The 70,058-nt window shown below is 51.4% G+C and overlaps 3 protein-coding genes across 5 annotated transcripts in view; 2 read left to right on the forward strand and 1 right to left on the reverse strand.

Moving 5' to 3' along the window:
- LOC123358222 (hydroperoxide isomerase ALOXE3-like) overlaps window positions 1-6,572 on the reverse strand; it is a 20,886-nt gene extending 14,314 nt beyond the window's left edge. The window contains exons 1-2 of the mRNA XM_045000885.1: window positions 6,567-6,572; window positions 6,245-6,449 (exon numbers count right to left, since the gene is read on the reverse strand). Coding sequence (XP_044856820.1) covers window positions 6,245-6,449; window positions 6,567-6,572 — 211 coding nt within the window. The remainder of the gene's footprint in view (window positions 1-6,244; window positions 6,450-6,566) is intronic.
- Window positions 6,573-14,459: 7,887 nt separating this feature from the next.
- LOC123358227 (butyrophilin subfamily 3 member A2-like) lies at window positions 14,460-29,969 on the forward strand. Of its 2 annotated transcripts, none has more exons than XM_045000889.1 (9): window positions 14,460-14,525; window positions 17,698-17,814; window positions 19,297-19,644; window positions 22,538-22,819; window positions 24,680-24,787; window positions 27,697-27,729; window positions 28,314-28,346; window positions 28,456-28,488; window positions 29,711-29,969. In XM_045000889.1, exons 3-9 carry the CDS (start codon window positions 19,479-19,481, stop codon window positions 29,713-29,715), a joined length of 660 nt encoding a protein of 219 aa, XP_044856824.1. In that variant the 5' UTR covers window positions 14,460-14,525; window positions 17,698-17,814; window positions 19,297-19,478; the 3' UTR covers window positions 29,716-29,969. The 2 variants fall into 2 exon arrangements, with proteins under 2 accessions (XP_044856824.1, XP_044856823.1); XM_045000888.1 differs by having other exon boundaries at window positions 29,881-29,969.
- A 2,494-nt stretch (window positions 29,970-32,463) lies between these two features.
- LOC123358228 (erythroid membrane-associated protein-like) lies at window positions 32,464-47,777 on the forward strand. 2 transcript variants are annotated; one of them, XM_045000890.1, is made up of 6 exons: window positions 32,464-32,712; window positions 34,734-34,739; window positions 35,034-35,060; window positions 44,303-44,323; window positions 44,422-44,454; window positions 46,781-47,777. In XM_045000890.1, the coding sequence occupies exons 1-6, from the start codon at window positions 32,706-32,708 to the stop codon at window positions 47,344-47,346; spliced, it is 660 nt and encodes a 219-aa protein (XP_044856825.1). In that variant the 5' UTR covers window positions 32,464-32,705; the 3' UTR covers window positions 47,347-47,777. The 2 variants fall into 2 exon arrangements, with proteins under 2 accessions (XP_044856825.1, XP_044856826.1); XM_045000891.1 differs by lacking the exons at window positions 32,464-32,712; window positions 34,734-34,739; window positions 35,034-35,060; window positions 44,303-44,323; window positions 44,422-44,454 and adding an exon at window positions 45,963-46,263.
- The last annotated feature ends 22,281 nt before the right edge of the window (window positions 47,778-70,058 follow it).

Consider the following 70,058-nt stretch of genomic DNA (forward strand, 5'->3'; position numbering starts at 1 on the left):
AGAAAGGTGTGTACAGGAATGGATAAATAGAGGGGGTGTAGAGGGATGGATAAATACCGGGAGTGTATGGGTATTGATGGATAGCTAGAGGGGTGTGTACAAGGATGGATAGATAGAGGGATGGACGGGGTTGGATAGACAGAAGGTGTGTACAGGGATGGATAGATAGAGGGGATGTATAGGGATTGCTAGATAGAGGAGATGTATGGGGATGGATAGATAGAGGGGTGTGGATGGGGATGGATAGGCAGAGGGGGTGTATGGGGATATATAGGTAGAGGGGTGTGGGTGGGGATGGGGATGGATGGATGGAGCGGTATGGACATGGATGCATAGATAGAGGGGTTGCATGGGGATGGATAAATGGACTGGGTGTATGGGGAGGGATGGATAGCTAGAGGGGGTTCATTGGGAGGGATAGATCCAGGGGTGTGGACAGGGATGGATAGACAGAGGGGGTGTATGGGGATGGATGGGTAGATAGAGAGGTGTGTACGAGGATAGCTAGATAGAGGGGTATAGACAGGAATGGATAGATAAAGGGGTTATATGGGGATGGATAAATATAGGGGGTGTACGGGGATGGACAGATAGAAGGGGCGTGTACGGGGAGGGATACATAGAGGGCATGTATGGAGATGGAGAGATAGAGGGGTGGACATGGCTGGATAGACTGAAGGGTGTGTACGGGGATGGATAGGTAGAGGGGCGTGTATGGGGATGAATGGATAGAAGGATGTGGATGGGGATGAATGGATATAGGAGGTGTATGGGGATGGATAGACAGGGGTGTGTGGGGGATGGATAGACAGAAGGTTGTGTATGGGGATGGATGGATAGATGAGGTGTACGGGGACGGATAGACAAAAGGCTGTTTTTGGGGAAGGATAGAGAGAGTGTATGGGGTTGGCTAGATTAATGGGTGTGTATGGGGATGGATAGATACAGAAGTAGTATGAGGATGGATGGATAGATACAGGGGTGTGTATGGGGATGCATAGGCCTTGTCTACACTACAAGACTATTTCGAATCTACTTAAGTCGAATTTGTGGATTCGACCTTATGAAGTCGAATTTGTGTATCCACACTAAATACACTAATTCGAACTTCTGAGTCCACATTAACGGGGCCGGCGTCGACTTTCGAAGCGGTGCACTGTGGGAAGCTATCCCACAGTTCCCGCAGTCCCCGCTGCCCATTGGAATGCTGGGTAGAGCTCGCAATGCCTGCTGGGGGAAAAAATGTGTCGAGGGCGGTTTTGGGATACTGTCGTCATTGAACCGTCAATCACGCCCTCCCTCCCTGAAAGCGCCGGCAGGAAATCTGATCGCGCCCTTCTCTTGTCGGTTACAGCGCGGACGCCACAGCACTGCGAGCATAGAGCCCGCTGCGATCATTGCTGCACTTATGGCCGTTGTCAACTCCTCGCACCTTATCGTCCACCTCTTCCACAGTCAGATGCTGAGAAATCGGGCGAGGAGGCTCCGGCAGCATGGTGAGGAGAGTGGCGCAGGCCTCTCACAAAGCAGGGTACGCCGCGCCGTGGAGATCATGGTGGCAATGGGTCAAGTTCATGGTGTGGAACGGCGATTCTGGGCCCGGGAAACAAGCACGGACTGGTGGGACCGCATAGTGCTGCAGGTCTGGGATGAAACAGAGTGGCTGCGAAACTTCAGGATGCGTAAGGGCACTTTCCTTGAACTGTGTGACTTGCTGTCCCCTGCCCTGAAGCGCCAGGACACACGGATGCAAGCAGCCCTGAGTGTGCAGAAGCGAGTGGCCATAGCCCTCTGGAAACTTGCCACGCCAGACAGCTACCGGTCAGTAGCGAACCACTTTGGCGTGGGCAAATCTACCGTGGGGGTTGCTGTGATTCAAGTAGCCCACGCAATCGTTGAGCAACTGCTCTCAAAGGTAGTGACTCTCGGAAACGTCCAGGTCATCATAGATGGCTTCGCCGCGATGGGATTCCCAAACTGCGGTGGGGCTATAGATGGGACTCACATCCCTATCCTGGCACCAGCCCACCAGGCCAGTGAGTACATTAACCGAAAGGGCTACTTTTCAATGGTGCTGCAAGCACTGGTGGACCATAGGGGACGTTTTACCAACATCTTCGTCGGGTGGGTGGGCAAGGTTCATGACGCGCATGTGTTCAGGAACTCTGGTCTCTTCAAACGCCTCCAGGCAGGTACTTTCTTCCCGGACCACAAAATAACGGTTGGGGATGTGCAGATGCCTACAGTGATCCTCGGGGACCCGGCCTACCCGCTAATGCCCTGGCTCATGAAGCCCTATACAGGCGCCTTGGACAGTGAGAAGGAACTCTTCAACTACCGGCTGAGCAAGTGCAGAATGGTCGTGGAGTGTGCTTTCGGACGTCTCAAGGGGAGATGGCGGAGCTTACTGACTCGCTCGGACATCAGCGAAAAGAATATCCCCGTAGTTATTGCTGCTTGCTGTGTGCTCCACAATCTCTGTGAGAGCAAGGGCGAGACCTTTTTGGCCGGATGGGAGGTTGAGGCAAATCGCCTGGCTGCTGTTTACGATCAGCCAGACACCCGTGCCGAGAGAATATCCCAGCGGGAAGCGCTGTGCATCCGGGAGGCTTTGAAAGCTAGTTTCCTCGCAGAGCAGGGTAACCTGTGACTGTCCACTTGATTTTAAGAGAGCCTGATCATGGGCCTGTGTCTGTATGTGTCGAGTTAGATCTGAGCTCACAAACCCGGTTCTCCAAGTTTCCCCCACTTCCAAAGCACGGTTTAAAACTAATGACATGTAACAGTAATTAATAATAAATCTTTCGTTGACTTTGCATTTCTGTTCCTGGGTTGAAACATGGAAGCATACTGTGCTGGGTTCGGTGTGCACTGATGTACAGACCGCTTGTCCAATACAGGACGGACAGCCTCCTGCTCCTACATAGGTCTGTGGGGTGGGGGAGGTTTTACTGTTTTTGTGCATGTTGGGGTGGGTTTGCAGGAATGGGTGGGTTTGCAGGAAGGGGCGAGGGGTGCCGTCTTTGGATAGGGGTTTGCATGATGGCTGTGGGCTGTGGGTTTGGGCGTTGGAAGGGGTGAGGGGTGTGGGGGACGGGTGAGTATCTGTCCCTGGATGAGGGCTCTTTTTGAGGCTCAGGGCAGCGGAGAGGCTCGTGGCTACAGTCGAAGTGCATGGTAAGGGAAGCCTGCCTTTACATTCAGGGATGGCAGGCGCCAGGACCCTGGACAAGCATACACATCAACGAATGACCCGGGGCAGCATACACCACACAGACTGACCCTGGTGCCTAGTGACTGCAGTCTGTGTGTGCCCTGCAGTTGACCCTGCCCCCAAGTCTGTACCCTGGTAATGTGGGCTATGCACTGCAATTAAAAATCCCCCCCACACACACACAAAGTCTTCTGACACGAGAAACGTGACGGAAACAGAGAGTAACAGCAAACCGCTTTTAATAATGTTATACACAGTGGGGGGTTGAAACTTGGATTTGGGACTGGGTGATCCTGTAAGGGAAGAACTTCTACAAATTTAGAGCGCGAGAGGTGTCTTGTACATTAGCGCTCTGCTGCGGTGCAGTGACAGTTCTCACGGCCCCTACCGCCCCTCCTTCTTGTAACTTTGGGTGAGGGGGGGACAGGACTTCTTGGCGTTGGAGGGCGGTTGCAGATGCAGTGCAGGGGGGCTCTCTTCTCCTGCCTGCGGTCCTGCAGAACATCTACAAGGCGCCGGAGCATGTCCGTTTGCTCCCTCATTAGACCAAGCAGCGTTTGAGTCGCCTGCTGGTCTTCCTGCCGCCACCTATCCTCCCGTTCGATGTGTGTGCGATGCTGCTGACACAGGGTCTCCCTCCACTGTCTCTGCTCTGCGGCCTCGGCTGTGGAGCAGGCCATCAGTTCCGTGAACATGTCGTCCCTAGTCTTTTTCTTTCGCCGCCTAATGTTTGCCAGCCTCTGCGAGGTGGATGACGGGGCAGTCCGGGAAAGAGCCGAAGCTGTGTGATGGGAAAAAGTAAGTGATTTCCTTGAACAGATACATGTTTGCGAACAGTGAACACAGTCTAGTCAGTTTCTGTGAACAAGACCATACAGGGCACCTAGTCTCACGAGATCTCAGGCCAAGTTCGAGATTTCGGAATACGCTTTCAGTGGTTGCGGTCTTGCACAGGAGAGACGCCAAGCGGGGAGGGACAGCTGAATCCGTCTAGCAGCCAGTCCTGGTAAGCCTTACAGTAGAGTCTGCTTAACAGTTAATGGATAGCTGTGCCCTCCCGCTAAAGGCAATCTGGAAAGCATAAAGTCTGAGCCTTTTCCAGCCCCTCCCGGCAGTGCACGGGAAAGATCACTGTATGCTTTTCCTCTGTGGCCTCCAACACGTGGCTGTTAAGCGAGGGTCATTCTTATGCAAAGTAAAAGTCTACCATTCACAATAGTAACAGTACACTAATTCCCCTAATTAGATGCAGCACTTCCAGAACGACATTACCCTGAGGCGTGTCACTCGGAGTCAGAGAGAGCGGATGCTAAGAGAAGCCCTGCACAGACCAGGACCATATGCTGCCATGCTTGTCGAGGCGATGATTCCCCTTTACATTAGGATGGCCTGGCGCGGAAGAGTGTGCTTCCACGGAGCACCCAATAAGGCACCTCTCCCCAGGAACCTCCTGCTGAGGCTTTTCGAGCTGCTCTCTGAGAGCTTTTTTGAACTGTCCCAAGAGGATTATTGCTCTATTCCTATATGTGTTGACCTACTTTTTGTATAGTTTGAGATTTAAAAATTTTTATATAGTATTTCTATTTTTTATATACCTGTTTTTTAAAAAATAAATGTTTCCCTGTTTGTAGCACTTACCGCCTGATCCTTCCCCTGATTCTGAGTCCGGGTTAACGGGCGGGGACGGTTGGTAGGGGATCTCTGTGAGGGTGATGAAGAGATCCTGGCTGTCAGGGAAAGCGGGAGTGGGTTCGCTGTCGCCTGCGCCGTCCTCCAAAGACCATTCCTCATCTTCCCCATCGGCGAACATCGAGGAGGAACTGTCCCGGTACACTATTCCGTCCTCGGAGTCCACCGTCACTGGTGGGGCAGTGGTGGCAGACCCACCTAGAATGGCATGCAGTGCCTCGTAGAAGCGGCATGTCTGGGGCTTGGCTCCGGAGCGTCCGTTTGCCGCTCTGACTTTTTGATACCCTTGTCTTAGGTCCTTGACTTTCACGCGGCACTGCATCGCATCCCGGCTGTATCCTTTGTCTTTCATGGCTTTCGAGACCTTCTCGAAGGTCTTTGCGTTCCGCTTGCTGGAGTGCAGCTCCGAGAGCACAGACTCCTCGCCCCACACAGCGATCAGATCCATGACTTCCCGGTCAGTCCATGCTGGGGACCTCTTTCTATTCTGGGATTGCCCGGACTCCTCTGCTGGAGAGCTCTGCATCGTTGCAGGTGCTGCGGAGCTCGCCCCGATGTCCAACCAGGACGTCAGATTCAAAGTGCCCAGACAGGAAAATGAATTCAAATTTTCCCGGGTCATTTCCTGTGTGGCTGGCCAGAGAATCCAAGGTCGGACTGCTGTCCAGAGCGTCAACAGAGTGGTGCAGTGTGGGATAGCTCCCGGAGCTACTAAGTTCGATTAGCATCCACACCAAGCCTAATTCGAGCTAGCCATGTCGAATTTAGCGTTACTCCACCTGTCGGGGTGGAGTACCAAATTCGAACTAAAGAGCCCTCTAGTTCGAATTAAATGGCTTCCTGGTGTGGACGGTTGAGCGGTTAGTTCGAAATAACGCTGCTAAATTCGACTTAAAGTCCAAGTGTAGACCAGGCCATAGATAGAGGGGTGGTTGGGGTTGGACAGACAGAGGTGTGTACAGGAATACATAGATACAGGGGTGTGTACAGGGATGAATAAATAGGGGGGTAAATGGGGATGGGTAGCTAGAGGGGTGTATAGGGATGGATGGAAAGATAGCGGGGGGTGTTTGCTGGGATAAATAGCTAGCTATTAAATTAATGGGGATATCCTATCTCCTAGAACTGGAAGGGACCTTGAAAAGGTCATTGAGTCCAGCCCCTGCCTTCACTAGCAGGACCAAGTACTGATTGTGCCCCAGATCCCTAAGTGGCCCCCTCAAGGACTGAACTCACAACCCTGGGTTTAGCAGGCCAATGCTCAAACCACTGAGCTATCCTGCCCCACTGCCTATGAGCCCAAGTGGCCCCAGGCTGGCCCCCCAGCCCGCAGCCCCCTACCTTTGCCCTCCCGCAGCTCCAGCGTGCGGTAGCCCTCGACCCACTGGTAGCAGGGGAAGCGGTAGGTCTGGCCGTGGGGGGAGACGACCTCCACGAAGCTGCAGTACCAGTTGTCAGTGGGGTAGAAGGAGTAGGGCTCCTTGTGGAGCCGCACCAGGATGATGTCCCCCAGCCAGCGCCGGCAGCACAGCTTGAACTCCTCCACCTGCAGCGGGGTGAGAGAAGAACCAGAGCATGAGGGTGTGACTCAGGGATTAATCCAGCAGCATCTGTCACCACCACCCCCGCACCCACAAATAAAATACTTGTTGGCCTCCTGTGCCTCCATGGTGTGAAAGTCTCCAAGGAACCGCAGCTCGGCCAGGGCACTGTTGCAACTACTGTTCTACTCAGCACCTGCCTTTCATTAGCCTGGAGGGAGAGGCCAAGGTTTTCCGATTTCACTGCAGCTTGAGGTACCTCAGCGTAGCCGAGCCGTGTATAGGAGAAGGGCCCAATCCCTTTAAAGCTTTTGTGAGCCCTCTAGCGGCACCCACCATGTTTTAGAAGCTGCCAGAAACAGGCCAGAGCAGCCGTGTGCATCTAAACTTGGTTTCTGTGATGCCTATTATGTCAATATCCTCCTTTAACACGAGGCACTCTAATTCACCCATCTTATTATTTAGACTTCTGGCATTTGTGTACAAGCACTTGAAAAACTTGCCACTGTTTATTTGTCTGCCCTTTTCTGATGTGTCAGATTCTTGTATGTGTGAATGCTTCTCGTCTGATCTGGCCCCTACTTTATCCTCTTCCAGCCTCTCTTCCTGACTAGAACTAGAAAATCTCTATCACTAGACTCCCCTCTAAGACAAGTCTGTCCGATCCACGAGCTCCTCTGCAGCCATTGGATTTTCCCCATTCTCTTAGTTTAAAAACTGCTCTGCAACCTTTTTAATGTTAAGTGCCAGCAGTCTGGTTCCATGTTGGTTTAGGTAGAGCCCATCCTTCCTGTATAGGCTCACCCATCCCCAAAGTTTCCCCAGGTCCTAATCAATCTAAACGCCTCCTCTCTACACCATCATCTCATCCACGCATTGAGACTCTGAAGCTCTGCCTGCCTACCTGGCCCTGTGCGTGGAACTGGAAGCATTTCTGAGAATGCCACCATAGAGGTCCCAGATTTCAGTCTCTTTCCTCGCAGACTAAATTTGGCCTCCAGGACGTCTCACCTACCGTTCCTTATGTCATTGGTGCCTACATGTACCACGACCACCGGCTCCTCCCCAGCACTACACATAAATCTATCTAGATGCCTCGAGAAATCAGCAACCTTTGCACCAGGCAGGCAAGTCACCATACGGTTCTCCCAGTCATCACAAACCCAGCTATCCTTGTTTCTAATGATCAAATCTCCCATTACTAACAGCTGCCTTTTCTTAATGCCTGGGGCTCCCTCCCCAGAGAGGTAACCTCAGTGCAAGAGGTTACCCCAACACCATCTGGGAGGAGGGTCCCAACTATGGGAAGGTTTCCCTCTGCTCCCATTGACAGCTCTCCTTCCCTGGGCCTTTCATCCTCTTCAACAGCGCAGTGGCTGTCTGACCAGAGGTGGGAGAAATCTACAAGTGTCCCGGAAAGCCTCATCAACATACTTCTCTGCCTCCCTTAGCGTCTCCAGTTCCATCACCCTGGCCTCCAAAGCCTCCACGCGGTCTCTGAGGGCCAGGAGCTCCTTGCACAGAATGCACACGTAAGCCACCCACCCACAGGGCAGGTAATCATACATGCTACATTGAGAGCAATAAACAGGATAGCAATAAACAGGATAGCCCCCACTCTGCTGCTGGGCTTCTGCCTGCATTCTCTCTTACAGCCACCTAGGTTAACAGGGTTTTTGTTTCAATCAAGAAGTTTGTATTATAGCTTAAGTGTTTTAAAGAATGGCAAGAGTACCTCGCCCCCTTCCCACTCCCCTCTCAAACTCCCTAACAAAACTCCCCGTTTGCAGCCCTGTTTGAAAAGCTCCCTGGTCACTTGCTCCCTGCTTTACAAAGCACTCCCCTATCACATACCCCCCTGCCCCCAGCCCCTGCTTGAGCCACTCAGGATAGGGGGCTGGGAGTACCCCAGCCCACCCTCCCAGCCCTAGATCTGATTCCTGCATCCCCTCCCACATAACGAGCCCTCACACCCCCTGCTCTGACTTCTGCACCCAGCCCCACACATCCTCAACTGCTCCCTGAGCACCAAGTGGGAGCTCCTGCACACCCCCCTCTACATTGCCACCTGCACCCCTCACACCAAATGGGAGCTGCCCCAGGTAAGCACTTCATCCCCCAACCTCCTGCCCCAACCCTGAGCCCCCTCCTGCATCCTAAAACCTGGCCAGACCCTGCACCCCAATCTCCAGCTGCTCCTGAGCCCTAACTCCCTCCCAGACCCTGCACCCCCAGCCCTGACTCCTGCCCCCCCCCATCCCCACCTGCATTGCTTGCATGAAACAGGAGCTGCTCCAGGTAAGTGCTCCACTCTCCAACCCCCTGCCCCAAACCTCAGCCCCCTCCCACACCATAACTCCTGGCCAGACCCTGCACTCCAACATTTTTAATTTTTAATAAAGGGCTCTTATCCAAAGCACTTTAAAATAGTTAGCTAACGGCACAAACAATATATGGAAAGATCATTAAGTGGTGCACCAAGACTCTCAGTCATTTTCAAGTGGTCTGTGGAAAAATCGGTTAGACGACAAAAACAATCAATGTACCTCACTTTATTTTCATTTACTTCCTATTACTTATAGGAGAAGGAGGGAAAAAAAAAGAATGAAAAATGGGGGTGGGAGGGAAATAAGAGAGGGTGATCTTTTTGTTGCTTATGTCCCAAGGAGGGACCCCTAAAATGGAGCTGAGCACAGGGCCCCACTAACGCTAAATCCGCCACTGAGCTTCCGTCTCTGGATACCCCCAGCCAGCATTCAAGGATGCACAGACTGTCTGTGTGATAAGTGACCCTGGATCAGCAGCTGACTCCAGCAGCCTGCTCGTTACACCCCAAGCATAATTGTGGTCTGGGTGGAGAAGGCTCACGGTTTGAGAGATCAGGAGTAGGAAGCTTCTGCTGATTATGCCGCACCGAACCCTCAGTTTTACTTGAACAAACAGGAGATATTTGACACTGTGCGATATGGCTCCTGTGCTCTGTTCCCAAAGTGTTCTGCAGCAGGGGAGGGTCTCTGGTAGCTTGTGTGTTACTGGCATATTGGGGTGATGCTGAAACAGGGCAGAGTAGAGGTGGCATTGGGGGGTGGCACGAACCATCTTTCTTCTTTTCCCCTTCCAAGAACCGAGGGGACAGGAACCCTTACCCAGCGAGGTCACATTCTCATAGTTCTCCTGCATGACATCCCTGTAGAGGGCTCTCTGAGTGGGGTCCAGCAGAGCCCACTCTTCCCTGGTGAAATACACAGCCACCTCCTCGAAGGTCACCGGCCCCTGAAAGAGCGAGAGTCCAACACTCAGTATCTGCTGCTCCACTCACAGCCCCCTTATACATGGGGGACAGGAGCCAAACAGAAACTCTGGGTGGATTGCAGTCAGAGTCCCATCCCCACTCGGCTCAGCGCATCCAGGAAATACCAGGGGGAGGGGACGAAGCGAGAGCCCCTCCTGTCTCCCAGCAGATCCATCACACACCTACTAGCCACTGACTGACACAGGAGATGGAGCCCCTAGCAGGGTCCAGGGACAGCTCCCTGGTAGGAAGCCCAACAACCTCCCCATTCTGAAGAGCTGGATGTGAAGGGAGGGGAATCTCCCCCAAGCCTCACTGGTGGGTGCCCCCTTCATATCTCACAGCAGCCGCTGGTTAGTGAGCTCAGGCTCCAGCACTATGAGTCTGGTCAGTTTTCCCAGCCCCATGCAGCTGGGTTATTTTCTGCTCCACAAACTAGAGCATTTCCACTGCCGAACCTCCTGGGTCTGTTCCTAGAATCTAGGCCACATATTAAATAACTCCCAGCAGGTTTAGCACACCCCTGTCCTCCTCCCTTTCTCCACCCTGTGCATTTCCTGCAAACCAGATTCCACCTCCAAACCAGCCTGTGCAAACCTTCCCATCTCCCACGTATTTGCTGTCCCTCTCCCCCTCTGGAGGAACCCACCAGCAACCCCCTGATAATACCTACCTGAACTGGCTCCTCTGCAGCCATTTCTCTCCCCTGTCCAACGAGAAGACGGGATGAACTGGAGTGAAACATGGACGTTATTCTGCAGCCTGGCAGGGCGAGAAGGGCAGTTGTGGAGGTTTCAGAACAGGCTTTAATTCATTTCACAGCATGATTCCCCCAGGCCCTTTTCCCGCACACAGGCACCCTAGAGTCTGCCATGATGAGAAAGGCTGGATCTCTATGTACAGTGTAGACCTGGCCTCTCCTGCCAGGCTAAGCCCACAGAGACATTTTTAACCTCCCTTCTCCCTCCCCTCACCCCGTAACAAAGTCTCTGAACACAAGGCTAGAAAAAAGCAGAACGAAAGGAGTCACTGTGGGGGATTCCCTCAGAGACTGACCCCACGGCAGCCACACCCCAGCAGGAGGGATATGGAGTCAGGAACTGGATTTTCCTCTGTCTGTTTCTCATCTTTTCCACAGGAAAGTGATCCTACCCAGGGTGCAGCAATACATCTCTCTGGGCAGATTAGAGATCTGGAAATCTCTCTCCAAACTCTTCTCTCCCACAGCCCCTTTCAGTCTCTTTCTCCTTTTCCCCTCTCCCTGCCCATCTGGTAGGAAAGTCCCATTCCTGGGTAGTTTGCTCCCCCATGGCTGGATTTGCTCCTGCAATTGTTAATTGGACGAGAAATGAGGGGGGTCTGTTTGTGTAGAGTCATTTTAAGGCCAGACCCCAGCATTTTCCCTTCGTTTCTTTCAGTTACTTGAAATGTCTGGATCAGAATTTAGTATTAACAGGGCCCAGGGCTGCCCTAGGGGGCTAGGACCAGTTGGAGAAAGTCATCCCCTGGGCCAGGCAGAGAAGGAGCTTTAATTCAGGTCACATCCCAGCACAGAACCCCACTGGGGGAGCAGCAGCTCCTAACCCTGGTCTCCCAGATCACAATGGAGGCTGCAGCCTCTGACCCAGGAAGCTGAACCCCAGTATCCTGAGCAGAGAGGGACAGAGCATTTGAGCAGCTTCCCTCCTTTAGCTCTCTGGGGAGAGCAGCTAATGAGATCCCCTCCTCACAGGGAGAATTGCTGACCTCATTTGCCCCACTGTCCATCCGGAGTCACTCCTTGTCTTTCCATACAGTGACACTGGATTAACATTGGTCTCAATGAAACCAGATTTCAGAAAGAATGAGTCCAGAACACTGTGGAAGAGACCATTGTGTGGCAGTGCTGACCCCCTTCCCACCTCCCTCATACCCCAGATCGAGAACAAGGACTGGGGGGCACAAATTTTCCAAACGGAACCAAAAGTTCCTGCAGTTTTCAAAAGAGGAGAAAAGCAAAATCTGTGATTTTACACGAACAGTGACTGATAAATGGATAGAAAGTTATCACAGTGACAGGGCCTGTGACTGGGGAATCCCAGGCAGTGCTTGGAGCCAGGACTCTGGCACAAGTTGATCAGAGAGAAAGATCATGGTTAGTAGAAGTTCCTCACTGCCTGCCTAGGACTCCCCCACAGGAGGATCTACCCTGCCATTTGCCTGGGACCCCCTCCTCCACCCAGCGGGACCCCCTGATGCTTTTCAGTGGGACCCCTCACTCTGCTTCCCTGGCATCCCCTGACCTAGTGCCAGGGATCCCCTCCCCCAGCTCTGTGCACTGGGCAGGGCAGCGATCCCAGGAGCCAGCCGGGGAAGCCCAGACAGAGCCCCTGGCACAGCACCAGGCTCCCTCTAACCCCCTGTCCCACCTCCCCAAGAGACACCCACCCCGGCTGTTCTGCAGCCACCAGGCCCCCAGCGATACCCACCTCCAGGCCCCACAGCCTCAGGGCTGGGCACATCCACCCTTGAGATGTGCAGAGAAAACGTGTCACGACCTGCAACCGAAGGTGGAGAATCAGACTCCTGGAGAGACCAGGGGGAAATGGGGGAGGCGGGAGAGCGGCTCGTTGGCGGGGAAAGGGGCGAATCTCCCCGGATTTTACAGCCCGGGTGAGACACTGAGCGAGAAAAGGGGCAGAACTGGAGAGAATTTGTATCGGGGGCGAGAGGCGAGTGGCACCAACAGGGACAGGATCCAATTAACCCCCCTCCCCCCTTCCCCCGCCCGCCCCCCGCGTCCCACTGACCTTCCCCCCCCCGCTCCAGCTTCTCCCCCCCCGCCAGGGACCCCCCCACCGGGCGCCCCCCCATCCCAGCGGGGGGGGGCGGATCCTGCTGCGGCTCCGCTGGGGCCGAGGCGGCTCCGAGGCTTCTCCCGGGTTCCCCGGGGCAGAGTCACGTTCCCGCCCCCCCAGCGCCCCCCCCCCGGGGCCTCTCACTCCCCGGGGGCTCCGGGCGGGGCTGGGGCGGGCAGAGCCCGGGGCTGCCCGGGGGGCGGGGCCCAGCTGGAGAACCCGCCCCCGGCCGGGCCCCCCCGCACAGACCCGCCCCCCCGGGGAGCAGCAGCGGCTCAGCCCGGGCCCGGCTCACGCGGAGGCGGCAGCTGCAGCTTTGTTCTCCCGCCCCGCGTGGGGCTCGCACGGAGCATGCGCAGTAACAGCTGCTGGAACCCTCCTTCCCTGAGCTGCGGAGAGAGCGGGAGCGGCCGCAGGGCAGGCTGGGAGATGTAGTTCGTGATGCTCCCTGAACCGGAAGTGACGTTGACAGAGGAAGTGGAGCCGGGCTGTGAAGGAGCGTTGGGCGCTGCGGCTCTGCCTGGCTCGCGCGGGGCCGTTGGAGCCTCTCCCGGGCCGGAGAAGGGTTGGTGCCGTTGGAGCTCTGGGCATGCGCAGATCGCGGCGGGAGAGCCCTTCATTAACCCCCCCGGGCCCGCCCCGGGCCCTGCCCCGCTGGAGCCGCCCCGGGCTCCGCCCGCCCCGCTGCGGAGCTGCAGCCTCCAGGTCCCGGAGCGAGCCCCGGGGGCGGGGCCGGGCGGTGACTCTGCCCCAGTGCCCGGGGGGGGGACCCGGCATCTCGCAGCGCCGGGATCTGCTCCCTGGGGGGGGCAGCGCCCGCGGGGGGCTCGAAGTGCTGCCCCTGCAGGAGCCCAGCGCCCCCCGGGCCCGGCCAGGCTCTGCCCTGGGTCTCCGCGGGGGGTGCCGGGGGGAGGGGCCCGGCCCCACTGGGGTCCCTGTGTGGGGCTGGGGGGGGGAGACGGTGCTGTGAGTGGGGGGAAGGGGTGGGCGGGAAATGTCGGTGCAGCCCGGACATGGCTGGGGGGGGGGGTCAGGTGCCCCCCGAGGAGCGGGGAGAGAAAGGGGGGGGGCTGAGATCCCCTCGGATTTACCGCTGCCCCCTCCCGTGGGGACCCCCCTCCTCCCCCGTCCTGCCCCCTTTCTCCCTAGAGAGCCACGAGCAGCGCCCAGGGTGACCCCCCCCTCCCCCAACCCCTGAGAAGTTCCCTGTCTCCCCCCCCCCGATTGTGCCCCATTTTCTCTCCCCTTCGCCAATGGCCAGTTCAGGTCTCAGGTTTGGGGGGTTTCCCCCATTTCCACCTGCAGGGATTTGTCCTTGTGCGGGTGGGAAATGGTTCCCCCGAGTGATCCCTGAGCTGGGCAGAGGGTGAATGGGCAGAGGCTGGGGGGGCCCTGAGACAGGGACACCTCTGGGCTGGGCTGGGGGGGTCACTCTCTGCTGGCAACGGGGCCTGGGAAGGGCCAGGAAGGGGAGGGAGGATCAAGGGCCCCACCCCGCCCCAGACTGCCCAGCCCCACGTTTCCCAGTCCCAGCTACTCCCTCCCCATCACCTGCTAGTCATATTCCCAGACCCCACTGCCAGCCCCTCCCCACAGCCAGCGACTTTCTGACTCCAGCCCCACTCCTTTTCCCTGTGAGTGTGAGGCAAGAAGAATCCATCCCATTCTGTTGTTGATTCACTATCCTTGTATAATCCCCTCCAATTTCCCCTCCTTTCTCTTGAATGGTGACATAAAATCTCCCCACATGATGCTTGTCCCTTATATTGGCAAATATTTAGTTTGTGCCCCATTTTCTCCTCAGTTCTGAAATACTGATATCAATTTCTCTCCAGGTGTGTGACTGAGATTGGGGCTCTTATCGTACTGAGTGTGGCCCTGTTCTGCCAGATGCTGCAGAGACCCCAACTGAGATCTGGGCCCTGTTCTGCCAGGCACCGAAGAGACCCCAGGTGAGATCAGACCCCACTGTTGTGCCAGGTAAAACTGAGACCTGGACTGAGATCACGGCCCCCCTTGTGCCAGGCAGCACATGACTGCGGTCCAAACCGCTGCCTCCATTGTGCTGGGCACTTCAGAGATCCTGCTGAGTCTGGCATTGCACTGACCCTAATGAAGATCACACCCCACCACTGTACTGGGCACTGCACAGAACCTGACAGAGATCCTGGCCCCACGTTTTGCCAGATACTGCAGGGGCCCTAAACAAAATCAGGGATCCTGTAATGCCGGGAGTTGCAGAGCCCCTGACTGAGCTCAGGCTCCCCTGTTGGTCAGGACTCTGCACACTGACCAAGATCAGGGTCCCCATTGTAACAGGTGTTGAACAGACACCAAGGGTATCTTTACCCTGCCATTAAAAACCCCCAGCTGGCCCATGCCAGGTGACTCAGGCTCACAGGGCTCAGGCGAAGGGGCTGTTTAATTGCAGTGTAGATGTCTGGGCTCGGGCTGGGGCCAGGCTGTAGGACCCTGCGAGGTGGGAGGGTGCCAGACCTTGGGCTGCAGCCCCAGCCGGAACATGGACACCACAATTAAACTGCCCCACAGCCTGAGCCGTGTGAGCCCAAGTCAGCGGGCACGGGCCAGCCGCCGGTGTCTAACAAGTTTGCATGGAGAATATGGGGCAAAACTGGGAACTGAACCCAGATTGTTTGAATTCTTGCCTCTCCCCTTAACCCCAGGCCCAGCGTGTGTGTGTGCAGCGTTGTTTTGGTCTGTGTTTGCCTTGCATTGTCTTCCAAGGGAGGCTGTGGAATTTCCTTCACTGGAGGTTTTTAAGACCTGGTTAGAGATACACCAGTCTGGGAATGTCTAGGGATACTTGGTGCTGCCTCAGCACAGGGGGCTGGAGGAGACGACCTCTCAAGATCCCTTCTAGGCCTACACTGAAATAATTCTCTTTTGTGCTGTGTCCTGTTCTACGCTGAGCTGTTGTGCATGGTGCCATTTGGAACTGTGATCGCACCATGTTGTGTAGCAGTTTTATGGTGCATTGTTTTACCTCAGCATGTTTGGTGCCTGTGCTGTGCTGGTTTGAGATGAGCTCTTTTTTTTTTTTTTCATTGTGTAATATTGTCCTAGGGTGTGTTAGTTTGCATTGTGTTTTCTTTTCCTCTGTATTGTCATTTTATGCTGTGGCTTTTGTTGTTTATTTTTTCTTTTTTTTTTTTCTGAGTTTCCTGACATTATGTTGTGGTGGGTTTTACTCTGGATGTTGTGTTTTGTACATATATATCGCATGGCATCCTAGAAATGTAGTGCTGGACAGAACCTCAAGATGTCATCAAGTCCAGCTGTCTCTGCCGAGGCAGGACCAAGTATATGTAGATTGTCTCTGACAGAGCTTTGTCCTACGTGTTCTTAAAAACTTCCAGGGAAAGAGACTCCCCAGCCCCCCTTGTAAGACTATTCGAGAGCTGACCTGCCTTAGCTCTGGGGACACCCACACAGATTGTAGTGGTGAGCAGCTCTGGAGAGAGGAGACCCCGGTGAGTGGGCAGCTGGGGAAAGAGACTAAAGTTGGGAGGAGAAACATTGACGTGTCCAAGGTCACCCAGGCTGTCTGTGACCGAGCTCGAAATAGGTTCTAGTGCCACCGTACTACTGTTTTGGGCACTGAAGGTCTCTGCCACCTTGGTGTTTTAGGCACTGGTGCAAACCCTTAGTGTAGACAGAAGTTACACTAGTGCACTCTGATTGGTACTGGTGCACCATGTCCCAGTTTGAAGGTTTGAGGTGGTGGAGGCGGGGGGAAGTGACCTCACAGAGGCCTGGGGCTGTGGGAACAGTGCAGCTGGGAAGGGAGGGGCAGCAGTGAGTGCTGGAGGTATGAGCCAGGAGCGCAGCCCCACAGGGCTGGACACTGACTTCTCCTGACCCAGGGGACACCCCCCCCAGCGAGGTGGTTTGTCCATGGATGCACAGGCTGTCTTGGCAGGGCAGCTCAGCTGCAGTTCCTGCACACCTCTTCCTGCAGCCTAATACAGTGTGTTCGGGGGCCTTTCCAAGCTGCCGGTGACGGGGCTCTGGAGTTAACAGGGTCTGTTCCTGGCTCTGTCACAGACCTGTTCAGTGACCGTGGGGAAGTCACAGCCCCTCTCTCTGTAACGCTGTCTCCAGTGACTGGAGAGCACGAGCACCAGCCTCGGGCAGACTGGTAAGAAGCAGGGAACAAACCCCAAATTGGGTGTGAGGTCTGTATGGAGATTTCACCAACCAAGTATCCAGTGTAAACGCTTCAGGCACTGTACCAGCATTATCATGGAGTCACAGACAGTCCCCTTGGGTGATCCCATATATTTTACCACGCAGGTGAGCTCACCTTTGTGACAGATGGTCCTTTCCACCAGGCGTTCTCAAAGCACATACACTAAGGAACTGCCTGACCCCTGGTGTGCTGGCCACTGCTTCCCGCAGCTCCAGTTGGCCAGGAATGGTGAACCGCGGCCATTGGGAGCTGCAGGTGGCCATGCCTGCGGATGGTCAATGTAAACAAACTGTCTCGTGGCCCGCTAGCGGATTACTCTGACGGGCCGCAAGCCAAAGGTTGCCGACCCCTGCTCTAGCTGATGTTACATTGATGAGTGTGACCAGGACGCAGAGAAGGAGCTTGTTCAGAAAGCCAAAGGGTGATGTTATTCACTGGAATGCCCCCCACTGCCCCGAGGTAGCGAGATCCCCAGAATACCCTCACCTGGGACAGATGTTGCTGGGAGATGGAGCTGCTTTCCCCAAAGCAATAAGTGGCCTAAGCTCAAGAGCTTTGCCTGCACTGGCTTGTTTTCCTTAATACCTCCCTTCTTATTTATTCATTCACTGGGATTACGGTAACACCTAAATGCCCAAACCAAGATGGGGGCCCCATTGTACTGGGCCCTGGACACACCAATAGTGAGAGACCATCTCTGCCCTGGAGAGCTTCGTACAATCTAAACAGACCAGACAGCAGCTCGGGGGTTTTAGCTCAGAGCCGGGCCAGACGAGGACTGTAGGGAAAATCCCTTCCCTTTGGCTGTATGTTAGGCAGCAGTGAGGCCTGTTACCTCCTCCCTGCAGCTCCATGGCACTGTCACTGCATCACACTTACCCGCCATCTGGTTTGTTATTTCTCCTGTTCCCCAGATCCAGCTATGATGATGGGGAAGGTTCCCTCCTTCTCCCCCGGCTCCACAGTGAGCTCCGCTCTGCCCGGCTACGTCGCTCTCTGCCTCGCTCTACAGGTGCAGAGGCTGGTGTCAGGTAGGAGCTCCGGCCTCCTCGCTGGGTTTGCTGCTGGTCTATTGCTGGTTATTAACATCACTGCCTTGTCTTGCAAACCACGTCTGCTCACCCCGCCTGGTGTCTCATGCTCTTTACACAAATGGAGACACTGCAGGGCACAGCTGGGTCCCTAAAAACCATGGTTGCTACACCTCTGCTCAATCTTCTCAGGCCTCTGGCTGGTTTCTGGCAGCTATAAATACACAGAACTGCCTCCTGCACTTTCCGATCTGCCTCGTCCTCCCTCTCCATTATCTCTACGTTTACCCGTAGAGTGACCGCCTGTGTAGCGATGATCTTTACACTTTGCAAGCCCTTACACCGGGGGTCTCAAATATGCAGCCCATGGGCTGCCCACGGCCTGCGAGATTATTTTCTGTGGCCTGCGAGCTCCTTGCGGCCCCCCCACCGTCCCCCAGCGTTTACCTAGAGCGGCTCCAGCCCTGTGTGCACCAGGGGCAGGGCACCTGCCCTGCCCCTGCACTGCTCCAGGAAGCAGATGGAACCTGGGGGAGGAGAGGCGCAGGCAGGTGCGTGTGGATGTTGCTTCAGGCACCGCCCCCAGCAGCTCCCATCGGCCGCGGTTCCCCGTTCCCGGCCAATGGGAGATGCTGGGGCGGTGCCTGAAGCAACAGTAACACGCACTCCCCTGTGCCCCTGCTCCCCCACGTTCCAGCTGCTTCCCGGAGCGGAGCAGGGCAGGAGCAGGCAGGCAGGGAGCCTGCCCTGAGTGAGTGCCAGGCCAGAGCCCGCCCCCCCAAACTCCTCCTGCAGTCGAACCCCCTGCCCCAACCCCCTGCCACACCCCTCCTGTACCCCAACCCACTGTCCTGAGCCCCTGCCGCACCCCTCATCCCTCCTGCACCCCACACCCCAACTCCCTACCCTGAGCTCCTGCCATACCCTACACCCCTCCTGCACCCTCTGGGGGCAGGCAGAGGGTGGAGTTGGGGTGGGGATTTTGGGGAAGAGGTTGGAATGGGGGCAGGGAAGGGGTGGGAAGAGGCAGGGCTTCAGGGAAGGGGTGGAATGGGGGCGGGGCCGAGGGCGGCAGGGGGGAGGTGTCAGTGATGCGGCCCTTGGGCAAATGTACTAGTCCTCAGGTGGCCCTCGTCATTTGAGTTTGAGACCCCTGGCTTACACCATCCCTACAGCAGCTGGGACGGTCCCTGCGCTGCAGCAGCAGGAAAAGGCCTTGGCGTATCAGAGAATCAGGCCCCCCATACCATTATCCCCAGGGTGTCCATGAGAAGTGTTGAGCCATAGTCAGAGATCATACAAGTAATGCATAAAATTCACATACGAGCTCTGCCCTCGTACACGTGTGTAGAGCACTGCGTGGGTACGTCATGCATTCTAATACATGATGCTCTCTCTTACTGTGGGTCTTACTGCTGAATTAACACACCACTCAGCTCCTCTTTGATTTAATTGACTTTTTATCCCTGACACATTTCACAGCACAGTTCACAGTGACTGGACCTGATCGTCCAATCACAGCATCTGTCGGTGGGGAGGCCGTCCTGCCCTGCCACCTCTCCCCCAGGATGAGTGCTAAGAGCATGGAGGTGAGATGGATCTGATCCCAGCACTCTGCAGTTGTGCACCTGTACCAAGATGGGCAGGATCGGTATGAAAATCAGATGTTGGACTATCAAGGAAGGACAGAGCTGCTGAAAGATGACATCACCAATGGAAGTGTTTCCTTGAGAATACGTGATATCCAACCTTCTGACAAGGGCCAGTACACTTTTTTATTTCAATCACTTACCTTCTTTCAAGGCACCTCAGTGCTCCTGCAGGTGGAAGGTTAGTAACTTGTTTCACTGCTGTTTTTACTTCAGAAAGGATAATAAATAGAGAGCTCTTGGGAGACGGTGCTTGTGGTTTCTCTGCCGGCCAATGCTCTGAATTCTCTTTTGACTTCCCGTAATTTCCCAGTAGAGTCAGTGTCTGCTCTCAGGACACATTGAAGGGCTTGCTGGAATGCTCTGTACGCTGAGGCTGCTTCTAAACTTTGCTTTGCAAGTGAAGGTTATGGAAGAGTTCAGCCTTCATGCATGTCAATTAGGTGGTTCACAACTACTCCACATGAATCCTCTTGTATGCAGCTGCTGCACCAAGCCTGTTTATAGCATCGTTAAAAGGAAAACTGATTCCCTTACTCCTGCTCACACTATCAGCCTCCTGGGTTATGTAGCAGCTTATCCCTGGTCCTTAGAGAAAATGAAGGATCTGCACATATGACAGAACAGCAATCAATGAGAGGCAGTGGGGCCAAATGGACTGAATGCCACCTCTGATCAATTCCAACATTTTAGGGAATTTTCTCAGCATCAAAGGCCAGAATCCTGTTGATCTTGGGGACAATCAGAAAACAAAAATGGGGGGAAATGGGGCCATATGGAGCTGCTATCTGTTGATGGCACCATTAACACCTTGAAGCATAACAGCCCTACTCATCCTGCCAACAGAGTTTATCATGTTGACACCTCCAGTGATAGAAGAGAAATAATTGTTCTCCCTCCATGGGGTGGATACTCAGCCAGCAGGGACAGCCAGAGGGGGTGGAGATGTCATTCCTTCCTTTCTCCTTCCCAAAGTCCTGCCTCCTCAACACCTGCTCCAGTCAGGGGAGAGAGGGCACCAGCCATCCACCCTACCTTTCCAATCTATGGGGGAGAAGAGACACCCGGAAACCATGGCATGATGGGAAGGATGGGGACCCCAGTGTGGAGGACATGGAAATAGGACAGTAAACAGAGCCACTGGCACGGGGGAAAGGGACAGCATTGGGGGAAGTGGGAATGGGGGTGTGCACACAGAACCTCTGGTATGGGGGAGATTGCGGGGAGTTGCAGGGAGTCCCTGAAATAGAGAGGGATAGGACAGTGACTTGTGGGGGGAATGGAGGTATGCAAGGAGCCCCTCATGCGTGCGATGCACTCAGCCTACACAAGATACAAAGTGTGTGACACACTAGTTATGCTGGAAGTTTGATCTCTGGACACTTGCAAAGGGGCTTGAAGTTGTGGTTGGGCTAATCAGTTGGCAGAGGCTTAATTTGTCCCCTATCTGGTTTTCCAATTTTCCCCTAAGTCAAGTGCCCAGTGAGACCTAGAACAGTCCCTGCACTTTCGGAATCGACTAGGTACAGCGTTCAAAAGGTGTCACATTACAAACACAGACAGAAAAACAGAGAGATGCCACTGAGTTGTGGAAGTAGAGCAAGAACTGACAGGGATTTGTAGGGGATCTTAATGCAAGACAGTCTCTGTTAGCAAGAGTCAGACTAACTGTAACCCTAATAACACGAGATTTTTAGAAGCGAGGATTGTGTGAGGCGAGTGGGAAGGAACTGTGTGAGAAGTTGTTGTGACCTTGTGTAAATAAGATAGAATGTGGATTAGAGTCAAAATAAGTGATAAAAATATGTTATCAGGCTGACCTATGTATAAACAAAATGCAGCTGGTGCTTATTATTGTCTGTAACAAAAGGTATAAATGCTGGAACTGTTTACCTGTGGAGAGACCTGCCTAGGAGGGGGAAACCCTGCATCCTAGCGCACTCCCTCCCTCTATGCAATTGCTCGAGAAATAAAGTATCTGACTTTGCTGCACCCAACCAGAGAGTGAAAACTGAGTTTTTCTCCAACAGCATTCACAAACTCGGCCCATCAATTTGAATCCACACCTTTGTGATGTCAGTGCAAGTCTATGTGTGTGTCATTTCAGATTAACAATGTCCCATTTCACAACTGATTTAAATGAAATAAAAATGGGACACAAAATAAGAGTGTTACACACTGACTTGCACTGAAAGAACCAAAGATGTGAGTTGAAGTTGGTTTCGTTTTGCTGGTGCCAGCCTGTGAGTAGACTCGCCCTGAGACTCAAATACTCTCATTAACACAAGATGGATTGAGAATGCAGAGCATCAATCATATTAAAACAAAAAGAAATGGTCTCTATAACCAATCTAGTCTGACACTACAGAGCTCTTCCAGGCCTAATCCAAAGCGCAGATTGTTAATGTGAGGCGTTACACTCTGGATCAGGCCTTGAGAGTGGATAGAACAATACCACACATATGGGGTGCCCAACCTGAGCCTGAGAAGGAGCCAGAGTTTACCAATGTACATTGCCAAAGAATCACTGTAATACGTCAGCAGCCCCCCATCAGCTCCCACCCCCTGCTCCCAGCACCTCCCACCCATGGGAAGCCACACTAATAAGCACTCCCACACACACACACCTCCCGATCAGCTGTTTCATGGCGTGCAGGAGGTTCTGGGAGGGAGGGGGAGGAGCGAGGGCATGGCAGGCTCAAGGGAGGGGTGGAGTGGAGGCAGGGCCTGTGGCAGAGCCAGCGATTGAGCAGTGGGCACCCCCGGCACATTGGAAAGTTGGCGCCTGGAGCTCCAGCCCCGGTGTCGGTGCCTATATAAGGAGCCGCATATTAACTTCTGAAAAGCCACACGGGGCTCCGGAGCCACAGGTTGGCCACCCCGTCCTACATCATCTCCTCCTTACTTCGGTCAGTGCTGTTCACATCTTCCAGGTGTCCCAGAAATTCCTAGTTTACAAGAATCAATGCCTCCCCCCCTTCCCAAAGGGGTGTTCTTGAAGATACTGTCATGAAACATTTGGCTCATAACACAATATTGTAGATTTAACATCAGTTCCTTGCATTCCCCTCTAGGTTTGGGCTCTGGCCCTGACATCTCTGTGGAGGGACATCAGGACGGAGGGATCAAGGTGGTGTGTTGTTCATCCAGATGGTACCCACAGCCCGAGGCTCAGTGGAGAGATCTTCAGGGACAGTTCTTACCATCAGCCTCTGAAAACATATCCCGAGCAGCTGGTGGCCTGTTTCAAACAGAGATTGCCATTGTTATAACAGAAGAGTCCAACCAGAAAGTGTCCTGCTGTGTTAGGAACCCGCGTGTCAACCAGGAGAGAGAGTCAGCAATTTACATAGCAGGTCAGTGCCGCACATGGACAGACTGAGACACTGCAGATGTTAGTGGGGAGCACTTACTAGAGTGTCTCCTAGTAGTGAGGTCTTGAGCATCCTCAGCTCTCTCTGGATATATCTGGTGACTCAAAATAGTTCTATGTAACGTTTGTGGGCTATCCGGACTGACGTGTAAAAGCTACCTCGGGTTAACTGACAGTTTACTCCAGGTAAAAAACTCTAGTGTAGACAAACCCTTGACTTCAATAGTAGCTGAGGGTGTTTAGCCAGAAAAGCTGAGCAACCAGCAATCTCCTTTCTTCTCAGTCGGGCTGCAGAGGGAATTCTCCTGTGTTCCCAATGGGAGTTGCTGGTTGTTGAGTATTTTTGACAAAATCTAGCCACTGAAGTCATTTTTCCTGAACAGTGAAAAAGGGCCCCGGTCAGGATCTCAGCATTGCTGCTTAGACTGCACCTGAAAAGATCACAACAGTGGAATGGCTGCACTATGGATCCCCTGCTGCAGTTCAAACCCTGGCAAAACTCCCATTGCCTTAAAGAGTTAGAACTGAGGGCTCAAACTGTAACTTGTATTGAATTGCACAAAAGTCAGGAAATGCAGAACTCCACAGGCAGCATGACCCGGACCTCCCCTGTGCACATACGGCGGTTTTTGGCTCATTTCATGAGCCTGATCCTGCATTCATTGTACAATGAAATTGATAGGGAGATTTGCTAGGCATAAACAATCAAGCCTATAACGTGTAAATACAAAATGTTACCTAAATCCAGCTTAACATTTTAGAAAAACAGTTCAGGCTTTTTGTACTATTTCCTAGCTAATAACTATTATTATAGAACCAATATTTTGTCACTGTAATAATAATTTTGCATTTGTAAAGCACTATTCATCTTCCATCTCAAAGGGCTGTAACATTTCCCTGTGGCATGCCCAGTGCATCAGTTTCACAGAGTCACCTTTGACTCCCTTCCTGGTCTTCCTTGAGGGCATCCAGTTAAGGTTTCCAGCTCCCAGCTGTCATCTCTCATAGGAAGATACCTGCATCTCTCTCCTTCCAGCCTGGGGGCTTTGACTTGCAGTCCCCTCTGCACCTCACTGTGATTCCCCCAGCAGGTCTGCTCAGGCTCCAGCACCAGTGTAAAGAAGGTGCTGTCCATTTGTTCACCCAGGAAGAAAGCCCTGACCCCTGAGTCTGTTTTAACTGCCTTTTATTCCAAAAGTCTCACTTTGTCCCCCCAACTTCCTGGAAACAGGTAAAACCCGTCCCTCCTCCTATTCCCCAGAAGGTCAAGCTTCAAGGACTGGGGAATTTGCATAACCACTGTTGTGGAATATTGTATTAATCACCCCCTAGTGATTCTAGATTCTGTAGGAAACCCCTGCCCCCAGTGAGCAAGGAACACACTGTATATCTACACTGCAATGTAAACCCACCCTCAGACTCCGGCTTTGTTGTTATTAAAATCCCTGCGTGGTTGAGCTTCCCTGAGCACAGGAGAATGTGGAGCATCAGTAACTGGTTACAGCATTCTGATCTTGAGGGCCCGTCTGCACTGGTTGCAGCCCTGACATCCAGTAGAGAAGCCTAGGGGCTGCTCTAAGTTACACCAGTGGCAGATGGGTGTAGTGGAGCTCTGCCATGCCCCGTGCCTGCCACTAATATCCCCATTCTTATTAATTAACCATGTTTGGTAACCAGATTAGCACTCAGAATTTCATTGGCTTAATAATAAAACTCAAAGAAGCCACATTTCATGTTGTATTTCCCTGTGAGATTCTTTTAACCAGTCACAGTGTCACCATTTTCTCAATGTCCTGTCTTCATTCTACATGTGTTTGTTCCTAAATCAATATTTCTCCTGCAGATCTCTTTTTTCCACGGGTCTCTCCCTGGGTGGTGGCTCTGGCAGTGATCCTGGCTCTTGTCATTGTCCTGGCCATCTGCTGCATCTGGACACAACGCAGAGCAAAAGGTAAAGGAACAAGAAGGGAGAATGCAGTGCGCTAGGGGAAAGATTTGCATCAGCCATTCCTGGGCAGTCGTCATCCACAGCCAATTATCTCCAGCTGCGAGGATTGCTGGTGCATGCATCAGTGTCATCCCAAGTGGGATTTCTGAAAATGTGTCTCCAGTACTTCTTTCTGATGACATGGAACCACACACTGGGTCCAATGCAAAATTAGGCAGCGTTCCTGGAACACCTTTGTATGGCCCTAGCGGAAAGGTAAGTACAAGCAGCATGCTGAAGCTACTCTGGTCTGATTCCACATGGCCAAAGTCTCAGCGTGCACATGCATTCACGTCATTAGCTCTGTCAGTGGCGTCTGGCCAGAAACAATAGCATGACCATATGGAATCAGACCAGGGGTCTATCCAAGCCAGGGTCCTGTCTCTGACTGTGGCAAGCATCAGCTGCTTCAAAAGGAAGGTGCAAGAACTCCAGAATAACCAGAGAGCAAAGATTCTCTTGTAGGCAATGGCAGTAGGGTAAAGAAAAAGCTGAAGTCTTTCTCCTAGTCCTCCATTGGCTCAGAAGGTCCTTTGGACTTGATAGACATTCAAGGAATCTCCATTGCACCTTGAAGCAGGAAGTCCATCTTCAGATGGACTTGGATGACCTACAGGTAACAGCATGGGCATTGGAGGAGAAGTGCACATCTGCAGGGAGTCTCCAGACAGAACTCAACTAGGGAATTTCACTCACTGATCTCATTGTGTCACATTTCAGAAATGGGGGCGGGGGGGAAGAGAATGCTCTCTGCGGCATGTTCTGTCTCTTTGTGATGTGCCCAGTACAATGGGGCCTCATCTCGGGATGCTGCCACATTACAAATACGAAAGACCACAATGTTCTAGTAATCTCAGCTACACTAGTGTTCTTCCAGGGTGATTATAGGGGTCCTAGCACCACAGAGAAGTGGGTAACAGCCTTAATGGGGATGTGTAGGCAGGCATATTGGACTCCCCAGCTGAGTATCATCAGGTGTTAGGATTCCTCATACTGTCCAGATGAGACAAGCCTGGGGCTAGCTTTTCTAGCTGCCATTACCTCAAAGACAGCTCTTGTAGTTAGTGCCTCTAGCCGTACAAGAGCCACACGACTGTTTTCGTGACGAAAACTCTTTCTGCCCAGGCGAAGTTTTTCTCCCATTGTTCCTTGGAAACAGTTTCCCCGTCACTTCATTTTAGCCATTAGTCATAGTTCATTGCATGCCATCCAAAATCCCAGGGCCTGGCAGCCTCAAAGTTCCTGCAGCAAGATGTTTAAAAGTTTGCACCTTTTGGCATCTGGGAAGCCATTCGCAGAAGGAATCAAGGCTCCCTCGACAAGGTCCCTAGATGTATTACAAGAAGTGACTGAGCATCATCTGAGGAAGATTTGCAAAAGAGGTTTCTGTTCTTCTGCAGAAGCATCCTTTGATCAGGGGCGGCTCTCGTAATTTCACCGCCCCAAGCATGGCGGCACGCTGTGGGGGGCGCTCTGCCGGTCGCCGGTCCCGTGGCTCCGGTGGACCTCCTGCAGACGTGCCTGCGGAGGGTCCGCTGGTCTCGCGGCTCCGGTGGATCTCCCGCAGGCATGACTGCGAATGCTCCACCGAAGCCGCGGGACCAGCGGACCCTCTGCAGGGACGCCTGCGGGAGGTCCACCGGAGCCGCCTGTCGCCCTCCCGGCGACCGGCAGAGCACCCCCCTGTGGCGTGCCACCCCGAGCACGCGCTTGGCATGCTGGGGCCTGGAGCCGCCCCTGCCTTTGATAGGAAGGTGTTAATGTATTGGTTCCCACATAATTCCTTAAATGAAACAGCCTTTGCTGGGGAGTGGGTGGAGAGATTCCATTTCTGCCAATTATTCTACTGCAATAATATTACATTTGTGTTTTATACTCCCTCACCCCCATCTTCTGCGATTCTGTACTTCCCATTAGTGATGAATGAGGAGAGAAGCTGTGCAGCAGAATGAGAAAATTCTTACCTGGTAATTTTTTTTTCTGTTCTCAGCATCTCTTCTCATTCATCCCACCCTGCTAGTCTGGTAAATGACTGGAACGCAGCGTGTAACAAGCTGATTTTTTTCTCTCCAGGGAGCTGTAGACATATAATTGCCTTAGGGTTAGAGAACAGAATTCCAGGTTGTCTCTCTAGTTCCTGGAGTGTTTCTGCAGCTTTGCAAGAATTCTTGTGGTGGACTGAGCTGAAGGGTGGGGCTTAGTCGCGGAGCCTCCAGCAACAACACTGGTCCCCTCTGAAGGCCTCACCCAATAGAAATGGAGGAGGAGGGAAGCTGCTAACAGGGAAATGTCTCACCTGACACGTTTCTCTCATTTCCAGCTGTGTTTGGATCCGAGGGCTGGATCCACCCCTTTCTGAGCTAGGGCACCCACCATCTGCCCCAGCCCTACGGGGAGCTGTTTCCCAGGTATCACTAGGGCCAGGGGGCAGGCGCCAGCCACAAGGCCAGGAGCTGGGCTTGGATGAAGCCAACCAGATCCCATCCCTTATCCAGCCCCATTACCATTGCTCACTTCCTGTCCCTGGCCCCACAGTCAGGAGGTGGGGGGAGCTGTGGCCGTTCAGGGGATGGGCACAGAGGGGACAGAGACCTTCTCTACCCCACTCCCACAGCAGCCAGATCTGACAGGAGTGTGATGGGGTCTGGGCAGTGTGGATGGCCCCTCGGGGAGACACGCAGAGCAATCCCTAGACATGCTAGTCAGTGGGGCCCGGGCAGTAGGGATGCTGAGTGAAGGAACATCAAGACAGATCTGTCTGTGGGTTCTGTTTGACTGCCTGCCTCACTAGCATAAATTACATGAATAGCAGGCACTGCACCATAAACACAACAAGGTGAAATCTCACCTCTTTTTTTTCCCCCTCCCCGTAGAGACCCTGCAAACTCATATGAAGAATCAGAAGGGTAAGTGTCTGGACCCACTACATTACCTGAGAGTAGGGTCATCTCAGACAGAGCAGGGCGAAATCTCACCTGTATTAACTGAGGCCTGGTCTACACTACCGGGGGGGTGGGAGGGGCGAACAAAGGTACGCGCGTAGCTGAAGTCGAAGTACCTTAGTTCGGGCTACTCACCCGTCCAGACGCCGCGGGACCGAACTCCGTGGCTCCCAGGTCGACTCCGCCACCGTCGTTTGCAGTGGTGGAGTTCCGGAGTCGACCGCAGCGCTTCCGGAGTTCGAACTATCGCATCTAGATCAGACGCGATAGTTCGAATTCCGAGAAGTCGAACTCTCCGCGTCGACCCGCGCGGTGAGTATAGACCAGCCCTAAGTACTGGAACAATTTACCAAGGGTTGTTTGGGGTGGATTTTCCATAATTGGTAGTTTATAAATCAAGACTGGATTTTTTTCTGTAAGAGCGGCCATCAGAATTATTTTGGGGACGTTCTCTGGCCTGTGTTATGCAGGAGGTCAGAGCAGATGATCACAATGGTCCCTTCTGGCCGTAGAACTTAAATATCACCTCTGCCCTTTTATCCCTCTAGGGATTCTGCTAACTGAAATGGAGCGTGAGAATGGTGAGTGTCTGGGCCAGTTACATTAGCTGGGGCGAGTGGGGGGGGGGGGGTGTCACCATCATAAATATGGCAGGGTGAAATCTCACATATCCCCCTTTCCTCCCCCTAGAGAGACTGCAATCTGAACTGGCGAAACAGAAAGGTCAGTGTCTGTGATCCACAAAACCCCACTTGGCTGACGCCTAATCCTGTAGGCATCTAAACTCACTCAGGGCATAAACCCGAGCTCTAAAAGTTCTCCTGTTGTCTAAGTTTCTGTCTCTGGGCATGCATGCTGCTGTCTCAGTCTAGGCATCTGAGCACCTACCTCCCACCTGAATCTCAGCATGATCCACAAACCAGGGGAAGATGGGTGGAGGAGTGTCTCTCTCACCTATGGGGCCTGATATGGTAGTGGTGGGAGTAGAGGAGGACCTCCCTTATAATCTTTAACCCAACAGTTAGGGGACCCACCAGGGTTGTGGGAGACTTTGGGTCAAGTCCCACCTCTGCCTGATGAGAAGGGATTTGGACAGGGATCTGCCACCTCTCGGATGAGTGCCTTAGCCACTAGGCAATGGGATATTGTGACACGGGGCTCCCTCTAGCCCTTTTGCTGAAGTTATTAAACTTAATTAACTATTAAATGGGAATCACTATAATCCTCTCTCCCCCTGACCATTTTGTGTGGAGTTACACCTTTAGTACTGAGCAGCGGGAAGTCGACCTAAGTTACGGTACTTCAGTTACGTAAGTTATTGTAATTGAAGTTGATGTAACTTCAGTTAACTTAGCCCGGTGTAGACACCGCTGTATGTCGACAGGAGATACTCTCCCCGCTGACTTACCTTCTGCCTCTCACGGAGGTGGAGTATAGACGGGAAAGCACTCTGCCATCGATTTCGCAGGTCATCACCAGACCCACTAAATCAGCGCTTAGCTGGAAGTATAGACAAGCCTAAAGGCATGTGCCATACTGTCTTGCATGGAACAACGTAGGCACCTAAGCCACCTGACTGCAGGAGAGGGGTTCCCAGCTTTGGGTCACCAGCAGTGAGGGCTTCTCCCTCCAGCCCAAGGCACCAAACCCCTGAGAAAGGCAAATGCCCCCGTTATTGGCATCTCCCATTGGCTGTCTTTGGCAGCTGCCTACCTTGTGTGCTGGCTTTTGTGGATCCCATTCGAATGGGCCATCTCTTGCCATTCAGTGTATAGGGAGCCTTGACACACCTTTGGGGTTACCCAAGGTGTCTGGGGTCAATGATGACCACCTGCTTACAGTGGGAGCCTTGTCTGTGCCCACCAGAGGAAACGCTCCCACAGCTTCTGGCAACACCGGCATTCCGCTCTGGGCTCCACAAGCCCCACCCTCCCTCTCTCTGCAGACTAGCAACTTACACACCCCAATTTGATACACTGAATTGCCCAGTCCCTTGTCTTCTGGACACCTGCAATGCACCAGTCCACTGCCTCCGTGGAAGCAGGGCACCCCAGTTAACTGGCTTCACCTCAGTTCAAGGCACTTAGAGTAAAACCAAACACGTTTATTTTACAGATCTTGAGATAAAGATTCAAATAAAAGCAAGCAAAAGGATTATAATATGGAGATATACCTCTCTCATAAAACTGGAAGGATGTTGAAAGGTCAGTGAGTTTATTCCCCTGCCTTCCCAGCAGGACCAAGTACTGTCCCTAACAGATTTTTTGCCCCAGATCCCTAAATGGCCCCCTTATGGATTGAACTCACAGTTGTGGATTTAGCAGGATGTGCAAACCCCTGAGCTATCCTTCCCCCTCTTATGATTTTCAAACATAAGGTGACAGGTAAAAGCAAAATATAAAATGCACTCTTATACCCTGTACGTCTTAAAGTACTTTCCTGTCCAACAAGGTATGTTTCACTCAGTGGTCGATCCAAACAGCACTTATCCAATCCAAAGAGTCTGGATCCACCTTTCATGAGACACTCCTGCTAGCAGAGTCTCTCTTCCATAATGGGGAATATCTTGTGCGCTTTCTTCTCCTCTTATACAATCCTAAACTATTGTCTTTTCATACTCAGGGTGTTTCATTAACTTCAGCTCAACTCTGATGGTCCCCAGTCAGAGTCTTCTCTTGGGGTCCGTTTGTCTTTGTAAATGCTCATGCCCGCATCTGCCCCAGGGTGTAAACATAGGGATGGCCTGGGTCCAGGGATGTCAGCAGGGCTGGTGCAACCATTTAGGCAACCTAAGCGGTCGCCTAGGGCACCAGCATTTGGGGGGCGCCATTTTCTTCGGCAGCGGCCATGGTGGCCGGATCTTCGGCCCCCTGGTCGCCACCGGCATTTAGGCGGAAGGAGCTGGGGCAGGGGAGCGCGGGGAGGGCCACCTGCAGCAAGTAAGGGGGGTGGGAGCACACAAGGGAACTCTCCGCCCCAGCTCACCCCTGCCCCACCTCCTCCCCGAGCACGGCATGGCCGCTTCACTTCTCCTGCCTCCAAGGCTTGTGGCGCCTAAGCTGATTGGCGCCGCAGGCCTGGGAGGTGGGAGAAGTGAAGCGGCCATGGCATGCTCAGGGTGCTTGTGCACGGAGCAGGGGTGAGCTGGGGCGGGGGCAGTGCCTCAGGGCAGAGGGTGGGGAGCTGCCGCAAGTGGGGCACCTCAGGGCAGAGGGGGGGAGCTGCCGCAAGGGGGGCGCAAGGTGGAAGTTTCGCCAAGGGCGCAAAATATCCTTGCACCGGCCCTGGATGTCAGTGTCCTCACTGCTAAATGAGTGAGTTCTGAGACTCACCCAGCCTCAGGTGAGCTGTTTTACCTTCAGTAGTTTTGGGGAACATAATATTCTACATGTTACAAAACTATTTTTCCCTTGTACAGACATCTCACAATAACTATGAGAATCAGCTAGGTCTTTGCTTTTGGCAGAGACCACAAATGACCCTCTCTTTGATGAGCTTGTAATACGCTTGCTTGGGCATGTCTCTGTCACAAGCCAAGGCCCCTAGCTCAGGCTCTGTGAATCTCATTGTTTTCCCTATGATTTTTCTGGACAACTAAAAGTTAGACTCTGTGATGCTCAGCATCACAATACCTAAGACCCCTTGTGGATCCAGCCCTATGGCCTCAGTATAATATAGACAAGGGGAACAGATAGAAAGCGAGTGTCTGTGCGTATAGTGATCCGTAGGGAAAAAAATACTGCTGTAAGTTTGCCATCACTTAAGTCAACTATGTCACTTTATGTCTCTCTTGTTATTTATTTCTAGAAAACATATTTCAGAGAAAGGTAACATTTCTTCATTACATTTTAAGGGGGAGGGATGGGGAAGAGATGGAAAAATCTCAAACTTTGCAATGAATTTCTTGGATCTTCCAGGCAGCTATTAAGGGATCTCACTATGAACTGAAATTGAGATTGGTTTGTTCTCTGTGCAAAGACATTCTCCATCTTTGCCCCTTACTCAATATGTCCAGAGTGTAAATACTTTCAAAAGTGTGCAGTGCTTTAGGAGCTAAAGTCCCAATGACTTTCAGCAGAACTTGGATGCCTCAGTCACTTAGGTGGTTTTGAAAATTTTACTGACAGTGGCTGGGAGAAGGCTGGTGCTGGGAATGGCGTTATGAATTTCCAGCCTTTCAGACAATGAGGCTGAGATTTTAAAAGCTGTCTCAGAAATCTGGACGCCTGGCAAATTCCTGTTTGAAAAACACCTTTTTACTTGTTAACTTTATTTGCCATATATAACAATTTATAGGTAATTTTCAAAAAACCCTTAACTTCAAGCAAACAGTTTTTATTCAGGGATAGTTATCTGTGATGAATAGTCCCTTAAATGTATATTCACTAAATGTCCCAATTAAGCAAAGTACTTAAGAATCTGCTTAATTTCTTTGCTGAACTAAGCCCTAAAAACATGTGTTCTTAAGAATACAGAAGTGGCCAGTGCAAATCAGATCAGGGCCCACCTACCCTGGGATTCTGTCTCTGACCTGCACTGCCAGCTGCTTCAAATGATGTGAGAAACCCCTAGTGGCAAGTGATGGGGGACCTGTAACCCCCTGCCCACCTGTCACAGGAAGGAGGGGGGGTGGGTGGGATATAGAGCTATCTCATGGAGCCAGGAAGCCCTGATCTGTGGTCCAGATTTCTCTGTACAGTATCTGATGTGTGTAAAATATTACATGTAACAACAGGGACAAGAGAAGTTGGGTCACTTTCCCCACAAGCAGCCAGCCCCTGTGCTGTGCTCCGCTTAGCATCTTAAGGAAAAAAAAAACCTCTCAAAAACAGTCATAACACCAGTGAGGGGGATATTACTTGTATCTTGACTATTGCACATTAACTTTTGTGACTCAGGATTAATTCACATTGTCTTACTTTCCAGTGGAACATGAGGCAATGGCAGGTAAGTGCGGTTTTACTAGGTTTCATCAAGCTTAATCTTGGAAAGTGAACACTGAAAATGCTGTGTATAAAGTAAACTGATGTGTGGTACTTGTTACAGTGACACACAAGACAAGGGGAAATCCAGGCCTAGGACTGATAACATACAGTAGAGATTTTTAGATAGAAATAATAAATGGAAAATTTGTGGCACTGAAATATGAATATTAAGTTTTATTTTTCACATTAACCCTTGGAAAAAAAACAAACTTCACTTTCTGTCTTCAGAGAGATCTTGTAATAGTAAGCAGAGGTAAATAGTGAGGTGGCAAAATTTGCAGAGGATACAAAACTACTCGAGAGTTAAGTACAATGCTGACCGTGTTAAAAAGGGATCTCACAAAACTGAGACTGGGCAACAAAATGACAGATGAAATTCAATGTTGATAAATGTAAAGTGATGCACATTGGAAAACATAAACCCAACTATAGATAGCTCTGGTCACCCTATTTCAAAAAAAGATATATTAGAAATGGAAAAGGTTCAGAAAAGGGCAACAAATGAATAAAGGGTATGGAACAGCTTCTGTATGAGGAGAGATGAAAAAAAACATGGAATGTTCATCTTGGAAAACAGATAACTAAGTGGGGGGATGTGATAGAGACATATAAATGGTATAGAGAAAGTAAATGCTATTTATCTCTTCTCATAACACAAGAACTAGGGGTCACCCAGTGAAATGAAGAGGCAGCAGATTTAAAACAAACCAAAGGAAGTATTTCTTAACACAACACACAGTCAACCTGTGGAACCCCTTGCCAGAGGATGTTGTGAAGGCCAAGACATTAACACGGTTCAAAAAAGAACTAGAGAAGTTCATAGAGGACAGGTCCATCGATGGCTATTAGCCAGGCTGGGCAGGGAAGGTGTCTCTAGCCTCTGTTACCCAGAAGCTGGGAATGGGCGACAGGGGATGGGTCACTTGGTGATTCTCTGTTCTGTTCATTCCCTCTGGGGCACCTGGCTTTGACCGCTATGGGAAGACAGGACACTGGGCTAGGTGGACCTTTGGCTGACCCAAGACGGCCGATCTTAACAATAATTATCTCTGACAAAAAAGGCCCAAGCCTCCAAGCTCGCCACAGCCACACTCCTGCACCCATTGCCTTGCTTGGGGCAGGACTGGGCCCCTGACCCCTGCTGGCTTCCACAGAGCACTTGTAGGAGAAGGAACATGTGCCTAATCCTGCGCAGAGCTGAGCACCCTCTGCTCTCACTGAGGCCAGGAGCAGGCTCAGCATGCCTGGGATCATCCCTGCATGACCAGATGATGGAAACGCAAGAGAAGAGGTCTTTGAACTGGAGGCCAGAATCTCTCCTGTGCCAAGATCTGCTTGGAGTATTGTACTGGAGAGGGGGGCAGTAGGGAGTTGGTTATGGCTCCTGAAGTCTCAAGATGCCCCAGCATCAATCACTGCAGCCCCTCTTTACTCCAGCTGTCTGTGGTCCCCAAGCATTGGCTGTGTGATCCAGTTCTGCCCCTCTGTCTAAACCCTATGACTCCTGACATGCCCCTACACCACGCTGGCATGGTGGGGGCAGTTGGCACAGGGGTGGGCTATGCTGCTTTCCCCCAGCTGAGCAGTCCCTATGCTGGAGGAATTCTCTGATGTCCTGTTAGGGCCCAATTCAGCCAGTCTGCACCATCCTTGCATGAAATGACCAGAGCAGGGGAGGGAACCTGGCCCCTTTTTCACTAAAGACCCAATTCTGCCACCTTGACTCACATGAGTGATCCTCACAGGTGCAGTCCCATTGATTTCTAGGATGGAGGTTATGCAAGATTGAATGCAATAAAGCAGAAGCTGTAATTAATAATTAGAGGCCCAATCCTGATGTCCTTACTCAGGCAGAATTCACATGGAAGCCAATGTAATTTGGGTTTAGAATGGGGTAGTTTTATCACTGATCATCTCTACTAATCGTTAATTGTTGTTTTATTCCTTTTTCTCCCTTTTCATTCCCATGGACCCCTCCGGCAGAACAAAGTAAGCTCTGGTTTTAGTTTGTGTAGCTTAATTTTTTAGCAATTTTTAAGATAAGATAATTGGAGATATACTAATCTCCTAGAACTGGAAGGGACCTTGAAAAAGGTCATTAAGTCCAGCCCCCTGCCTTCACTAGCAGGACCAATTTTTGCCCCAGATCCCTAAGTGGCCCCCTCAAGGATTGAACTCTCAACCCTGGGTTTAGCAGGCTAATGCTCAAACCACTGAGCTATCCCTCCCCCAATTTTTGTCTTGAGTCTGTAATTTTTGTGTAAACTCCCATTTCTGTTTCAGCACGTGACATAACCCAAAGATTCACAGGTAAGCAAAGCTGATACTAAGTGATGCTCAGCCCTGTTTCCCAAGGGGTATTGTCTCCTGGTCTGGCCACCTTATAGGGATAAAATGTCAAAGTCAGTGTGAAAGTGCGAGGAGCTTGACTATTGAGCTACACCCTCCAGGTGTCGACGGCAAGTGGCGTCATCGAGAGGCATCCCCGCTGAAATGCTGCTGAAATTCGGTGACATTTCGGCAGGTGCTCTCCCGGGGGCCAGGATACGGGCGCAATAACCTATGTGAATAGCTGTAATGATTCCTTGCGGTACTGCACAGGGAGAGTAACCATTTCTGCCCTATCTCTACTAGAAATAACTCCTAGGATTGCATGAGGATTTTTCATGGCCAGATCACATTGGTAGCTCATAGACATCCTGTGATCAACCAATATACCCAGGTCTTTCTGCTCTTCTGTCACTTTCAACTTAAACTTCCTCACCTTATACCAAAAGTTAGTGTTGTTAGTCCCGAAGTGCATGACCCTGCACTTTGCACTGTTAAATTTCATCCCATTTCTATTACTCCTGTTTTCAGGGTTGTTCAGATCTTGTATGATATTCCAGTCCTCCATATTGGCAATACCTCCTGACATTGTGTCATCTGAAAATTGTATTGGCACAAAAAGTGGGAGTGTGCTAAGGTCTTTAATGAAAATGTTAAATAAGATTGGTCCCAAGACTGATCTTTGAGGAACTACACTAGTAACTCCCTCCAGCCTGACAATTCACCTGTCAGTATGACCTGTTGTCATCTCCCATTTAAATAGTTCCTTAACCACCTTTCAGTTGTCATATTTGTCTCCAGCTTCTCCAATTTAATTAACAATTTCCCATGTAGAAATGTATCAAATGCCTTACTGAAGCCCAGGTAGGTTAGATCTACTACCTCTCCTTTGTCTAAAAAATCAGTTACCTTCTCAGAGAAGGAGATCAGGTTGCTCTGGCATGAGCTATCTTTTGTAAACCCATGTTGTATTTTATCCCAATTACCATTTACTTCTATGTCCTTAACTACTTTCTCCATCAACATTTGTTCCAAGACCTTGCATACAATTGAGGTCAAACTGGATCAGTTTTTTCCCCTTTCTTAAAAATAGAAACGATATTAGCAATTCTCCAATCATAGGGTACAACCCTGGAGTTTACAGATTCATTAAAAACCTTGCTATTATGCTTGTGATTTCACGTGCCAATTCCTTTAATATTCTTGGATGGAGATTATCTGGCCCCCAATTTGATCTCATTGAGCTGTTTGAGTTTGACTTTCACCTTGGATGTGGTCATTTCTATTTCCATATCCTCATTCCCATTAGCCACCCTGCCACTACCCCTAAGCTCCTCGTTACCCTTATAAAAAACTGAAGGAAAGTATTCATTTAGGTGTTGGGCCATGCCTAGATTATCTTTAATCTCCACCCCATCTTCAGTGTTTAATGGTCCCACTTCTTCTTTTCTTGTTTTCTTCTTATTTATGTGGCTATAAAACCTTTTACTTATTGGTTTTAATTCCCTTCATAAGGTCCAGCGCTGCTTGGCTTTTAGCAATACTCACTTTTTCCCTACACTTTCTGACCTCCAAGAGGGAGTTTTCCTTGCTGATCAATCCCATCTTCCATTCCTTGTAGGCTTTCCGCTTTCTCTTAATGCCTGTTTCATATGCTTACTCATCCAGTTTGGTCTGCAACCCTTCCCTAAAAATGTGTTTCCCCTTGCGTGGGACGCAAGCTTCTGATTGCTTCTGCAACTTTGGCTTAAAGTAATTCCAAGCTTCCTCCATATTCAGATCCTTGAGTTCTTTAGTCCAGTCCACTTCTCTAACTAATTCCCTCTTTTTTTTTTAAAAAAATCAAGGATCCTGGTTGCAGCCATATTTTTGTTTATCATTCCATTTAGTTTAAACTGAGTTAGCTCATGATCGCTCAGATCAAGGCTCTCCTCTCCAACCAGTTCTTCTATGAGATCCTCACTACTCACCAATACTAAATCTAAAATAGCATCACCTCTTGTTGATTCGGTGGCTATATGGTGAAGAAATCTTTCAACCTTCTCTGCAACCTCTGCCTTGGTTATACTGCAGGGTGGCCTGAGCATACCCCTAGTCGAAGATCTCCCCCCAGAAATGTGTGTCCTGCACTGCCCAGCCCTCTCCTGGACAGTACAAAATATTTTAAGATGTTATTCTTTTAAGGGAATAATATGCCATGTTATTATCTCACATAATTATTCATATATTTCTATTTCAACACACTGGTTTAGATAAAACAGTAAAACAAATGTATTAACTGCAAAGAGAAAGATTTTAAGTGAGTACAGGTGATGAGGCATAACAGTCAGAAATGGTTACAAGAAAAATAAAGTTAAGATGTTTACTGAAGTTTAACTTAACAAACTATATTAAATTCAAGCAGATTCTTATCACATGCTCCGCAGGTTACTGACCAAACTTTCAGGTCAGGTCCCCTTCCCCAGAGTCCAATGAGGGTGTGACGGAGCGATTCTGGCGGGACCCAACTGAGAGTGCCAAATCAGGACCAATTGCTCAAACAGGGCAGTCACAGCCCTAGGCTGGGGTTTTTCCACCTCTAAGGCCAACCAAACCAGCCAGACAAAAAGGACTTTGGTCTCACCCCACTGGCTAACCACAAGTCACACAAGCAATTTCCTTAGACACTCCAGTCTCCCAGCATCACCACCAGTGCACTCGTCCTGGGGATGAATGGTTATGAAAACCAACACCCCAATAAAAGAAAACGGTTCCCTCGATCCCAAAGGACCAAGCCCCAGACCCAGGTCAATATACACATCAGATCTTACCCACAAATCACGCTGTTGCCAATCCTTTAGAATCTAAAATCTAAAGGTTTATTCATAAAGGGAAAAAGGTAGAGATGAGAGGTAGAATTGGTTAAATGGAATCAATTACATACAGTACTGGCAAAGTTCTTAGTTTAAGCTTGCAGCAGAGATGGAGTAAACTGCAGGTTCAAATTGAGTCTCTGGAACATCCCCTGCTGGGATGGGTCATTCAGTCCCTTGTGTAGAGCTTCAGTTTGTAGCAAAATCCCTCCAGAGGTCAGAAGCAGGATTGAAGACAAGATGGAGATGATGCATCAGCCTTATATAGACTTTTCCAGGTGTAAGAATCCCTTTGTCCTCACGGTGGAAACTTACAGCAAAAATGGAGTTTGCAGTCACATGGACAAGTTTCTGCATACTTTGATGAGTCACAAGGCGTGTCTGCCTTCTCTCCATGGGTCAATTGTGTAGCTGATGGCCCATTAAGGACCATCAAGCAGGCTAAGCATAGCTAACACCAGCTTGTCTGGGATATCACCCAGAAGCACATCACCAACTTGAAATAGACAGTATAGAGCCAATATACATAACTTCAACTAAAAATGATACATGCACACAGACAGCATAATCATAACCAGCAACCCATAACCTGGTCTTAGACACCTATTATGACCCCCTTTACCTAAGATTTGGTGCCACTACAGGACCTTGGTTGCAACCCATGTTCTATATGGTCCCCATTTATATCAATAACGTCACACCCCCAACGCAAAATTGATGCAGGAAGAGATGACAAAACATCGCTGACTGCATCCCAAGAGCCCCCTTTCCTTGGGTCTGTCTCACTACAGCTAGTGTTGGGCTAGAGGCCGTACCAGTGTATAACCAAAATGGTTTATCAAAGTCATGTTCAATAACATGAATGGATCTCATTACAAACTTAAGGTATAACTTGGTTAGCTTTTGCAGCATGGTTCCTGTATGTTTCATGTGATCTTGCCAAGAGCTAAAGAAAACAGCTACTTTATCCATACCAGCTTTGGCCAATGTTTTGAACCCAATTAACATTAAACCAATGTAGATATTGATGTTGTTCATAGTACAGGACTCTTGGCATTTAGCCATGAAAGCAATATGGTAGTGTGCCTCAGTTTCCCCTTTCATACAGCACATCAGGTTTGGAATGTATTTTCCCCTGTGAAAAGTTCCAACACTGTTTACATGCATTAACTGTGAAACATCAGTATAGCAAGGCCCTTTAACATAAAGTGTGTTTTCATGTATTCCTTTCAACATGTTTAAGGGATTTTCCAAAAGATTAGGCACATTGTACATTGTTACAGTTCTTGGCAATAGCAACACATTAGTTACAAAATTTAGCATTAGTAATAACAACAAATTCATTGCAAGTGTCCATAACACATTAGTTACAAAATTTAGCATTAGTAATAACAACAAATTCATTGCAAGTGTCCATTTACAATTATGTTTGTTATGCCACACCCTTGGCTCAATACCACTGGAGTTTGGGCATTTTAGGGTTAACCTGTGGCTTCCCTTTGCAAAATTCAGTTCTCTCTTTCCTCCTTGTCCTGCAGGATGAGACCCTGATTTCTCTTGCTTAACAGAATTCACTGGCTGATGGGGTGGGCCCTCTGTGCTCACAGCTATTAGCAAGTCTTTCTTCCCCCTGCCAGCCAAGTAATTCGCATTAACACAGATACTAGCTTTTAACTCTTTAGCTGCTATGGATTCCAAGGCTGGACTTGGTCTTACAGAGACACCACACCAATTCAAAGAGTCTGAGGGTGAGAGCTGACTTGCTCTCCCCTGCCTCCTCAAGCCTTCAGCCATACAACTGTTCTGCTCTGAAACACCAGTAACTGAGTCTGTCCTCAGATCCTGAAGCACAGACTGCTCACTTACAGATTCAGCATGGAGACATTCCTGTCCCAACACCATTGTCTCCCCAACCAGCTGGCCACACACAGCCAGGTGGTTATAGGGCTGTTCAACTTCCTTAACAGCTTCTACTCCACCTGAGACCTTTTCAAAGCTGCCCACACTGGATCTCTCAAAAGGAAAGTCAGTGGATCCATTCACAACCGAAAACTTCTGGCTGTTAGGAACTGAAACTTTCTTGATTAAATTACTTTTACACCCTTCAGTTGCAGTAAACTGCTTGCACAGGCTACCATGAGGATTCCTTTCCCTAGGAGCTTCTCTAAGCAGCAATTCACCCCTTTCAGAAATTCTGCCCTTCCCCTCTCCACCTAGGGCTTGCTCTACAGGAACACTTCCCTGAGCAACCACAGCCGCTTTCTGGGTCTCACTTACATTTAGAATCACTTCAGGCCCACCAGGCGGATTCCTACACAATCCCCTTTTAGGCACACCTACAGACTTTCTAGATAACAGGTCAGAAGCAGTCTCCTTCCCTTGGCCATGAACAAGTTCAGGAATCTTTTCCTTCTTGCTACAAGTTGTCAAACTGTCAGTAGGTAACACACTTAAATCACCTTCATGCTCTCCTTGTGCCCTGGCTAGGGTATTACCCTGATCAGACTCCAACCACACATTAGCAACTGGCAAACTACAAGCACCAGAACTGTCTGGTCTTTGGGACCTTGCTATGACACTAACTGGATGCAACCTAGTCACAGTGCCATTCTCCCCAGCAGACACAAACTCAGGACTATTCCCTTCCTGGGCTTTAGCTGTATTTACAACCAACTCCGAGACAACTGAATCACCCTCAACCATCACAGGCTGACAGGCACCTTCTGTCTGCTCCACAGACACAGAAGAGCCGGAGACACATTCTCCTTCACCAGACACACAGCTTGGGATCTCATTTCCCTTGTCCCAGCACACAGGGCTGTTCACAGACAACTGCTTGGAGACCGAGATAGCTTCCTTCATAGGCAAGTCAATACCCCTGACAGACACAGGCACATTCCCTCCACTGTCACATTTCTCCACACAGGACACAGGTAAGGGATATGGACACTCATTTTCCACTATCCCTCCCTTCCCAAACTGCTGATTAGACAAAGCCCTCAGCTCACAAGGCTGCCTAGGCTCCTCCAAACTTTCCCTACCAGGCACATTGCCTCTCCCAACAGATAAGCTGCTGCTCTTTTCACTACACTGAGCTACTTTTAGCAAATCACAGTTACCCATTTCAGGTTTACTTCTACAAGCTGCATTAGCCACCAGTCCATTACCCATTACAAATTTACCCTCTCCCTCCTCAGTTAGGGATTTAACCTGAGAAACATTTTCCTCCCCAATGAGATCTTTCTGCTCTTGATTTAACTCCAGATTCACTTCTGAGACATTAGACAGACATTCAGAAACTTCATTCCCAGACACACTGCTTTTTTGCACAGACAAACCTTTGGAGCAACCCTCCTCAGGCAAATCATTGCTCACAATAGACACAGGTTTAAGATTATTCCTCTCCTGTGACTGGCTACCTGGACTGAACAAAGCTTTAACATTTTCCCCAATTAAAAGATCTTTAGGCAATAACTTCCTGACGCCAGTTATCACTTCATGCTGAGCCCCATTCCACTCAAGGTGGATTCTGGCTAAAGGCACACGGACAGTAAACTCACAGAGGATCACAACATTCACACTCTGATTTGGTAAATAATCTTCCTCTTTGACCAGATCTGCTTTAACAAGAGTGATGTTAGAAGCCATAATTTGCCCTAAACAGCTTTTACCATTGACTTTTACACACTCTATGAATTTTCCATTACCATTCCCATCCATAGCATTGGCACAATTTATGGGGCCACCCCCTACTGAACACACAGTAACAGCATTGACATAAAAGGTGGCATTGTTGGGGTACATTTGGTTACTCCCAGACAACTGCTCAGAGTTATACAACATACCAACATTGTTACAAACTGGACTTTCAAGAGGATACAGTCTCTGCTGTTCTTCCATTGCTTTTTTGACTTGGAGTTGGAGTCTAGCTGTCTCCTGTTGCATCTGTCGAGTTTTCTCCTCAGCAGCCAGCAGCTCCAGACGCCTCTTACGAGCTTTTTCTTCTCTCTTAGCAACTTCTTTCTTTCTCTCATCAGCCTCTTTCTCCATTCGAATTTCTGCCAGTTCTTGCTCATAATCAAACTGCAGGCTGTCTCTCAAGGCTTGCAGTTTCCTTGCTTTTCCTGATGCTCTCTGTCTCATGGTCACTGATCTTTAACCAACCAAACTCTCAATCCCAAAGTTAAAATTTGGATAGCGTGGGGTTCTGACCCAAAGCTTAATTGACCTGGTTCTGTGGATCCAAGCACGACTACGCCACTGTGACGGAGCGATTCTGGCGGGACCCAACTGAGAGTGCCAAATCAGGACCAATTGCTCAAACAGGGCAGTCACAGCCCTAGGCTGGGGTTTTTCCACCTCTAAGGCCAACCAAACCAGCCAGACAAAAAGGACTTTGGTCTCACCCCACTGGCTAACCACAAGTCACACAAGCAATTTCCTTAGACACTCCAGTCTCCCAGCATCACCACCAGTGCACTCGTCCTGGGGATGAATGGTTATGAAAACCAACACCCCAATAAAAGAAAACGGTTCCCTCGATCCCAAAGGACCAAGCCCCAGACCCAGGTCAATATACACATCAGATCTTACCCACAAATCACGCTGTTGCCAATCCTTTAGAATCTAAAATCTAAAGGTTTATTCATAAAGGGAAAAAGGTAGAGATGAGAGGTAGAATTGGTTAAATGGAATCAATTACATACAGTACTGGCAAAGTTCTTAGTTTAGGCTTGCAGCAGAGATGGAGTAAACTGCAGGTTCAAATTGAGTCTCTGGAACATCCCCTGCTGGGATGGGTCATTCAGTCCCTTGTGTAGAGCTTCAGTTTGTAGCAAAATCCCTCCAGAGGTCAGAAGCAGGATTGAAGACAAGATGGAGATGATGCATCAGCCTTATATAGACTTTTCCAGGTGTAAGAATCCCTTTGTCCTCACGGTGGAAACTTACAGCAAAAATGGAGTTTGCAGTCACATGGACAAGTTTCTGCATACTTTGATGAGTCACAAGGCGTGTCTGCCTTCTCTCCATGGGTCAATTGTGTAGCTGATGGCCCATTAAGGACCATCAAGCAGGCTAAGCATAGCTAACACCAGCTTGTCTGGGATATCACCCAGAAGCACATCACCAACTTGAAATAGACAGTATAGAGCCAATATACATAACTTCAACTAAAAATGATACATGCACACAGACAGCATAATCATAACCAGCAACCCATAACCTGGTCTTAGACACCTATTATGACCCCCTTTACCTAAGATTTGGTGCCACTACAGGACCTTGGTTGCAACCCATGTTCTATATGGTCCCCATTTATATCAATAACGTCACAGAGGGCTTCCTTTTTCTCTTCAGGTGCAGTGAATCTGATGTGCAGGGACAGAGAAAACAGGGGGCCTTGGGGTGGTTTCCCTCCTTTTTATAGTTTCAGTTCTTCCCCCATAACACACACACCTTGAAAAAACATTTCCAGCTGAGACACAGAATCTATGTAGGAGGATATTTCCTGCTAGTATTTTTGTTCATTTGTTTTCCCTTTCTGCTTGATTAATGCAAATTAAGCAGAGCACACACTCCTTTGTTTAGGCCAGACCTGTTTGCCAATTTCTGTTTGGCCTCAGCTGTGGGGCTTGGAACTTGGGTTAATAACACTGTACAGGGGAATCTTCAAACATCACATACAAATGTGTCACACATATTTTCCCAGGGAAGTACTGATCAGCAAATGATGAGTTTTCAAACGATACCTTTCAAGGCATACTTTGTACAAAGATTATTACAATAGTGCATAGAGTGTGAGTACAGGGGTGTGTTCTACCACAGTATGTCTCTCCCGAACACCCTCTATGGTGATAATCAATATAAAGAAATTGGTTATTCTCTCACCATTGTCCTCACCCTCCTGAATTGCTCCCTTTATCCCTGCTGATCCAGGGGACCCACTGATTCTCTCACAGGCTTCCTGATTCTGATAGGCTGAAATAAATCCCTGGTATTTGTTTTATATCTCTGGCCATTCACTCTTCTAGTTAAACTTTGGCCTATTCAGTCCCATCATACTCTTCACCTGATGCACTTTTCTCCTTTTACTGACTTCACAGGGTTAATATTTTAATATTTTCCATTTGCTGAAGGATCCCTCTTTGGCTCTCACAACCTCTTGCACCTGGCCAGGTGGCAGGATGGGGTTACTGTGTTTCTCCCCTTGCTGATTCCTTTGTTGCCCAGGAGCTGCCAGGCTCTGGTTGCTGATGTAGCCTCCTGGCTGAGTCTAAGGATTTTAACTTCTCTGCTTTAAAGTCTTTTTGACTCGCTTTCCTTCTGCAACATGATGTGATCCTGACTCGTTTCTGTGTGTTTTGTTTTTAGCCAAACTCCAGGCTGAGATCGGTAAGTTCCATTCCCCCCATTATCACCCTTGTGTGACATTGTTTCCTGTTCAGAGTGTTGGTGTTCACGGGCGTTCTCACCCCTCTGTCTGTGTTTAGTTACAGGGTGGAGAAGCGCACAGCTCTACGCAGGTACTGTACAAGTCGCTGATATTTTATCCATGGGGAGATCCACCTCCCCGTGGGAGCTCCTGGCTCCTTTCCCTACACAGAGCATTTTCCTATGACATTCGATAGGCTACAAACAGCTGTCTGGGTGTATTTTCACCCAGCATGCTGCCTGACCATACGTATGTACTGGTGAAGGCTGGGAGAGTCTGGGCAGCTCCAGCAGGGATTAGAGACCCCAAGGGACATCCACACACATTGCAGCACCACTGGCCATGGCTCCATGTACTCTGGGGTATCCTACCACACACAGCTGGGAGGGAGGGGGGCACTCAGGTCAGTTACACAAACAGTGTTGGGGTCCTGTTGTGGTTGCCCCCTCTGAGGTGCAAAAAATGGGACATCTGCCTGCTCCACCTACACCCCCTGTCTCCTCAGCCCGGGCACTGTGTCCCCTCCCACCCTGGGAGAGGAGACCAGCCCTCTCAGGCTTCTGTTCCTGTCACTGCCCTGGGCACCAGCCTCGCAAAGCAGGACCTGGCACCAGATCCAACCCGTTACCATCCGGCAGTTAAACGTCACGGTTGGTACTTCCACCGTGGTGACTGGGCCCTACCAGCTCCGAGCGCCTCATCTCCCGCTTGCTGGTCCCAAGACGCTCTGAAGCTAGCGCTCCCTTTGAGCAGTCACTGCCACCCCACAGCTTCCCCCACTACAGCCACTGACAAACCCAGGACTTTTAACCTCCTGCACAGACTCAGATTTCGCAGGACAGCGACCTGAACAATGGGCTGATCCTGTGAAAACCTGGACAGGTGGCAACCCTAGCTCCTGTCCACACAAGCCAGTAACACCCAGCTGAGCCGGTTACAGGCCCTGGCAGGGACGCTGAGCTACCAGCTGCTGTGATCACTAAGATTGTTAACTCCACCGTGTGCCACACACCGTGCTTAGAACCGCCAGGGCCCTGGACCCAGCACCAGAACAGCTGTAACCTAGACTCATAGCAATGCAGGGTTGGAAGGGACTTTGCGAGGTCGCCTAATCCAGCTTCCTGCACTGGGGCAGGGCCTAGACCATCCCTGACAGGGGTTTGTCCAACCTGTTCTTACAAACCGCCAGTGCCAGGGATCCCACAGGCTCCCTTGGAGCCGGTCCAGAGCTTCACCGCCCTGAGAGTGAGAAAATGTTTCCTAATCTCCAGCCTCAGTCTCCCTTGTTGAAGATTCAGAGGGGCAGCCGTGTCAGTCTGTATCCGCAAAAACAACGAGGAGTTCGATGGCACCTTAAAGACCAACCGATTTGTTAGGGCATAAGCTTTTGTGGGGAAAAAATCCACTTCTTCGTACTCCGTGCAGCTGAAGAAATGGGATTTTTTACCCACGGAAGTTGATGCCATAATAAATCTGTTGGTCTTTAAGGTGCCACCGAACTCCTTGTTGTTTTTCCTGAAGATTGTGCCCCTTGGTCCTTGGACAGGCCCTCGCCCTGCCCGCTGGGGGCGCTCAGGGTGTTGCCAAGTGTGAGTATTGCTGTTACCGCATTGCGGGGGGAAGCTGGATGGGCTGGTTTGGCAGGGGGCAGTGATGGGAGCTTTCACTTCCCTGTCACCGATCTCAGCCCAGCCCGAGGCCAGTTCTTAGTGGACAGGAGCTCACATCATAACTCACATTAATGGCAACCACAGGGAGACCAAGACCTGCATGGGCCGCAGGGAGAGAGGTTCCAGCAGGGGTCAGGGCTGAGCCATGTCAGCAGCACCGTGCGGGGCTCACACAGCCGCTGGGATGTCCTCGTACCCCACTCAGTGCATGGAGCTCCAGCTGCCAGGGTGTACATGCCACTTCTCGAGGCTACATGTGGGGGGGGCCTGCCCAGATTGGCCTGCTGCAGGGAGAAGGGGGAGTTCCCTTCTCCCGCTGTGCCTGGCCCCAGCCCTGGCAGTGGGGAGCAGGAGGATGGATGCGGGACCAGGTGCTGAGTGAGCCAGAGTCCCCTCAGCTCAGCCCTCATCCCCAGCAGGTGGGCCCAGGCAGGGAGCAGGAGCTGTCACCCCAGCCAGGCTGGCTCAGCTGCACAGAGGCAGCGACCAGGAGCAGCTGGCTTCGGCCACATCAGAAAGGCTCTGTCCCACTCCCCGCCCAGGCCCTGGGGCACAGGTGCAGTGGGAGAAGGACAGAGCTCTCCCCCTGCTCCCACAGGTAACATGGGGCAGGAGGAGCAGGGCAGCCCCGGGCTGGGCACAGGGGAGAAGACACATGGGGTGGTCACATGTCCTCCCCTTTAGATTGTGCCCCCCTAGTATGGCCAGCCTCTGGCCCCGGCACTGACTCTGTGACTCTCTCCCCAGTGGATGTGACTCTGGATCCCAGCACAGCAAATCCCTACCTCGTCCTGGCTGAGGATCGGAAACGTGTGACACACCGAGACGAGCGCCAGGATCTGCCTGACAATCCGGAGAGATTTGATACTATGGCGGTTGTCCTGGGCGCTGAGGGATTCACGGGCGGGAGACATTACTGGGAGGTGGAGGTTGGAGAAAAGAATCTCTGGACTCTGGGGGTCTGTAGGGAAGATGGGCGCAGGAAGGGGCATATTGTATATCTATCGGAGAATGGATACTGGACAATATGGCAGCATGCTGGGCAATGCAAGGCCAATGCCTCCCCCCCGACCTTGCTGTCCGTGAGCGTCAGGCCCAGACGGGTGGGGATTTTCCTGGACTATGAGGCGGGCGAGGTCTCCTTTTACAATGTGACTGACAAGTCCCATCTCTTCACTTTCACTGACACCTTCTCTAGGGTTCTCCGCCCTTATTTCAACCCTGAAAACAATAAAGGGGGCACAAATATGTGTCCCCTGATAATCTGCCCAGTCCCAGCTCAGGCTGGAGAGAGTCTCTGTCCCGGACAGTGAAACCCGCAGCAGAGACTGTCCCCTCCCAGCACTGACCAGCCCCCAGGCGTTTCTCCTGCCATCCCTCCCCTCTCAGTTCCCAGCATCAGGAATATTGGCAACCAAGCAGCCCTAGAGGGGGAAGCTGGCTGCAGGGGCAGAGGGGTGTGTGGGTGCTGTGCCCAAGAGTGGGGAGGAGGCTGCAGCAGCAGGGAGGGAAAAGCCCAGTTTACAAGATGTGCAGGGTGGGGGAGATGAGAGAGGTCTATAAAATCATGACTGGTGTAGAGAAAGTAGATACAGAAGTGGTGTTTACTACTTCTTCTAACACAAGAACTAGGGGTCACCAAATCAAATGAAGAGGCAGCAGGTTTAAAACAAACCAAAGGCAGTATTTCTTCATACAACGCACAGTCAACTTGTGGAACTCCTCGCCACAGGATGTTGTGAAGGCCAAGATTATAAAAGGGTTAAAAAAGAACTAGATAAGTGCATGGAGGACAGGTCCCTTAGGGGCTATTTGCCAGGCTGGACAGGGATGGTGTCCCTAGCCTCTATTTGCCAGAAGCTGGGAAATGGTGACAGGGGATGGATCACTTGATGGTTACCTGTTCTGTTCATTCCCTCTGGGACACCGGGCATTGGCCACTGTTGGAAGACAGGTTTCAGAGTAGCAGCCGTGTTAGTCTATATCCGCAAAAAGAACAGGAGGACTTGTGGCACCTTGGAGACTAACAAATTTATTGTAGCATAAGCTTTCCTGGGCTACAGCCCACTTCATCGGCAGACAGGATACTGGGCTAGATGGACCTTTGGTCTGACCTAGCCTGGCCACTCTTACGTTTACTTTTCAAAAAACAAAGAAAAAAGAATGAGAAATGGTATTTTTGTCTTAGGTAGTCCCTACAGTTTATGGTGTCTTAGAGCCTGATTCAAAGTGGTTCAGTTCCAGGGGGTTGTTCTGGGGGAGGGATGTGGCTCTGGTCTGATTTGGCGGGTTGGCCTGGTCTTTTGGGGGTACATCTGGTCCTGATCCCAGTCTGTGTGCCTCTCGGCCTTGGGGGGAGGACAAGCAAGTCTAGTATGACTAATTATACTGTCAGTAAACTGTATTAAAATTTTGATGTTTTTTTATTTTTAAAATATTTTAAATAGTTTTAAATTCACCCCCAATTTCATATCAAAATGTAATACAAGCCCTGGTGGTTCCTATGAGAAATGTGGATGGTGAGATAGTGGGAATGGGCCTTTTTCGTGGGAGCAGCACATGGCTAGTATTTTGGGTGCTCTGGCTTTTGTTAGCTGTGTTTTATTTTCTCTGTTTTCTTTTATAATTTATTTTATATCCACTTGTGTGCGTATCTTTTTTTCCCCTCGGGCTACCACTGCTGGTACCCTAGTGGCAGCCACCTCCATCTGCAACTTAACCTTCAAATATTGTTAATAAAACCTGTGTGCTGTGTCAAACACAAGTCCTGTGTCGATCTCCTGTCTTTTACAATTATTCCCCATGGGGGCCCACACATATGTTTGGTGCCAGGCCCCCAGAAGTTTCATCCAGCACTGGACACCTGTATGGTAGCAAAATGCAGCGACTTCTAGCACTCCAGCCTGGAACCAAGTAAATAATATAGGGGCAGGCACACAGCTCTGCTTACCCTGTGGGCTACAGGAAAGGGATCAGATGAGATGGCACCCACTGATACATGGTGTCATGGAAGCAGCATATAAGGTTGAGTAGTTTGTACCTGTTTGGCCTGAGGTTGGTACTCACGTTCATCAGCTCTTCCAGACAGGGGGAACTGAACCCGGGTCTCCCACAGCCCAGGGCAGTGCATGAACCATGGAGCTAAACGTTATAAAGCAGTTGATGTGACCAAACCCACCTCTTCCTTCTCCCCCTATCGCCAGTTTGTGTGGTGTGAGGCAGCTGCCTACCTCCAGTCCAACAAGAAATGCCTTAGGCACCTGTCACCTGACGGCAGGGGCTGGGTTCCCATTTGTGGAGTGCTAAGCAGAGACAGACACCCCTCTGCAACCCAGATTTAGACATCTATCTGGGGTCGGGGGGCAGGGCTTAGGACAATGTGCTTCTCCCAGCCCCTCACTCCCGACCTGCAGCCCCCTGCCAGTCCAGCCCTGCCCCACCAGCTCTGCGGTGACATTTTTTTCCCAATGTCTTTGATTTCTTTTCTAGATTTTTTTTAGTCTCTTTCTGTTATTTTTTTTCTGTTCGTTTCTTGCTATTTGACTGTCCTTTGTTACTGTTACTATTCAATGTCTGGGTGGTTTTCTGTTCATTGTTTACCTCTTTCAAGTTTTCAAATGGAATTCTCCCCCCCCCCCCCCAGCTCCAGTCCCATCTGCTGGAAATGTTGACTGTTCTGCAGCACCGAGCAATGAAATTTTACTTCTGACTATATTTAAATGACGTTGAATATTCCTCATGCGGTGCTAGTACCTCCCCCTTGCCAGCCTCTCCCATTGACTAGCTCACATGGAGACAGGGCAGGGCGTGCGGGTACAGGGGGTACAGACCACCCGGTATGGTAAGTGCTCCCTCCTCCTCCTCCCTCCCCCACCAGGGTAGCAGCAGCCGCCTGGGGCTCCCCTGCTTCCACAGCCCTGGCCATGTACACAGCTGCCAGAGCCCTGGGGAAGCGGCTGGGCTCCAGTGGCTATTTAAAGGGCTGGGGCGATAGAAGCAATGGGAGCCACGGACTTTTTAAGTAGTCCACAGATCCCCACAGCCCTACCCCAGGGCTCCAGCAGTGTGGCTGTGATGGCAATTTAAAGGGCCCCCAGGCCCTTTAAATTGTCCCCTGGAGAAGCCGGGCCACCCCGGTACAGTGCACTGACTCTTGCCAATACACCGAACCGGGGCTTGGGCACGGGACCCTCTTAGGGGCAGGGCCCGATTCAGGGGAATTGGTTGAATTGGCCTAAAGCCGGCCCTGCCAGTATATCCAGGACATTACTAGCACACTTTTCTCCCACCAATACCCAGTAGTTGCACTGTCATCTCCCATAGCTACTTACGCTGCAGCTTTATTGTTAAAACTAAATTGGGAAGAAAGACGCCTGATTCAGAACTTGTTTAATGGTTACTTTATTGCTAAAGGGTGTAGTGGGGTGTAGACTTGGAGAGAGGAAGGTTTCTATGATGTAGGCAAGATCAAGTATTTTATCCAAAACCAGAATACGAATGGTGCTGGTCTTCTTGGTATCTGACCTTGAGCTATTGTCAAAAGTTTGAGGGTGACTCTTCTCCTTCCTCATATTTTGGTTAGGATTCCATTGATAAAGGGATTGGCCTCAAATACCTGGTTGTAGGACTCTTCCATGGTGTAGTTTTCATCTTGGGTTGCCCGGTCCTAATTATAGTAAAGCATGTACTTTAGTCTTTGTAATTATCTGTTATAACTCCGTAGCTTTTTATGAAGGCAGGAGTAAAATAAAAGTAGCTGCAATAGTTTCATACTTAACTAACACTGAAAATGTACATAATTTAAATCAGACTCCTAATCTTAATTTTTGTTTAATAAATAAATCCATAAGAAAACTATGTTGGGAAACTGCTATTGGGAAGTGCACTTCTCCTATATAGGTCATAAGGATCCTATCTGTCTGAAACTGGCTGCTCTTTCTTTCTTTGATCTGCAGAATGACTGATGCTTTTCAGACATCAGTTGTGGGTACAGTTTTCTCTCTTGGCACCAGCTACTGTTCTCCCTTCTTGTTGTATTGATAGTGGGTGGGTGTGTCTCACCTTTCTTTAAAATCACATATGCTAGGGACAGTCTTGTCCTCTTCTCCTCTCCTGATGTCAGTGTAGATGCAGGCAGTGCAAAGTGTACTACAGTCATATAGTATCTCAAATGCAAAGCTGCATTTCAATGATCTGAGGTTTGAAGAACAATGTGGAACTAGCTGTTTTACGGGATGTCTCAATTTCATTCCTGTAGTAACATAACTGGTGATAGGAAAGCAGGGAGAGAGAGAGGTGTGTGCTCTGCAAGGCTGCTGACCACGGTACCAATGGGTGTGGGTGGGCTGGGTAGGATCTCGGGAGTCACGTCTCAGGGATCTGCCCACTCCCCAGCACTGCTCCAGCTCTGAGCTGTCTCCACTGCCCGGGACCTGTGTGGCCCCACCTGCCTCCCCGGGGGAAGAGCCACCTGGGACTGGTGCAGAGGCTGGGCCAGTCTCAGCCAGTCACAGAGGACAGTCGGGGAGGGGGGAGGCTGAGCTGGGTCCTGAGGGAGCCTGGTCCGGGTAGGCTCTGCTCCTGCTCCAGCCTGGCTGCTTCCACCACTCCCAAGGGCTGGAGGTCTCCTGCCCCAGGACCAGCTCTGGCTGCGCTGCCAGCTCAGCCTGGCAGACACAGTCACCTCCCATCAGGGCCGGCTACTGTGGCTGGGAGTTAGGGTGTGGGAGAGTAGGTCTCTAGTGGGTCTGGGGGGGTGCTGGGCACTGGGGGGTGGGGGAGATCTGTGTGTGTTGGGGGGCTGTCAGTGGGGGAGATCTGTGTGTGTGTGGGCGCTGGGAAGTGTGGGGGGTCTGTGCGGGGCACTGTGCAGTTGTGGTGGTGGGGGGCACTGGGCAGTGAGGGGATCTGTAGGGGGGGCTCTGGGTGGGAAGGTGTGGGGCCCTGTGCAGTTGTGGAAGGGCTGTGGGGGGTCTTCAGCAGGGGGCCACAGGGCAGAGAGAGGATCTGTGTGGGGTTCTGAGTGGGTGGGGGAGTGATCTGGGAGGGCACTGGGCAGGGGTTTGTGGGGGTCTCTGGGTGGTGCGGCGCTGGGCATAGGGAGCCAGAGGGGTGCCGGGCAGGGGGTTTGTGGGGGACACTGGGTCGTGTGTCACTGGGCGTAGGGAGTCGGAGGGGTGCTGGGCAGGGGGGTTTGTGGGGGTCTCTGGGTGGTGCGGTGCTGGGCGTAGGGAGTCGGAGGGGTGCCGGGCAGGGGGTTTGTGGGGGTCTCTGGGGGGTGCGGCGCTGGGCGAAGGGAGCCGGAGGGTGCTGGGCTGGGGATTGGTGGGGGTCTCTGGGTGGTGCGGCGCTGGGAGTAGGGAGTGGCACAGACCGAGCGGCGCTGCGGGGTCGGGGCTCGGACAGGCCGGGGGGGGGTGCGGTGCCTGGAGCCCCGGGAACCCGGGAACCCGCCCCCCCCCCGGGCTGACACGCGGCAGAACCGAGACAGCCGGTGCCCCCCCCGCCCGACCTCCCCAGATCTGCGCGCCCCTGGTCCCCCCCCCCCCCAAACGGGGGGTTTGTCCCGCACAGGGTCTGGCAGCGGCTCCGCCCCCGATTCCCCCCCCAGCCCCTCCCCCGCCGCCCCCTGCAGCAGCTCGACCCCCCCCCCGGCCAGTGAATTTCTGCCCCGCTCAGCCCCTGGCAGCCCCTCCCCCCCGCTGCGATTTGCCCCCCCGGCGCTTTTCACCCCCCCGCGGAGCGGGCAGCGAAGCGCCGGTAGCGGTGAGGGCAGAGAGCGGGCAGCGGCGACAGCGGCGGTTACTGCGCATGCTCCTTGCGGCTGCGCATGCTCAATGCACCCAAAGTAGCGAATCCGGAGCGGGAGCTGTTCCTGTCGTTACACCTGAGCAGTCACGTGACTCATTCCCCCCCTCCCCTGCTGGGTACGTCACTTCCGGCCGCGGCGGCGGGAAGCTCCTGGCGCGCGGCAGAACCGGTAAGAGCCGAGCGGGGCCCGCGACCCCCGCCCTGAGCTGGGGCGGGTCCTGGGGTCCCGGTGCGGCCTCCGTAGCGGTGGGCGGGGGCCGGGAACCCCCCGTGGGGGGGAAGGTGAGTGTGTCTCCGCGTCTCGCACCTGCCCCGGCGAGCGGCAGAGCTGGGGGGGGGCTTGTGACCCCCCACGTCATAACCGGCCCCCCCGCAGCCCAACCCCCAGCCCTGACCCCGCCCCCGGCAGGAGCGTGTCCGCCCCACGCGTGTCCCCGGCCCCCGCGCTGCTCCTCCCCGGGCCTGGCCCCGCTCCCGGGCCCCACGCGGGGGTGGGACACGCGGGGAAGCCGGTGGAGCAGCAGCAGCTCCCCCCGCCCGTGCAGTGCCCGGCTCAGCAGAGGGTGTCAGCTGGATCCCAGCCGCTGCAGCCCGGGGGGGGGGGGGGGAGTTGCAGGGCACAGGGAGGGGCTGGAAGCGGGGGAGGCGCCGGGAGGGAAAACAAAGAACCGGGACCCTCAGCCCCGGGCAGCTCCGGAGAGACCAGACGCTGCTGCCTCCATCGGGAGCTGAGCAGCTGCTGCTTCCCCCGCGGGGTCTGTGCGGGGGTGGGGAGCCCGGCATTAACCCCTCCGTGCCCGGCCGGGGGGGGGGGGCTTCTCTGGCTGCAGTGGCGCCAGCTCAGGTAGGGGTTATTGGGGGGATGCTGGTGGGTTCCTGCTGGAGGGGGAGGGGCAGGAAATACTGAAGAGGTGGCAACTTCTGGGGAGTTAGGGCTGGAGGGGGGCAGGGAATACCCTGGGTGAGGAAAGGGGAGGGGGACAGAGTGTGACAAACCTGCTGGGACTTGTTAACATGGGCCTAGATCCTCAGAACAAACACTTGGGTGTTGGGGGAGAAAATTCCCTAATTTGTGAAACGGGAAATAGAGAAACCAACCCCCTGGGCAGGGCTGGGAAAACTGACCAGACTTCCAGTGCTGAATCCAGGGGCTGGTGTGACATGGAAAGGGGGCACCCAGCAGGGAGGTGTAGGGAAGATGTCCCGGCCCCTCACATCCAGCTGCTGGCAGTGGGGAGGGTGTTGGGTTCCCCACCATGGGGTTGTATCAGCCTCTGGCTAGTAGGTGTGTGATGGATCTGCTGGGAGAGACAAGGGGTCTCTCTCTGTTCTCTCACCGTGATGCCCCCTAGCTGCTCTCAGGACTAGGGGCACAAATTTTCTAAACTGAACCAAAAGTTCCTGCAGTTTTCAAAAGAGGAGAAAAGCAAAATCTGTGATTTCACACTCACAGTGTCTGATAAGTGGACAGAAAGTGATCACAGTGACAGGGCCGGTGACTGGGGAATGCCCGGCAGTGCTTGGAGCCAGGACTCTGACACGAGTTGATCAGAGAGAAGGATCATGGTTAGTAGAAGTTCCCCCAGATAGGGGCCCACCAGATATTCCCTGGGACGCAGCCCCCAGAGTCCCCAGCCAGGTACCCCAGATACCCCTCAAAGCCCCACCGGCCAGGGAATCCCCACCAGACCATGACTGTCAGGTTGGGAATCCCAAAGGGTTCCCCCCACCAAGAGCCCCCAGCAGCCAGAGACCCGCCCACTGGGAACTCAGTTCCTCACTGCCTGCCTAGGACCCGCCCCGCACACCCCCACCAGCAGCAGGATCTGCCCTGCTGTTTGTCTGGGACCCCCTTCTCCACCCAGCGGGACCCCCTGATGCTTTTCAGTGGGACCCCTCACTCTGCTTCCCTGGCATCCCCTGACCTAGTGCCAGGGATCCCCTCCCCCAGCTCTGGGCACGGCAGCGATGCCAGGAGCCAGCCGGAGAAGGCCAGATGGAGCCCCTGGCACAGCACCAGGCTCCCTCTAACCCCCTGTCCCGCCTCCCCAAGAGACGTCCACCCCGGCTGTTCTGCAGCCAACGGCCCCCAGCAATACCCACCTCCAGGACTCACAGCCTCAGGGCTGGGCACATCACAACCACCCCCTGAAACCCCAAATCTCCAGAACCCACCAACCTCACTAGGGTACCCCCTGCCTAGCCACCCAGAGGCCTCCCCCACCACAATCCCCCTTCAGCTGCTATCTCCCCCCACAGCCCCACCCCCACCCAGCAACACTGTTACCTCACAGTGCCTGAGAAGTGGATAGAGAGTTATCACCGCCCCCTGCTGGCCAGTCACACAGGCAGAGGGAGCCCTGGGGGATGTCTCTTGAACTGGAGTATGGAAGGCCTGGAGGGTAAGAAAAGTCTATGGCCTGTCGCTAGCAAATAATGGCCACCATGGATCCACCCCAGAGGTGGCTGCATCTTAGCACAGGGGAAATCAACCCCTCACAGAGGCCATTTGCCATGGGGTTTGGGATACTTCTGGACCCACACTGCACTCAGAGAGACCTCCTCATCCCGTGCCAGCTGGAGAAAATAAAAAGGTCCAGCCAACTCTCCCGTTACCAGCTGGGAACCACTGATCCTGAAACAGGGGGAGGCCTCGAGCTTTGATGTGTGTTAAAGATGTGGCTGGTCTCTTTCTTCAGCAAACATTTTAACACAGAAAAAGGGGGGAAGAAATGGTTCTCAAAGGAGAGGGGAAAGATCAACACTCGGAAATTTAACCCCCTGCAAACTCCAGGATGGAGAATGATTCAGGGCAACAGGTTTCCCCCAAGAAAGGAGAAGTTGCTGGGATTGAGAAACATGGGGAACAGCCCCAAACATGAAAGGAATTTTAACTGATATTTGATAATAACGTAGAAGTGAAAGAGAAAGGGGGGAAATCTGAGAGATTTTGGCTCTATTTTTGCAAATAATAGAGAGGAAAGTGGAAAATCAAAGGGATTTTAGATCAGTTTATATCTGATGTGCAGTAAAATGTCAGTGTTTCACATCAGTATTTGTTAAATGAATAGAGAGGAAATGGGCAACATTTGCAAACACTTTATATCCATGTTCAAGAAGCTGAGAAAAGGGGTAAATCTGAGATTTTCTTGGTATTTTATAATTAGAGAGGCAGGGGGAAATCTCAGGGCAAACGTTTAGGGTATTTTATATCAACCTTTGAGATGTGCAGAGAAAACGTGTCACGACCTGCAACTGAAGGTGGAAAATCAGACTCCTGGAGAGACCAGGGGGAAATGGGGGGGACGGGAGAGCGGCTCATTGGCGGGGAAAGGGGCGAATCTCCCCGGATTTTACAGCCCGGGTGAGACACTGAGCGAGAAAAGGGGCAGAACTGGAGAGAATTTGTATCGGGGGCGAGAGGCAAGTGGCACCAACAGAGACAGGATCCAATTAACCCCCCTCCCCCCTTTGCCCGCCCCCCCGCGTCCCACCGACCTTCCCCCCGCCCGACACTCCCCTCCCCCCAGGGACCCCCCCGCCGGGCCCCGGCCCCCCCATCCCATTTTGTGTCAGGGGCGGATCCTGCCGGGGCCGAGGCGGCTCCGAGGCTTCTCCCGGGTTCCCCGGGGCAGAGTCACGTGCCCGCCCCCCCAGCACCCCCCCACACCGGGGTCTCTCACTCCCCGGGGGCTCCGGGCGGGGCTGGGGCGGGCAGAGCCCGGGGCTGCCCGGGGGGCGGGGCCCAGCTGGAGAAACCCCCCCCCGGCCGGGCCCCCCCGCACAGACCCGCCCCCCCGGGGAGCAGCAGCGGCTCAGGCCGGGCCGGCTCACGGGGAGGCGGCGGCAGCAGCAGCTTTGTTCTCCCGCCCCCAGCGGGGCTCGCACGGAGCATGCGCAGTAACAGCTGCTGGACCCCTTCCTTCCCTGGGCTGGAGAGAGCGGAAGCGGCCCCGGGGCAGGCTGGGAGATGTAGTTCCTGACTCTCCCCGGAGTGGAAGTGATGTCAGCGGGGGAGCCGGAGCCGGGCTGCGAAGGAGCGTTGGGCGCTGCGGCTCTGCCTGGCTCGCGCGGGGCCGTTGGAGCCTCTCCCGGGCCGGAGAAGGGTTGGTGACGTTGGGGCTCTGGGCATGCGCAGATCGCGGCGGGAGAGCCCTTCATTAACCGTGGCTGGGGGGGGCAGGTGACCCCCCCGAGGAGCGGGGAGAGAAAGGGGGGGGGCTGAGATCCCCTCGGATTTACCGCTGCCCCCTCCCGTGGGGACCCCCCTCCTCCCCCGTCCTGCCCCCTTTCTCCCTAGAGAGCCACGAGCAGCGCCCAGGGTGACCCCCCCTCCCCCAACCCCTGAGAAGTTCCCTGTCCCCCCCCCCCCGATTGTGTCCCATTTTCTCTCCCCTTCGCCAGTGGCCAGTTCAGGTCTCAGGTTTGGGGGGTTTCGCCCATTTCCACCTGCAGGGATTTGTCCTTGTGCGGGTGGGAAATGGTTCCCCCCAGTGATTCCTGAGCTGGGCAGAGGGTGAATGGGCAGAGGCTGGGGGGGCCCTGAGACAGGGACACCTCTGGGCTGGGCTGGGGGGGCCACTCTCTGCTGGCAACGGGGCCTGGGAAGGGCCAGGAAGGGGAGGGTGGAGACGGCCCAACCCCAGGTTTCCCAGTCCCAGCTACTTCCACCCCCCCATCACCTGCTTGTCACATTCCCAGACCCCATTGCCAGCCCCTCCCCACTGATAGTGACTTTGTGACTCCAGCCCCACTCCTGTCCCCTGTGAAAAGATATCACCCAGGGATCCCTCCTGTCCCCTGTGAGTGTGAGGCAAGAAGAATCCATCCCGTTCTGTTGTTGATTCAATATCCCTGTATAATCCCCTCCAATTTCCCATCTTTTCTCTTCAACTGTTAAATGATGACACAAAATCTCCCAGAGGTTGGTGCTTCTCTCTTATATTGGCAAATATTTAGTTTATGCCCCATTTTCTCCTCAGTTCTGAAATACTGATATCTAATGCTCAAAAATCTTCCCCCTTTTCTCCCCAGGTGTCTGACTGAGATCAGGGCTCTTATCGTACTGAGCGTGGCCCTGTTCTGACAGCTGCTGCAGAGACCCCAACTGAGATCTGGGCCCTGTTCTGCCAGGCGCTGAAGAGACCCCAGGTGAGATCAGACCCCACTGTTGTGCCAGGTAAAACTGAGACCTGGACCGAGATCACGGCCCCCCTTGACGCAGGTAGCGAACCACTGCGACCCAAACCGCTGCCTCCATTGTGCTGGGCACTACAGAGACCTCGACTGAGATCTGTGTCCCCGTTGAGTCTGGCACTGCACTGACCCCGACCCAGATCACGTCGCACCACTATACTGGGCACTGCACAGACTCTGATAGAGATCCTGCCCCCACATTTTGCCAGATGCTGCAGGGCCCCTAAACAAAATCCGGGATCCTGTAATGCTGGGAGTTGCAGAGTCCCCGACTGAGATCAGGCTTCCTGTTGTGCAGGGCTCTGCACAGACACTGACCAAGATCAGGGTCCCCATTGTGACAGGTGCTGAACAGACACCAAGGGTATCTCTACCCTGCCATTAAAACCCCCCAGCTGGCCCATGCCAGGTGACTCAGGCTCACAGGGCTCAGGCGAAGGGGCTGTTTAATTGCAGTGTAGGTGTCTGGGCTCGGGCTGGAGCCAGGCTGTAGGACCCTGCGAGGTGGGAGGGTGCCAGACCTTGGGCTGCAGCCCCAGCCGGAACGTGGACACCACAATTAAACAGCCCCACAGCCTGAGCCGTGTGAGCCCAAGTCAGCGGGCACGGGCCAGCCGCCAGTGTCTGACTGCAGTGTGGACATGCCCACAGGGACAGAGAGGCCTTGCCCCAAAAAGCTCAAAGGCTAAATAGGCCAATGGTGGGAGGCGACTCTCCATTTTACAGATGGGGAAACTGAAGCTCAGAGAGCTGAAGTAATTTGCTCAAGTTTGCGTGGAGAATTTGGGGCAAAACTCGGAACTGAACCCAGATTGTTTGAATTCTTGCCTCTCCTCTTAACCCCAGGCCCAGCGTGTGTGTGTGCAGCGTTGTTTTGGTCAGTGTTTGCCTTGCATTGGCTTCCAAGGGAGACTGTGGAATTTCCTTCACTGGAGGTTTTTAAGACCAGGTTAGAGATACACCAGTCTGGGAATGTCTAGGGATACTTGGTGTTAGGGGGCTTAGTCCTTCACCCTCTCACTTCCCTGGTCCTTCTTGCATGAATAGAGAGCAACAATACCCATAGTCCAAAGGCGCAAACAATTTGATGTTTATTGGGGTGAACTTCCAGGAATCATGATTCCAGTTTCCTTCCTCAGTGTCCCCCTTCCCAGCTCTGACACCACAGAGCCTTGCCTGTGTCCCTGTTCCTAGTCCCATCCCCTGTTCCCATTTCCCCCTTTAGCAAAACATGATCCCAGTTCCCCCAGTCCCTGTTCCCATTTCCCCACCCCCTTTACTTCCTGATTGACTGCAGACTATATAGTAAAACCTGAGTTTTGCTTAGCTATATCTTAACCAGTCATTTTACTGAAATTTAACTATCCAATCCTAACATGGTTATTTAACCAATTATATTCCACCACCTTCATTGGTTTACACCCAACAAAATTAATTATAACAGCAGACAGAAACAATCACAGAGCCAGACAGAGACCATGCAAATAAACATACAAAACAATACAGAAGTGAGGATTTCACAACTACATTTATACAGACATAAGGGTTTTACAGCTGTGTCTATTGATAAGTGAGTTCTTGCCAGACAGGACGCTATCAAACCAGGTTTCCTTTTACATCTTCTAGGCTCTTCTCTTTCTCTGGAGCTGATAGAAATATCAGGGCAGGATCGTATTCCTAACAGCCCAATAGCACCTTATTTCAATGTGACTAGTTTGGAATGTGAGGATGTGACCAGACACTTCCCAGCGTATGGCTGCCTAACTACATCTTGGCTGAAGGCCTTAGCCTGTCGCAGTAAGAGAAGGCCATTCCACAGACAGTGATCTTTGATTCCTTCTTTTATACCTCTGTAACTAGCGAAGTGATAAGAATACACCTACATTCTTAAAGTACAGGCCTTTGCAGACAGGCCTGAATAGCTCTATCCTAACACTCCACCCCCTTTTTTTTTTTTCCTTTTGGGATCCTCCTGCCCAGGTATCCCTGGAAAAGCACAGGACAGATGGCGACACATTTTCTGATAGGGCCAGGCATCAAGGTGGAAGGTGTCGCTATTCCATTTGTCCCACTGCCCCTTGTGTAGTACCGTGCCCTGCACCTTCTCTCCTACGGGCATACCACACCTAGTCCAATTAGTGTCCCAGACTTCCCATTATATTGGGTCCGGGTTGCCTTGCACACTGCAGGGTGGGAAGGGCTTACTACATTACTTATAGGTTATCTGCATATGCAGCGTAACACAAGTATTGTTAACAATATACAGTGCACAGCAACACCGAGTCCTGACCACTGCAGTATGGTCCCACGTCCGAGCCATGACCGAAACACTGCCTCTCCTCCTTCGACAGGGTCAAGATCTTAATGTGTCCAGTTGCTGGCAGCTGCAGCAAGCTGCCCCTGCAGGTTTTACGTGCTTTTGTCCATATTATAAGTCCATTGACTGTCCACAGAGAAACGGGTTATTGTCCAAACCAACGTAACCACTTGGTATGGAATCAGGCCATATGCCCTGGTTCAGTTATTCACAGCAATAAGATTTACAGATCTATTTGTGCACCAAAGTCCAGATAGCAGCATGTAGATGTGTGTAGTTTGGTGGGGGGTGGTTTAATTGTGCCCCCAGAAATATGTACATTTCCAGCAAAACCCCTCCTACACAGTACACCCAATTGTCCACCCCTTGCCATAGGCCATTGATCCTGCTCCTGCATAGTCATAGGAGAGGGGCACAGCCAAACATTTTCTTTGATGTGCACCATTTTTCACACCCCTCCATTGATTCCCAGTGAGCTCCTCCCCTTCTCATTATTCCCATAGGGCTTGTAGGGCCCACCTTAGTTGCCGTTCTATTTCCAGGCACCATAGTAGCCATTACCCAGGTGCTGGCCTCCCAGTTGAGCATTTTGCATTCCCACACACCTCTTCCTCTCCCCCCAGGTCAGCCTTTTGAAGCCATCCCCCACTCACCTCATGCTAGCAGCAAGACCAACACCACAGACAAACAACACAAAACATAGATCCATTGTATTCTGGGTTATTCTTCCGCTGGCGCCAGCATGGTTGTAGAGTGTCTGAAAAACAAAGAAACAATTTCCACCCCCCTGGTGGGGATAGATTATTTCTTAATAATACCAATTCCTTTTACAAATTTCCTTGCTAATTGCAGGAAAAACAGGAGAATTACCTCCAGGCTGTCCTTATTTTGTTCTATAGTCAGGCTAGTGAATTACCCCACTCACTGGTCATTTATGAAATTTATGAGGTGGCGTGCCTCAGTTTCCCACAGCTTCAGATTTCTGCTCTGTACACACACACTCTCTCTCTCTCTCTCTCTCCTTAGGGTTAACCTGTCCCCCTTATTTTCAGACTTGACTTGTTTTTTCACCTCCCTTTTCTGGTGAAAAGAGGTCTTCTAGTAGCTTGTTTGCTGACCAGATGCATTCATTATTCTCAGGTTCTTTGTGCTGCAAATGGGAGTTTCCTCCTTCTCCCATCAACTGGGTAATTTGCATCCACACAGAGTCTTTCTTAGCTTGCCTCTGGATTCAAAGCTATCAGCAGCTCAGAGACTGTTTCAAAAGGGACACATTTCACTTCCACCGGGATTCTTATTACTCTTCACTTTCCTCTTCTGCTCCAAAACACTGCTCAAAAGATCTGAAAAAGCAGCACAATCTACTATGGTTCCTTTTGGAGCCCTAACAGGATTTTAATTAAGTGCCATGTTTTGTTTGCATTTCTTTTACCCCTTTTCCAATATACACTGCACCCCCCACCACTTGCTAGTCACATTCCCAGACCCCACTGCCAGGCCCTCCCCACTGATAGTGACTTTCTCACTCCAGCCCCACTCCTTTCCCCTGTGAAAAGACATCACCCAGGGCTCCCTGCCGGCCATGTGAGTGTGGGGCAAGAAGAATCCATCCCATTCTCTTATTGATTCAGTATCCTTGTATAATCCCCTCAAATTTCCCATCTTTTTCTCTTGAGCCTTTAAACGGTGACACAAAATCTCCCAGATGTTGGTGCTTCTCTCTTATATTGGCAAATATTTAGTTTGTGCCCCATTTTCTCCTCAGTTCTGAAATACTGATATCGAATTCTCAAAAATCTTTCCACATTTCTCTCCAGGTGTGTGACTGAGATCAGGGCTCTTATCGTACTGAGCGTGGCCCTGTTCCGACAGCTGCTGCAGAGACCCCAACTGAGATCTGGGCCCTGTTCTGCCAGGCACTGAAGAGACCCCAGGTGAGATCAGACCCCACTGTTGTGCGAGGTAAAACTGAGACCTGGACCGAGATCATGGCCCCTCTTGTGCCAAGCAGCGCACGACTGCGACCCAAACCGCTGCCTCCATTGTGCTGGGCACTTCAGAGACCTTGACTGAGATCTGTGTCCCCGTTGGGTCTGACATTGCACTGACCCTAATGAAGATCACACCCCACCACTGTACTGGGCACTGCACAGACCCTGACAGATCCTGCCCCCACATTTTGCCAGTTGCTGCAGGGGCCCTAAACAAACTCAGGGATCCTGTAATGCCGGGAGTTGCAGAACCCCCGACTGAGGTCAGGCCCCTGTTGTGCAGGGCTCTGCACAGACACCGAGATCAGGGTCCCCATTGTGACAGGTGCTGAACAGACACCAAGGGTATCTCTACCCTGCCATTAAAACCCCCCAGCTGGCCCATGCCAGGTGGCTCAGGCGAAGGGGCTGTTGAATTGCAGTGTAGATGTCTGGGCTCGGGCTGGAGCCAGGCTGTAGGATCCTGCGAGGTGGGAGGGTGCCAGACCTTGGGCTGCAGCCCCAGCCGGAACATGGACACCACAATTAAACTGCCCCACAGCCTGAGCCGTGTGAGCCCAAGTCAGCGGGCACGGGCCAGCCGCCGGTGTCTAACAAGTTTGCATGGAGAACTTGGGGCAAAACTGGGAACTGAATCCAGATTGTTTGAATTCTTGCCTCTCCCCTTAACCCCAAGCCCAGCGTGTGTGTGTACAGCGTTGTTTTGGTCTGTGTTTGCCTTGCATTGGCTTCCAAGGGAGGCTGTGGAATTTCCTTCATTGGAGGTTTTTAAGACCAGGTTAGAGATACACCAGTCTGGGAATGTCTAGGGATACTTGGTTCTGCCTCAGCACAGGAGGCTGGAGTAGACGCCCTCTGAAGATCCCTTCCAGGCCTACATTGAAATAATTCTCATTTGTGTGTGTCCTGTTCTACGCTGAGCTGTTTTGCATGGTGCCATTTGGAACTGTGATCGCACCATGTTGTGTAGCAGTTTTATGATGAATTGTTTTGCCTCAGCTTGTTTGGTGCCTGTGCTGTGTTGGTTTGAGTTGAGCTATTTTCCATTGTCTGCTTTTGCCCTAGGATGTCATCGTTTGTATCGTGTTGCTTTCTTCTCCTTTGTATTGTCATTTTATGCTGTGGAGTGTACGTTGTGTTCCCCCCCCCCCGAATTGCCTGACATTATGTTGTGGTGGGTTTTATTCTGTATGTTGGGTTTTTATATGTATATATCGCATCGCATCCTAGACATGTAGGGCTAGATAAGACCTCAAGATGTCATCAAGTCCAGCTCTCTCTGCCGAGGCAGGACCAAGTATCTGGAGATTATCTCTGACAGAGCTTTGTCCTACCTGTTCTTAAAAACTTCCAGGGAAAGAGACTCACCAGCCCCCCTTGTAAGACTATTCCAGAGCTGAACTGCCTTAGCTCTGGGGACACCCACACAGACTGTAGTGGTGAGCAGCTCTGGAGAGAGAGGAGACCTCAGTGAGTGGCAGCTGGGTAAAGAGACCGAAGTTGGGAGGAGAAACATTGAAGTGTCCAAGGACACCCAGGCTGTCCGTGATGGAGCTAGAACTAGATCCGAGTTCTAGTGCCACCGTACTGCTGTTTTGGGCACTGAAGGTCTGTGCCATCTTGGTGTTTTAGGCACTGGTGCAAACCCTTAGTACAGACAGAATTTACACTAGTGCACTCTGGCACTGGTGCACCATGTCCCTGTTTGAAGGTTTGAGGTGGGGGCGGGGGGCAGTGACCTCCCTGAGTCCTGGGGCTGGCTGACCAGTGCAGCTGGTAAGGGAGGGGCAGCAGTGAGTGCTGGAGGTATGAGCCAGGAGCACAGCCCCACAGGGCTGGACACTGACTTCTCCTGACCCAGGGGACACCCCCCAGCGAGGTGGTTTGTCCAGGGATGCACAGGCTGTCTTGGCAGGGCAGCTCAGCTGCAGTCCCTGCACACCTCTTCCTGCAGCCTAATACAGTGTGCTCGGGGGACCTTCCCAAGCTGCGGGTGACGGGGCTCTGGAGCTAACAGGGTCTGTTCCTGGATCTGTCACAGACCTGTTCAGTGACCGTGGGGAAGTCACAGCCCCTCTCTCTGTAACGCTGTCTCCAGTGACTCGAGAACACGAGCACCAGCCTCAGGCAGACTGGTAAGAAGCAGGGAACAAACCCCAAATTGGGTGTGAGGTCTGTATGGAGATTTCACCAACCAAGAATCCAGTGTAAACGCTTCAGGCTCTGTAACAGCATTAACATGGAATCACAGACAGTCCTCTTGGGTGATCCCATATATCTTTCTGACCCCTGGTTGAGAACCCCTCCCTTACCCCACGAGTCACAGCGATGTTCAGGTTACTGCCAGGCCCAAAGGACCAGTCACTTCCTTAGGTCAATTGAATCTTAGATCTTCCAACAAAGACAACACTTGTAGCCAGTCCTGTCATAACCTGTATTAAGACTTATTTAAAAGGAAACGAGAGTTGTTTACAAAGTTAAAGCAGGTAATCCTATAGATGCAGACGAGTTGCAGTCTTAGATTTCAAAGGTAATAGAAGCTTCTATAATAAGCAAGCTCTGCATATTCTTTAGGACTAACCCTGGCTAAGTAGCTGGGGATCTCTTGCTTATGCCAAGAAACTTTTCCCCCCAGAGTCCAAGCAACATACAGATCATCAGTTCCTTCTGCATGGGGTTTTTTATCCCCTTCCTACAATGTGCTCTGCGCTGGAAACTCAGCTAATGGGAAGTCAAGAGCACAACAACAGTTTTTTGTGTCTTCGTTAACATCCCATAATAGTCTCTCTGATGTTGATGGACCTTTCCTGCCAGGCAGGGTGTAATGCAGTCTGTTGCCAATCAACACTTTGCACAGGTAAAGTCTCTCTCCTGTCTGGTGATTTACAGAGGCTCACAATGCAACTAGTCAGATGTTAACCCAGGCAGCAGCTCACAAGCATTCAATGAAGTGTAAACACTAAACACATTCTTATGTTCACAGTCTGTCTGAGGAGTATCTACTCATTGGGACTCGCTGGGGAGCCACAGAAAGAAACAAGATGTGCTGAGGCAAGAAGGCCCAGTCTCAGCGCCCCCGGGGTCATGCTTCCCAAAAGCTAAAACTAGTCCCAGCCCATGAAAGGGGCACTCCCTGGAGAGACTGTATAAAGGCTGGAGCATCCAACAATTTTGTAAACCTGAGAGAGCTGCCTTGGGGACAGTGACAGGGAGAATCCCCAGAGTGACTCCTTTGATTCTGCTCGTCTCTGGCCTTTGGTTCATGGAATCACAGAACTGGAAGGGACCTCGAGAGGTAGCTAGTCCAGTCCCCTGCCCTCAAGGGGGGATGAAGTATTATCTAGACCAGGAGTGGCCAACCTGAGCCTGAGAAGGAGCCAGAGTTTACCAATGTACATTGCCAAAGAATCACAGTAATACGTCAGCAGCCCTCCATCAGCTCCCACCCCCTGCTCCCAGCGCCTCCCACCCATGGGAAGCCACACTAATCAGCACCTCTCCTTGCACCTCCTGATCAGCTGTTCACACTATGCAAGACACGGGGGGGGGGGGGGAGGAAATGGAGCAAGGGCTCTGCAGGCTCAGGGAAGGGGTGGAGTGGAGGCAGGGCCTGTACCTGAGTAGTGAGCACACCCAGCACACTGGAAAGTTGGTGCCTGTAGCTCCAACCCTGGAGTTGGTGCCTATACAAGGAGCCGCATATGAAATTCTAAAGAGCCACATGTTGGCCACCCCTGATCTAGACCATCCCTGAGAGGTGTTTGTCCAGCCTGCTCTTAAAAATCCCCAATGATGGAGATTCCACAACCTCCCTAGGCAATTTATTCCAGTGCTTAACCACCCTGACAGTTAGGGAATTTTTCCTAATGTCCAACCTAAACCTTCATTGCTGCAATTTAAGCCCATTGCTTTTTGTCCTGTCCTCAGAGGTTAAGAAGAACAATGTTTCTCCCTCCTCCTTGAAACAAAATTTTATGTACTTGAAAGCTGATCATATCTTCTCCAGACTAAACAAACACAGTTTTTTCAGTCTTCCCTCATAGGTCATGTTCTGTAGACCTTTAATCATTTTTGTTGCTCTTCTCTGGACTTTCTCCAATTTGTCCACATCTTTCCTGAAATGTGGCACCCAGAACTGGACACACTACTCCAGTTGAGGCCTAATCAGTGCGGAGTGGAGCGGAAGAATTACTTCTCGTGTCTTGCTTACAATACTCCTGCTAATACATCTCAGAATTATACTTGCTTTTTTTGCAACAGTGGAAGACTGTAGACTCATATTTAGCTTGTGATCCACTGTGACTCCCAGATCCGTTTCTGCAGTGCTCCTTCCTAGGCAGTCATTTCCTGTCTTGTATGTGTGGAGCTGTTGTTCCTTCCTAAGTGGAGTACTTTGGATTTGTCCTTATTGAATTTCATCCTATTTACTTCAGACCATTTCTCCTGTTTGTCCAGATGATTTTGAATTTTAATTCTATCCTCCAAAGCACTTGCAACCCATCCCAGCTTGGTATCGCCCACAAACTTGATAAGTGTAACAGAGAGACTCTGCTGCTGGGAGGGTGTCACCTGTCTCGGAGGGTTACACCCTGGTGGGAGGGGGCTAGGCCTGTACTGGAATAAGGTCACTCTGTGCTTCACAGTGTGTCAGAACCTAGAATGTCCATTAGCAGGGAACAATGCTGGGGGGAATCGACATGTGGAAAGGACAGAAACCCTGTCTGAATTCTCTCACATTGCCCTTCTCGCCCTGGCAGGCTACAGAATAACGTCCACGTTTCGCCCCAAATCATCCCCTCCTCCCAGGTGGAAGGAAATGGCTGCAATGGAGCTCGCTCGGGTAAGGGATTATCAGACAACTGCTTGGAGGGAGAGGAGCAGTAAATGTATAGGAGGGTGGGAGGCAGGAACTATCTAGGGTGCGGAATGGGAGGGGACAGGATGTGACAAACCTGCTGAGACTTGTGTACTCTAGGGTGTGATGGGTTGTCACCCCGGGGTGCAGTCTGGGGGGCTTCTGGGAACCGCTGTGCCCTCTAACCCTCAAGCTGGGCTGGCCCTTCTCACACTGCTTTGCTGGAGATTCAGCCAGCCTCTCCAGGCCCTGTTATCACCCAACACGACAGCAGGTGGCGGCATACACCCAACTAAGCTACCTGAGTGTTTTACCTGAGCCACTCAAGGACAGATAGACGACAACAGCCAATTTCCCAGCGATAACTGTTAGCAAACAGATCAAAGCAGATTACTTAGCAAATAACCAAAAACTCAAACCAAGCCTAACATACTAGATGGATAGAATTTGAATTAGCAATTTCTCACCCTGACTGATGATACAAGCAGTCCACCAAGTTTCCACACACAAGCTAGAAATCCCTTTACCCTGGGACCAGCACGTTCCCCAGTTCAGTCTTTGTTCCTGAGGTGTTTCCAGGAGTTCTCTTGTGTGGGGAATGAGGCCAAGAGATGATGTCACACCCCACCTTATGTAGCTTTTCCATATGGCAGGAACCATTTGTTCCAAACTCAGTTCCCAGTCCAGTTTGTGGGAAAATACAGGTACCAAAATGGAGTTTAGTGTCATGTGGTCTGGTCACAGGCCCTGCCATGGCCTGCTGAGTCATAGTAGCCGCGACTCATAGGCTGGCTGAAACAATCACAGGAAGGTTAAGCTCTTCCACGGTCCATTGTCTTTATTGATGAGCCATGAACACTGTCTGGCTTCTTTGTTGTACCTGAAAGGCTCGTTGTGGGTGTTACCCAGAGTAAGCACATTTGAAATACAGGTACAGAGTCAATATCCATAACTTCAGATACAAACATGATACGTGCACACAAATAGGACAGTCATATTCAGCAAATCCTAACTTTTCCTAACTGTTCTTTGTGAAACAGGAAATAACCCTCCAGCCAGGGCTGGGAAAACTTCCCAGACTCCCAGTGCTGAAACCTGAACCTACTGACACTTCATTAGTTACCACCAACACCGATCTTTGTGGCAACTGCAAACTTTATCAGTGATGATTTTATGTTCTCATCCAGGACATTGATAAGAATGTTAAATAGCACAGGGCCAAGAACCAATCTTTGTGGGAACCCCCTAGAAAGAAATCTACTCAAGCATGGTTCCCCATTTACATTCATAGTTTTTAATCTATTTAATGTATGTTGTGTTTATTTTGTATCTTTCTAGTTTTCTAGTCAAAATGTTGTGCTGAACCAAGTCATATGCCTTACAGAAGTTTAGGTATATTACATCAATACTATTAGTTGCAACCAAACTTTTTGATCTCATGCAATAAGGATATCCAGTTACTTTGATTGGATCTGTTGTCTCTGAACCTTTTTAATTGGTACTAATTATATTACCCTCCTTTCATTCTTTATTAATTAAATCCATATTCGCTGTTCCATTATCTTGCCCAGTATCAGACTAACACTCTTGTAATTAGCTGGGTCATCTCTTTTAACCTTTTAAAATATTGGCACAGCATTAGTTTTATTCCAGTCTTCTGGAATTTCCCCAGTGTTCCAAGTCCTAATTAAAATCAACATTAACAGTCCTCCACACTCCTCCACCAGGTCTTTCAAAACTCTTGGATACAAGTTATCTGGACCTGCTTATTTAAACATGTCTAACTGTAATAGCTGCTGTTCAACATCCTCGTGAGTTATTGTTGGGCTGGAAAGACTGTCAGCGTCAATGTCTTATATGACTTACATCTCCAAATCCAGGAGAGAAATATTTATTGAACACTTTTACCTCTTCTGCATTATTTTGATAATTCTGCCATTTCCATCTAGTAATTTACCACTACCATTGTTAGGGATTAAGTTTGTACTTAATATACTTTTTAAAAACTACCTTCTTATTTTCATTAATTGGTCATTGATTTCTGATAGCTTCCCTTGCCAACTTTCTACAATTCTGACTTTCTAACTTCTATTCTTTACTATTAACTTCCCCTTTCTTCCATATATTTTATTTGGAGAGTGTTGGGATTCCTACCAGGGAACAACCAGCATGGTCCAGAGACAGCCCCATCTCCTGTATCAAGCTCTGGCTAGTGGGTATGTGATAAATGTGATGACCCTACCTCCATCTGTCAGTTGGGAGACACAAAGGTTCTCTCTTTTCACCCTCTGATGCTGCCTGGCTCTTCTAGGCAAGGTGGGGTGGGACTCTGTTAACATGTGCCCCCCGGAGCTTCCATTTACCTGGTGCTGCTGTTCCGTGAATAGTGGGGCTGTGAGTGGAGCAGCGGGTCCTGAATGTTGGACTCTTGCTCTTTCAGGGGCCGGTGACCTTCGAGGAGGTGGCTGTGTATTTCACCAGAGAAGAGGGGGCTCTGCTGGACCCCACTCAGAGAGCCCTCTACAGGCATGTCATGCAGGAGAACTATGAGATGGTGATCTCGCTGGGTAAGGAGTCCTGTCCCCTGGGTTATTAGAAGCTGTGTTGTCTCTAAAGAACCTGAGAATACCTTTATTCATCATACAAGTTTTGACAAGTTTTCTTGTCTTCCCCCCCCCCCCTTTTTGCCTCATCTCCCACCCACTATTATCATTTTTGTCATGTGCCTTTTTGGTGCCGTCAGTCATTTTAAAATTGCATTTCATGTATCCTTATTGGCTACATTAATAACTGCAGCTTTCATGCCTTTCCCTCATTTTAAGAGGAAAATACACCGCCTGTAGAATTCTAAATTGA

This window comes from Mauremys mutica, unplaced genomic scaffold (genome assembly GCF_020497125.1).
Source record: "Mauremys mutica isolate MM-2020 ecotype Southern unplaced genomic scaffold, ASM2049712v1 Super-Scaffold_100033, whole genome shotgun sequence".
Classification (NCBI taxonomy): domain Eukaryota; kingdom Metazoa; phylum Chordata; order Testudines; family Geoemydidae; genus Mauremys; species Mauremys mutica.

Bases quoted from the DNA above. Each gene is read 5' to 3' on its own strand.
- LOC123358228 (XM_045000890.1), top strand. The intron at 35,061-44,302 runs GTAAGCAAAGCT...TTTTGTTTTTAG, and splicing joins CATAACCCAAAGATTCACAG to CCAAACTCCAGGCTGAGATC. The intron at 44,324-44,421 runs GTAAGTTCCATT...GTCTGTGTTTAG, and splicing joins CAAACTCCAGGCTGAGATCG to TTACAGGGTGGAGAAGCGCA.
- LOC123358227 (XM_045000888.1), top strand. From the start codon at position 19,479: ATGTTGGACTATCAAGGAAGGACAGAGCTGCTGAAAGATGACATCACC. The intron at 22,820-24,679 runs GTCAGTGCCGCA...TTTCTCCTGCAG, and splicing joins GTCAGCAATTTACATAGCAG to ATCTCTTTTTTCCACGGGTC. The intron at 28,347-28,455 runs GTGAGTGTCTGG...TCCTCCCCCTAG, and splicing joins TGAAATGGAGCGTGAGAATG to AGAGACTGCAATCTGAACTG.